This window comes from Camellia sinensis, chromosome 10 (genome assembly GCF_055761805.1).
Source record: "Camellia sinensis isolate YWXY chromosome 10, ASM5576180v1, whole genome shotgun sequence".
Classification (NCBI taxonomy): Eukaryota; Viridiplantae; Streptophyta; class Magnoliopsida; order Ericales; family Theaceae; genus Camellia; species Camellia sinensis.
The window spans coordinates 7,246,271-7,318,359 of NC_138970.1; the positions used below are offsets into that span (position 1 = coordinate 7,246,271).

The 72,089-nt window shown below is 35.6% G+C and overlaps 3 protein-coding genes across 11 annotated transcripts; 1 reads left to right on the forward strand and 2 right to left on the reverse strand.

Moving 5' to 3' along the window:
• Positions 1-19,163: 19,163 nt before the first annotated feature.
• On the forward strand, positions 19,164-24,418 carry LOC114312756 (target of rapamycin complex subunit LST8). Of its 8 annotated transcripts, none has more exons than XM_028259045.2 (12): positions 19,164-19,571; positions 19,664-19,811; positions 19,988-20,089; positions 20,215-20,327; positions 20,449-20,518; positions 21,266-21,343; positions 21,855-21,971; positions 22,076-22,170; positions 22,329-22,408; positions 22,526-22,585; positions 23,247-23,401; positions 24,197-24,418. In XM_028259045.2, the coding sequence occupies exons 2-11, from the start codon at positions 19,683-19,685 to the stop codon at positions 23,372-23,374; spliced, it is 972 nt and encodes a 323-aa protein (XP_028114846.2). In that variant the 5' UTR covers positions 19,164-19,571; positions 19,664-19,682; the 3' UTR covers positions 23,375-23,401; positions 24,197-24,418. The 8 variants fall into 8 exon arrangements, with proteins under 8 accessions (XP_028114846.2, XP_082746940.1, XP_028114848.2 ...); XM_082890814.1 differs by having other exon boundaries at positions 19,179-19,571; positions 23,871-24,418; XM_028259047.2 differs by having other exon boundaries at positions 19,179-19,571; positions 24,134-24,418.
• A 4,734-nt stretch (positions 24,419-29,152) lies between these two features.
• LOC114312755 (1-acyl-sn-glycerol-3-phosphate acyltransferase 2) lies at positions 29,153-39,945 on the reverse strand. Of its 2 annotated transcripts, XM_082890818.1 has the most exons (13): positions 39,655-39,883; positions 38,917-39,039; positions 38,288-38,441; positions 34,655-38,181; positions 34,231-34,270; positions 34,033-34,106; positions 33,634-33,693; positions 32,949-33,026; positions 32,674-32,832; positions 32,095-32,220; positions 30,186-30,278; positions 29,863-29,946; positions 29,153-29,753 (listed from the first exon to the last, which is right to left on the reverse strand). In XM_082890818.1, the coding sequence occupies exons 4-13, from the start codon at positions 34,655-34,657 to the stop codon at positions 29,511-29,513; spliced, it is 960 nt and encodes a 319-aa protein (XP_082746944.1). In that variant the 5' UTR covers positions 34,658-38,181; positions 38,288-38,441; positions 38,917-39,039; positions 39,655-39,883; the 3' UTR covers positions 29,153-29,510. The 2 variants fall into 2 exon arrangements, with proteins under 2 accessions (XP_082746944.1, XP_028114842.2); XM_028259041.2 differs by lacking the exons at positions 34,655-38,181; positions 38,288-38,441 and having other exon boundaries at positions 39,655-39,945.
• A 7,377-nt stretch (positions 39,946-47,322) lies between these two features.
• On the reverse strand, positions 47,323-53,833 carry LOC114312754 (1-acyl-sn-glycerol-3-phosphate acyltransferase 2). Its single transcript, XM_028259039.2, has 11 exons — positions 53,621-53,833; positions 52,882-53,004; positions 52,464-52,503; positions 52,270-52,343; positions 51,917-51,976; positions 51,262-51,339; positions 50,988-51,146; positions 49,567-49,692; positions 48,383-48,475; positions 48,041-48,124; positions 47,323-47,944 (listed from the first exon to the last, which is right to left on the reverse strand). The coding sequence occupies exons 1-11, from the start codon at positions 53,699-53,701 to the stop codon at positions 47,699-47,701; spliced, it is 1,164 nt and encodes a 387-aa protein (XP_028114840.2). The 5' UTR covers positions 53,702-53,833; the 3' UTR covers positions 47,323-47,698.
• Between the last annotated feature and the right edge of the window lie 18,256 nt (positions 53,834-72,089).

The window sequence follows — 72,089 nt, forward strand, 5'->3', positions numbered from 1 at the left end:
ATTGGGATGAGATCAGTGGGCATGTGACATTGTATGCAAATAGAATGAATTGAGAGGACCTCAAGACCCAATGGAACGTTCACCGCATCATTATAGTAAATGTAAGAAGATTTATTCATTGCATTGCAGTACAAATCAAGACCTTGACCTACTCAATATTAATTGTTCACTTCTTTGAATCAATCAATAGTAATTATTTACCAAGCTGCCCTACTCGTCTGCTATTCTATACAACTTATGATGATTCTAGTAGTCTCCAACATTTTTTACTTATTTTAAATATAGATTGGTATGTATTGTATTAGATTATGCGTATTGAGATTTTAAACATTTGATATTGACATTCATTGATATATCAACAGATATATATTGTTCAATATTGATTACTCAATATATAACCGTATCTCCGATACTGATATATATTTTGATTTAAAATTATGTTTCTGACACGTGTCTTAATTGTATATAGAACTAATGGGAAAATGAACAAAATTAGAACAAAGACTTGACTCATGAAACAATCAAAAATCCAATTCTAGTTCTGTGTAATAATTTTGAAGACATCCAACTTAAAATTAATAAGTTTCAAATGGAGATGCTTTTAGATTTTATAAATTAAGTTTGGATGACTTAGTAAAAATAATGTGCATCGTATGATAAACTTTCAACAAATATATACACAAAGTTTTAGGGATTATTAAAATAACTAATAATTTTTTTGACATGTAATTATGGGATCTTGAGATTGGAGAAGCCTAGAGAGATGTTTTGAAAGTTTAATTGAAGACATATTATGGACTTCGGAAACAGAAAAGTTATGTTACTCATCTTTACCAAAAAAACAAACACAAAAACAAAAACACACACTCGTGGGGTCTTGAAAACACGAAAGCAATGAAAGCACGGGGATGATCTGATTTGGTCAACACAAGGCCCATTTTACTAGATGCTTGCTTTAGATCTTGTTTTTAAAATTGTTTAATATGATTCATGATCTTCACATTGTACTAGATGAGATTTATGAGATATTTGATAACATTTATAAGTTAATTTATATAATTTTTTTTATTTTTTAAAAAAAGATAATTTATATTATTATTATTTTTTTATGTTTTAAAAAATATGATAAGTCATAGAGTTTTAACATAATTATATTAAGTTATCTTGAGATTTTTATTCATATAACACTTAGCTATCTTTTTTGAAAAAAAATGATATTGTCATCTCTTTTAAATAAAAATATATATTTTACGTTATTTATTTTTGGATTTTCACACTATGTGCATTAGTTTCGGCATATTTAATCATAAAGGTACTTGAGTTATGCTACGGACTTCAAATGAATTGTCAAATATTCTATCAAATCTCTCACATGGGTGTGAGACTCACACAAATCACATGTGTGTGGGTCCCACACCCATGTAAGAGGTTTGGTAGAATATTTGATAATTCATTTGGGGTCTATAGCATTTTCCGAGGTACTTATGTGTAGGTCTTAATAGATGAATTTATTGTTCAATAGGTCCTATGAAAATTAATGGTATTTTTCATCAAACATTATTAAAAAAAAAGTCACTAATTATTAATTTTTAGCTACAATTTGAAAATTTTATCACAAAAAAATGTCACTAACTTTAAATTTTAGCGACAGTTTAAAAAAATCACCACAAAAAAGTTACTAATTTCTAACTTTCAGTGATAATTTTATTAAAACTTATTTTCAATTGATGAGAATTAAGTCCATCTATTAGGACTTATTGATAATTTATCCTTAATCGCTTAATAAAAGGGAGATCACTGTAATTATATCAAAATTGTATAACTTATTGCATTTTTTTAAACTTCATATGGTCATTGTAATTTATCCACACAAAAAAAAAAGAAAAAAAAAAAAAAGCCAACTAAGGACGTTTGGCTCCAATTTTAAATTAAAACTTATTTGTTCCAAAAGAAAAGAAAATTTTCTTAAGTTATAATTAATAACTTTTTAAAAAAATTTTGAAAATCTTAAATAAGTATAAACCAAAAAAATTATCTCCTTTGTTATAATTACAACTTTTGACGGATTTTTACATTTAAATGATAAAAAAAATTACCTGACAATTTATTTAACCAAATATATTCAACTTTTTTCACAAATTATTAAAATTTCTGCCAAACAAATTTATAAATAAATTGTTAAATATGTATGACAAGATTAAAAAAAATTATTAGTTGTTTCTTACTTTATTGCCTTAAATGGATTTCAACTATTTATTTATGGGAATTTCATATGAGTTCACACAAATAAATAATTGCAAGATTACAATGAACAATAGTAGATCGTCACTTTTTATTTGGAGTGGAGAAACATCAGGTCGGGTAGGGTACGGGCAAACCTACATTATATTTTGACAATTAATCTTATTTTAGTCCGATATTGGTCCTGTTTGGTGTAACTGTTAAAACAACTTATAGATTATAACTTAACAGATTATAAATTATGACTTTAATCAAAAGTTGTTAATCTGTTTGGTATAGCTGTTGGATTATAGATTTAAGTTGCTGAGTAGTGTTTGTTAAATAAGCTGTGAAATAGCTTTTTCAATTAATTTTTATTTTTTGTTTGTCTACATTTCTCATAAAAAATAATAATAATAATCTATAGTCCATTTGAGTCTTTTTCTATTTTTAAAAAAATAAAAAATAAAAAAATTTAAGAGTATAACCATAAATTAACATGTCCACAGCAGAAACTGATAATCAGAAGTAAGGGGTGAGCAGCTTCTCAGAATCAGCTTTTTTGAGTTAAAATAAGCTGTTAGAATCAGAAGCTGTTTGAAATAAGTGTAACCAAACAGTCTAAAATAACTTTTTCAAAACTAAAAGCCATAAGTTGACTCTGAAAAACTGAAACAAACACCCCCATTGAATTAACTTTTAACTTACTTTCTAAAATAAGCCTGAGCTTATTCTAGTCTGACATTAAATTTAGTCTAGCCATCCCAAATTTTGTCATAAAAGGATTAAATTTCAAACTCCCCCACCCCAATAAAAATGAGCTGATTTTTTTTTCTTCTTTTTTTTTTAGGAGTTATCAAATTAATTAATAATTATTTTAATTTGAAGCATTAACAAAATTCAATTATAAAATAATATGGTCTTTTAATAAATATTTTAATTCAACCCCTAAAAAGAAGTATACATATATTTTTCTTAGCTTTTATTAATTTTCTAGTTTATTTTGTAATTAAATAAAAATTAAATAAACTCAAAATTTCATCATAACTGGATCCTATAAATATTTTTTCAAATTCTAAAAATATTGGATTAGGTTAGAAAAGGTCGAGTGGGCCAAAGACCACTCTTAGGCTCTGTCTAGGCAGGGGTTAAAATAACTATAAAAAAATTAAAAAATTATTATAAATTATCAAATTATTATTTTTTTGAAATATTTTTTTAAAAAAATTAAAAATTATTAAAAAATAAATTCTCAAACACTCTCTTATATTATTCATAGTAGCAGTACAGCTATAACCAAACAACCTTGAGATTAAAATTGTTCCTAATTATAAGAGCATCTCCAACGGTAGTAGACATTTTACCTATCTAAATATTACTATAAAGTATATATTTTATTTTTCCTATCAATTATTTTATGTTTTTACTCCAACCATGCTCTTTATTTTAGCTATTTATCAAAATACTATTAATTTTATAGAATGCCACGTCAATAACAAAGATGGAGGGAAATGATCCTAATGATTGAATATATTTTGCCTAGCGTTGAAGGCTAGCTACATGTAGCTAGTGAATATGAGTTGAGCCAAAATGCCTAATCATATGCCTAGTGCATTGGAATTAAAAAAAGTGAATCACGCTAGGCATTTTAACTAACAAGTATTATATGCCTAGTGCATTGGAGATGCTCTAAGGCTCTATTATTTTAAATTATCACATTACTCTTAATACTTTTTGCATATCATTTTATAAAAAAAATTAAAAAATAACTAAAGTTTTGTTTGGGAAGTAGGGTTGACTTTTTCACTATTTTAATCCCTTGTGTTAGTTTTTTTGACTTTTGTAAGGGAAAAAATAAAATGATTATGATTTGAATGTGGCATTTTATTTTATTAATTTTTTAATCTATTTTTTCTTTTTATGATTATGAAACAAACTATTTTAGTAACTTGTTTATTTTTGTGGCTAAAATATGATATAAAAAAAAACTAGTATGCATGGAATGATTTTTTAATTTTTTACGAAAAGATGGGTAAAAAGTAGAGAAAAATAGAATATTTGATTTTTTGGTATAGGTTATAGATTTTTTAATTTTTTTTAATAATTTTTTAACTTTTAAGTTAAAACACTAGTATGCCAAACGTGACCAATTTAATAAAAAGCCAAAAAAAAAAAAAAAAAAAATCCACATCCCAAACCACACGTAAAATTTCTAAATGGAGTTTAAGGGTAACAAATAGTACTATATTAATTTTAAATTTGGATATTTTTTGATAAATCCTGTTTCTATGTATTTTATTCCATCAAACCTATATTCTTTTTTAGTATTTCATTAAGTGGTTGTTTGGTATGTGTTAAATAACACAAATTTAGGTCACAATTATCTTATTTGAGTCACATTATCTCTCTATCACATCACTTCAAACCCATCTAATATTCCATGTTTTTTCATAAAAAGTCAAAAAATATACTAATTTAGGACTTACCAAACAACCCCTAAGTCTCGTTTACTGTAATATAACTAAATCATTCTTTCTAATTGTTTGCACATATTTCTATTTTGAAACTAATACATAACAATACCAAATCAAATATTGCAAAAAATGGCTGACTCTCTCTCTCTCTCTCTCGCTAGCAACGGTAACACCATCACCGACAGATCCTCGAAGGAGAAGGATCATCTAGAGCGTAGCACTAAAAAGATCAAGAGCACCTCGTCAAAACACGATTGTAGACCCGACTTTCTTCACGTGCCCGCTTTTCGGAGAGGCGTGAATTGGTTTTACTACAGTTCAGACTCATGTCACGGTTTTGAATCTAATCTTACAAAGTGCAATATGAGACCGATAAATACCAAAGTGTCTAATCCAGCAAATCATTTTGGAAAATCGATTTTGAATCAAATAATGCCAAAACTGGACTATTTTGCCAGATTACAGAGTCGCCACCTAAATATTTTATTTTGGGAAATTTAGAAAACCCTGACTCTTGCCAAAGGCCACGTGTCCGTCATCACCAAAGTTGCCTCAGCTCGAGAACTTGGGTACGAGAGGGGAAGGTCCTGAAATGAGCACCCCCGCTCGGCAAATCAAAGATCGGCCTCTACTAAACATGATATGTTGTTTTATAAACCTCATGTGTTCTTATCCGGTTATTAGCTAACTTTACTATGTAACGCACACACATGCAAGTATAGACTAAGTCGCTAGATTTGGAACAAATCGACTCATGTTTGTTTTTTAAAGTGGTTTGAAAGTGCCACTCACAAGTGGGCTAAAGCGCGGATTTGCCACCCTCAAGTGGGCTTTAAAACATGATTTTCCACTTCGCAAAATGGGCTTAAAACTTACAATCATTGATTTGCTCCAATTCAAGCAACAAAGCCTTCACCCACAGGCATTCATGCAGTTAATCATTTAAGAAAATAGCCTCATGGCAAACATGTTATCATGGCAACACTCGCACTCATGCAAGTATGCTAAAGCGTAACACTTACAGTGTACTCCGAGCCAAAACAAAAGCTAGTTAGGAATATGCATGATCCTAACTATACAAAATGCCTAATGCAATACATGCAATATGCAACTAATAAGCTTGGCTATCTAAGATGGCATATGAATACAACAATTTGATACACGTATTGAAATAAATATTGAAATACGATGCAGTTTGAATGATGCGCCGAGCCGGGTGCATGCAATACAAATGAATGATACAAACATGCAAGCATAAGGTATGCTAATCAAAACGTGCCCTAAACTAACTATCGAAAGCGATTAAGTAAAATGAAGAAAGAAGTGGGATTGGAAGACATGCACACACGCACGCACACTTATTACAACATTGTGCCCTCACGAAGAAGGATCCGAATAAATAAGCTAAGTTAATTTAAACTAAGCTAATTATTACAAAACAACTAATTAACTATTCTAACTAACTAATTACAAACCAAATTTGAATAACTAGTTACACAAACTAATTAAAATATTACAACACTTGAATAATTAGCTATACTAACTAATTAAAGCAATAAAGCGGAGCAAGTAACGGCCTCAGAGGCGAGGGAGACATGCATGCTCAGTTGGCTCTTCCCGAAAATCCATCGCCTTGCCACAAGCTGCCTCTGTTTGCACTCGCCTTGATTAGTAAACATCGAACCAACATTCCAGACTACTTTTGCTCCAAGACAGGAACACTTTGCACAAAAATGGACTGGTGGCCGGTTAGCCACAAAAGATGGCTGTCGGCCACAAACACTGGCTGGTCGGCTAGTTTAATGGCCGGTCGGCTACTTCAAGTGGCCGGTCGGCCATCCTTTTTTTCAAAATTTTGTTTTTGCTGCAACAGAGAGCAACAGAGGCAATGCAATGTATTTGCAAGAAAATGTGTGTACTGCCACTCTCTTTATCATTTCTCAATCTCAAAGGAGTGTGGCACTTAGCTTTCAAGCCACCAATCAATCATTTTCATGCATGATGGCCGAAGAGTCAATCTTGTACAAGCTTAATGAATGCACACATAAGACTCAAATGGCCACCACCCTATCATGTATGATCAAGGGTGACGGCGACCAAGAAACGTGACACGTTTCATCACTTTGAGTATGAAACGTCCCACATTTGTTGTGTTTAGATTAACGTCTGATCCAAACACATGCAATGCAACACAACATGCTTATCTTGGTCATGTTTTACTTGATTCATTTTGTTTACGCATTTTACATTACCAAGCCATTCTTTAACCGATTAAGTCTAATGTAGAAGTTCTCTAATGAAAGAGGGGTCAACCAAAGGATGGTTTAAGACATGAAAGAGATCATGCCTTTGGCTAGGAGGAACCCTCATGAGAGGAGTCAACCAAAGGATGGTTTAAGACATGAGAGAGATCATGTCTTTGGCTAGGAGGAACCCTCAAAAGAAGGTTAAAGCCATTGAGCACAAGCTCTATCTCATGCTTAAACGCAATCATAAGGTTAACCAACCCTCAAAACAAATAGAAAAATGAAGAAATGAGGGAGGTTGCAGACTTTTTGATGCTGAAATGGCATGCTAAAGACCTTAAATCATGCAAGCAACACATGCTAGACATGTCCAAAAGCTAAAAGCATTATACTAGTGAAGAGCATTACACTAGAGATATGCACTATCAAGCTTAAATGACCAAGCTAGCTCTGGACAGAGCTTAGACATGCTAAAACAGTGGCTAAATTATGCTAGAATTGAAGCACAAAAAGCTATAAAAATATGCTCATGTGTTGGCTCGTAAGCTAGGCTCAAAACACAACTCTCAAAAGTAATGAAAGAGTGAAGTATGTGAGAGTGTAACAGAGATATATGCACTGAAATCTCATGCTAAATGATGCTATAACATGCGATCCTCTCAAGTAAAACATGTTAGAGGCCTTAAAACACAAAGCTAGTGAAGGCATTTGCACTATAGCTATACAATATATGGCTCGTATGATCAAGACAGCTCAAAACAAAGTTAAATCATGGCAAATCAGTAGCAAAAACATGTTGAGATTGAGACACAAAAAAGTAGAAAAACATGCTCTCATGCTAGACCATCTACACATGCAAACAAGACACAAGGAGGAGAGGCCACCCCCTCCTATTTTGGACCTCAAAACATACTTTCTACCACTGAAATTCTTGTGGAATTCAGTGATTTAAAGGCAAAAAAAAGTTGTTTCAAAAGGCTTTGAAAGATAGCTCAAAAGGCTTTACAAGCCAAAGAACAAAGGGAGGAAACCACCCCCTAACTAAACAAGACTCAAACCATCATTTTGAAACCTTAAAAACAGAGTTTTTTAGAGGTTAAAACCAGCCTCAAAGTAGCATGCAAAGATGGTCAAACAAGTAACTAAAGCAAAGCTTAAAAGGGATAAGTCCTTACCCTTGAAGCACAACAGCAAAACAGAAGCAAATCAGAGCCAAAACCACTTTTAAGACTTCAAACCAAGCTTTAAAGAACCTCAGATTCAAGGTCAAGGTGTTTGGCTAAGGTGCTAGTGCAAATATGTAGAGAAAACTCACTTTCAAGCACTAAATAGGAAGAGAGAGAGGATTCTAGAGAGAAAGAGTGAAATTTTGCTCACAAATTTTCTGAACCCTCAAAACAGGGGAGGGACCTCCCCCTATATAGAAAAACAAGCCAAAAGCTTGGCTTCATCCCTCCATACATGTGTATGGAGGATACACTCAGTGATCAACAGCTGGCACAGCTGGCACATAACATATCTGAAAAAGGAGAAAAATGGCCATCGGCCATCAGTAGTGGCCGACTGGCCAGAAATGTAGCCGATCGGCCATCAGTCGGCCACACTGATGGCTAGCAAGCACAAGCCATGGCCGATGGACAATGGTGATGGCCGACAAGCCACCATCTCCTCCAGATTCAAAGCAACAAGTTCTTGGTCCACAACCAAACACAAACCGGACAAGTTAAGAGGCTTCAAGGCAAGGCGCTCCGCTGAGACTTTTAGAGACTCAGAACGAACACAAGCATGCACAATCATCGGGTGTTCAAACGATGATGTCCAAGTCTTGAGGATGGTCAAAAATGGGGTGTCTACAACGATGATCAAGAGATAGAGGAGAGATCAGTGCCAACTGAAACACAAATGGAGGAACCAACTACCCTTCATAAAACCACTCAGAGGAAATCTTTCAAACAAGTACTTACAGCAACAAAGAACAATGAGAAGGCGTTTAATGATGATCTGGATCGCCTCTCTACTGATGATGAATTCCTAACTGATAAAGAAGACAATGGGGCAGAATCAGAGGGGGAACAAGAGTATGGGTCAACCACAACGATACCCAAAATCAAACTCCATCGTAGGCTTATCACATCGATTCAAAAACCATGGAAAGATTGTCTTATAGTTCGTCTTCTGGGCAAAACGGGTTCAAATTTCTGGTCCACATATTGAATATTTATGGGGGCTACAAGGAGATTTTGAAGCCACAAACTTGGGTCTTGGATTCTTCTTGATCAAATTTGAAATGTTGGCCGATTGCAATAAAGTATACACTGAAGGCCTTTGGATAATTATGGACCATTATCTCACAGTTAGAAGATGGGAACACGATTTCAAACCATCTGAAGCCAAAGAGGTCGCTACAGCACTCTGGGTCAGATTCCCACAACTCTCAACTGAATACTACAATGAAAAGATGCTATATCACATAGTCAAGGTGGTTGGCAGACCTCTCAAAGTGGATTTGAATACAGCCATGTCAATTAGGGGATAATGTACACAAGTATGTGTGGAAATGGATCTCACAAAACCCCTGGTTTCTAGATTCGCCATAGGTAAATATATATACACAATCGAATATGAACATCTACACTATTTTTGCTTTGCTTGTGGAAAGGTTGGTCACATGAAGGAATACTGTAATCTTAAAGGGGCTACAACTCCGACATCGTCACCAGTGAGACATGGAGGTAGCAACGATACTGAAGCCAGCCCATAACAAGACATAATGGCTGGCATAATTGGGCCAAAAGACAACTCAACCCATCAAGAGGAGGCTGACTTTGGCCCATGGATGCTGGTTAACAGAAGAACCCGCAAATACATGGGGAATAGTCGAAATGCAGGACCTCACACACACGGTAGGCCCAATAATAGGTTTGGTCCACTTATTAACAAACAAATATGGATGGCCCAATAGACAAATAGAAAGGGAAAGAGTTACAGGGAGCCCATACCACTATAACCGACAAAATATCGTCAGATGTAGCCTACAAGAACCTCACACAAGGTGTGGGGCCGTCTAACTCAAAGTTAAGAATAACTGAGGTAAACCCCCCAAATACTATTACCATCACTAATACACCACATCCAATGCAGGTATACCATGTGAAGCCTATGCTTGCTTCTGAAACTAGCCTTGTAGAAGAAACTGACATTGCATCAGATTCTCTGATGAGTGAGCTGGTTCCCAGCATTCAGCCACCCTCCCCTGTTACCACCCTCCCCCTATCACCTATAGCTTCTAGCACAACCATCCCACCGTCTCCCATACTTCCTCTTCCTCATGCAGAACATCACCTCCCAGCTATTCAGTCCAAACCCAAGCAAAAACCTCCTAACTCTGAATATGAGCGACAACTCCAGCAATGAAGTCATGGAGCTGGTAAAAGTACAACTATCCAAGATGACACATAGTGCAGTGGGCTCAAACCTCGAACCTGAGAGCGAAGCAATTCACCAAGTAAGCATCGTTTGGTGGATAGATGAAATACGGCTGAACATCGAGCCCAAATAGCAAAGTGGGGGAAGGCCTCTTCAGGCAACACAGATGGCAACCCTGCATCCATCTGTACTGAGCAAAAAACTAGTGCGTGATATACTAGGCTTGAGTCCCTCAAAGCCTGTACCAGACTTTTCTAATCGTACATTAATGAATATCATGTTATGGAATTGCCGGGGGGCCGGCAACAAAAAATTTCGTAGAAACTTGAAGGAACTCATCAAAACCCACCATCCTGATGTGGTTGCCCTCTTTGAAACCAAGGTTATGTTTAGCTCAATGGGTCTCTTCTTCAATAATTTAGGCTACACAGCATCCGCTACCGTTGATCCCGTGGGTAAAGTTGGTGGTATTTGGCTCCTTTGGATCCGCACGTAAGTTTCTGTTAGTGCTTTTGTCGCTAACCAGCAGGTGATCCAAGCCACTATAAAAACAAAAGACTATGAAGACTAGGTTCTGGCTACAGTTTATGCAAGCCCCAATATCAGGCTCCGTCAGACATTATGGGAGGACTTAGAAGACACGACAAACTCTATGACAAAACCTTGGCTTATTGCTGGTGACTTTAATGGGATAAGTGGGCAAAATGAGAGATGAAGGTTTTCCCAGAATGTACAACAAAGCAGAAGCTGAAAATTCACTGAGAACATAAACAGGTGTGGCCTTATGGACCACGGCTGCACTGGCCCCAAACTTTCCTGGACAAATAATCGTAAAGGGATGGCTAACACCATGGAAAGGCTTGACTGAGCACTCTGCAATGAAGACTGGAGAACTATGTACCCAGAAGGTGCAGTCAGAAATCTTCCACGAACTTATTCTGACCACTCTCTTCTCATCATTTACACTGAAGGTATGACCAAACTATCCTCTATTAATCGTCCTTTTCGGTTTGAAACTATTTGGCTTTCCCACCCAAATTATAGAGATGTTCTTCGTTCTTCGTGGAAATGTGATGTTTCCTTGAAAAACAATCTACATCAAATTACTGTTGACTCTATTTCTTGGAATAAAAAGATATTTGGCAACATTTTAAAAGGAAAAGGTGTTTACTTGCACGGATTGAGGGAATCCAAAAATTTTTAGCAAATCACTTCTCACACAACCTGTTTCTTCTTGAAAAAGATTTGATTTGCCAATATAACAAAACCCTCTTTCAAGAGGAACTTCTTTGGTTTCAAAAATCAAGAGTAAATTAGATTACTCAGGGTGAAAGAAACACCAGATATTTTCATATATCTATTATCACAAAAAGGAAAAAATTAAGGATTGACTCTCTGCGTAATGAAACTGGGGAGTGGCTGATTGACTCGCAAGCTATTAAAAATCATATTCACGACTACTTTAAAGGTATGTTTCAACATGAACCTGTAATCCAACTTCCCCACTAGTGCAACATGGCCTATCACCGTATAACGAATGAGGAGAATTGCAGGCTTTCTAGAGGAATCACAAGTATTGAGATATGGGAAGCAGTGAAAAACATTAATACTTTCAAAGCACCTGGGAGGGATGGCTTCCAAGCCATATTCTACCACAAGTTTTAGGATGTCATTGGTGAAGATGTGTGTACCTTTATCAAGAAGTGTTACAGTGAGAAGCATGTCCCTTATGATATAAATAGAACCCTCATAGCTCTCATACCTAAAACTGACAACCCTAAAACCATCAAACAATTCTGCCCTATTAGCCTTTGTAATGTTTCCTACAAAATCCTTACTAAACTCCTTGTTAATAGAATAAGACCTCTCCTTCCAGATCTCATCAGCCCCCATCAAAGTAGCTTTATTCCTGAGCGCTCAACCCATGACAACATCATCATTACCCAAGAGATTATATACACATTGCATCGCAGGAAAGGTAAGGTTGGAGGTCTCATCATTAAGTTGGACTTAAAAAAAGCGTATGATAAGCTCTCATGGGAATTCTTGAGAGAAACTCTATGTGAATTCAATTTGAATAATCATTGGGTGGAGCTAATTATGTCTTATATATCTTCAGTCAACTTCTCTTTATTGTGGAATGGTGAAACCATGGAGGAATTTACACCTGGTAGAGGCCTGAGACAAGGAGACCCACTCTCTCCCTATTTGTTTGTCTTATGTATGGAACGACTCTCGAATATGATCAAACATAAAGTGGAGAACAAACTGTGGAAGGGGCATTAAAGCTGCTAGAAAGGGACCATCTATATCTCATCTCTTCTTTGCGAATGACCTCCTTCTATTTGCACAAGCAGATCAAATCAATTGTGAAACTATCATAGATACAATCAAGGAGTTCTACCAATTATCAGGATAGGTAGTTAACCTACAAAAATAAAAAAAATGTTCATATCTCCAAATGTTGGAAGCAGGAAGGCTAGAGATTTGAGTAACTATTGTCGCATAGATCTTACACTGAATTTGGGAAAATACTTAGGGATTCCTCTTCTTCATAGCAGAGCTAATCAACACATCTATAATCACATTTTGGAGAAAATCCAACAGAAACTCTCTATCTAGAAAGCTAAGACCTTATCCCTTGCTGGTAGAACAACCATTATCTAGCCAGTATCTTTCTCAATACCCTCCTACACCATGCAAACTGCTAAGCTTCCCCAAAGTGTATGCAAGTAAATTGACAAACTTAATAGGAATTTTTTGTGGGGTAATCAGAATAATAGAAACAAAATCCATCTGGTCAGCTGGAAACAGGTCTACAAGAATAAACAAGAAAGAGGTCTTGGTCTTAAAAGAGTTGAGAATTAGAACATAGCTCTTCTAGCCAAACTGGGATGGAAAATGGTAGGTGACAAAGAATCAATCTGGACAGTAGTTTTGAAAGGCAAATACCTTCAAAAAGAAGCTCTGTCTAATTGGCCCACTAATCGAGCTGCATCCCACACCTAGCGGAGCATTATCAAGACTAGAGACCTTCTCAAAAGGGAAGCCAAATGGATAGTGGGTGATGGTAAGAGCATATCATTTTGGAATGACTACTGGTGTGGAGACAGCACCATTATAACGCAGTGCCCTGGAGATCACTCTTTGAATAACCTGAAGGTAGCTGATATCATATAGGAAGATGGTTCCTGGAAGCTTGATCCAATTGCAGATCTCATTCCACAATTTGTCATTCAGAACATTTTGCAAATCCACTTACCACAATTCGTAGAAGTAACTGATAGCCCATATTGGAAAGGGTCACCCGTAGGAAACTTCTCTGTAAGTGCAGCTTATCACCTTTTAACCCAAACCAATGAGAATGCTACCATGGTGAGTTGGAACTGGATATGGAAGCTGAAAATTCCTCAGAAATTAAAAGGTTTTTGCTGGCTGCTACTCCAAGGCCGTCTCTTAACTAACCATCAACGACGAATTAGAGGCTTAACAACAGATAATAGTTGTCCCAGATGTACATTAGCTACTGAAGATCTCAACCAGCTCCTTAGAGAGTACCCCACGGCTAAGGAATTTTTGCATACTACAAGAAGCTTCAACTGGCTAAAGGAAAGTGAGAACCAACCTCTGGAACAGTGGCTCCAACTGAATCTAAAAAGCAAGGCAAAGAAGCCTTACCCTATCCCTTGGGGCATTGTGTTCTTGTACACCATTTGGGCAATCTGGAAGGACAGAAACATAATTGTTTTTAGACAAGAAGAAGGGAATGTCCAGGAAACTATTCGATACGTCCAACACCAAGCTTTAGAGACTTTTGAAGCCTTTCAAGCTGACCATTTCACTGGACAACCTCTAAATCTTATAACTAATTGGGTATTGCCTCTTACAGGGAAAATTAAACTCAACACGGACGGGAGCTCAAAAGGCAATCCGAGACCAACTGGGTATGGTGGTCTTTTCAAGGATGAATGAGGAACTTGGCTATATGGATATCATGGAAAACTAGAGGCAGCAACTAGTCTAGAGGTCGAACTTTGGGCAGTCTATAGAGGACTTACAATAATGCTTGAGAAGGGACTAAAGGACATCTGCATTGAAACAGATTCAGTGCAAATTGTCAAGCTCATCCAGGATGTATCATCCCAACACTTGCAACACAGGGCCATGCTTGAAGATACCAAATTCCTAATGAAAAGATGCAACTGCACCATTGCCCATATTCCCAGAGAGGGTAACACAAGTGCTGATGGTTTGGCAAATATAGGTGTGAACCACCAAGATTCTTTTGTTTTTCTTAATGATCCCCCTACTGAAATTGTTGATCTGCTTGTTGCAGACATCACTGGGGCGTCTCCTTCTACTGTTTAAGGCAACTCTACCTAGCACTCTGTTTCTTTCCCTTGCCGTTATCCTTTTTTCTGAATCGAAAAAAAAGAAACTAATACATAACAATAATCCTTCATTTTATGGCGAACATTTGTCCCTCATTCTAAAGAGAAAATCTTTGAATTATTCCATGGAGAAAAACTCAAATTATGAATTTTGAACCTTTTTATAATTTGAAAATTTTAAAAATAAAACAACAAAAAATCTAAATGAAAATCAAAATACAATGTGAATGTTTATAGTGAATAACAAACATACAATTAACTTTTGAAAAAACAAAACACATGCTAAAGTATAATGTGAATGTTTACAATAAACAACAAACATGCAACTAACCTTCGAAAAAATAAAATTCATACCAAAATACAATGTGAGTGTTCGCAATTTATAATTAACATACAAGTAGTCTTAAAAAAATAACACATACCAATGCAAACATTTACACTGCAACGTGAAAACATAAAACAAAATTGAAAAAAGTGAGAATCGACTATTTAAGTTGTTCAATGGTAATAAAAATGATTGTTTAACTAACAATTATAGTGACAAAAATAACAAATATACAATTAACTTTGAAAAAACAAAACTCATATCAAAATACAATGTAAATGTTCACAATTTACAATTAATATACAACTAGTTTTAAAAAATGGCAAATTATAAACACCCCCTCGAGATTTGGTGAAAATACAGATTCCCCCATGAGGTTTGAGAAATTACATCCCACCCCCTGAGGTTTATATTTCCATAACAAATTGCCCCCTGAAATTTTTATTTTCATACAGATTCCCCCTTAATTTCCTCTAATTTGTCATGAAAATTTGATCCTCAGGGGGCAATTTGTAATTTCTCAAACCTCAGGGGGAATCTGTATTTTTACCAAACCTCGAGGGGGTGTTTGTAATTTGCCCTAAAAAAAAAAAAAAAACTCATTCCAATGTGAACATTCACACTGCAACGTGAAAATATAAAATAAAATTTTAAAAAAGAGCAAATTAAACTGACACCCTCTGAGATTTATGTTTATTACAGTTCCCCTCCTCACCTTTTGGAAATTACATCTCCTCCCTTGAGGTTTAAAGTTTCATTACAGATTCCCCCTTTCAGAAATTTAATTTTTTTAAATACCAATTTTGCCCTCATTGGGTAAATTACATTGACACCCCTCATATTTTAGAAATTACAATCCCCTCCCTAAGGTTTAAAGTAGCATTACCAATTGCCTCATCGGTTAGTATTAGTTGGAAAAAAAATTCATTGAAAAAAAATTCATTAGAAAAAAAATTATTTGAAAAAAAATTTTGTTAATAAAGTTTTTAAATTTTTGTTTAAAAAACCAACGTATGCTCATTTTTTGAATTTACATTTTTTTCTTAAATTTACAAACTGAGACAACCATTTATAAATCAAAAAAATTATCAAACAAGTTTTTATGACATTTTTTTAAATTTTTGTAAATATAAATTGAAAACTGAAAACGAAATAGTACCAAACAGGCTTGATGGTAAAAATGTCGTACAATTAACAAATAATTAAATAAGTTACCAACGTAAGAAATAACTTATCAAAAGATTATTAAGCTATGTATGGTTTGATTTTTAGAATTTTTTTTAAAAAATTAAAAAGTAATTTGGTTAAGAAATAAAAAATAATTATCATTTTTATATAATTTTTATCTTTCGAGTGGTTAGAAATAATTTTTTACAAATTAAATTGAAATAACCATACATATGTCTATAACCTGTCCAAAAGTTAAAATGATAATAATTTTTTACCCTTAAATAATAATAATTTTTTATTTTTATTTCTTAACCAAATTAGTTTTTAAATTTAAAAAAAAAAATCTAAAAATCAAATCATACATAACCTAAGAATTTTTGATAAGTCATTTCTTACGTTGGTAACTTATTTAATTATTTGTTAATTTTACGACATTTTTACCATCTATATAAGGCATGTTTGATAACCATTTCGTTTTCTGTTTTCAATTTATATTTACAAAAAATTTAAAAACTGTCATAAAATGTTTTTTGATAATTTTTTTAGTTTATAAATGGTTGTCTCTATTTAAAAAATTTGAGAAAAAAACGTAAATTTAAAAAATAAGTTTACGTTGGTTTTTAAACAAAAAATTTACTAACAAAATTTTTTTTCAATTAATTTTTTTTTTCAATTTTTTTTTTTTCAATGAATTTTTTTTTCAACATATACTAACCGATGGACTAATTGGTAATGTTACTTTAAACTTTAAGGAGGGGATTGTAATTTCTAAAATGTGAGGAGTGTCAATGTAATTTACCCAGTGAGGGCAAAATTGGTATTAAAAAAATTAAATTGCTAAGGGGGAATCTATAATGAAACTTTAAAGCTCAAGGGGAGATTTAATTTTCAAAATGTGAGGGGAGAATTGTAATAAATATAAACCTCAAGGGGTGTCAGTGTAATTTACCCTTTAAAAAAAAGTGAAAATATACTATTACGATTATTCAATGATAACAAAAATGATTGTTCAACCAACAATCATAATAAAAAAATAACAAAATACAACTAACTTTCGAAAAAATTTCAAAAAAAAAAACTCATATCAAAATCAGGGCTGGCCCTAAGGGCAGGCAAAAGAGACCTACGCCTTAGGCCCCCAAATTTGGGCTAAAAATAGAAGGCCCCAAATAGAATTGTGTTTTAGTTATTAAAAAAAAAAAAGCCCAAATATTATAGGCCCAATTGAACATGAGGCTCAAAAAAAAGCAACAAGACTAGATTTTTATTTTTTTAAGTATTTGTAATGATTGCTTCTATCTTAATATGTGAAAGTAAATTTTTATTTATAATTTTAATGATTATATATGTAAGTAAATTTTTTTGTGGTTACAAACAAATAAAAAAATTGTAACTTATTGTTTTATCCATGAATTTTTTTTTTTCAATGTAAGAGGGCCTCATTTCTGAAGTGTTGCCTTGGACCCCCTAAATCTCAAGGCCGACCCTAATCAAAATATAATGTGAATGTTCACAATTTACAATTAACATACAACTAACCTTAGAAAAACTAAATTCATACCAATTTTAACATTCACACTACAACATGAAACAAAATTGAAAAGAAAAAAAAAAAAAAAAGACTATTTCAATTGTAAATTGTTTAATGGTAACAAAAAATGATTGTTCAAACAACAAGTATAGTAACAAATAATCAATAATATATAAACATTCACTTCTTGTAAAATATATAATTTAATCAATATCTATATTCCAACACTTATTTATCAGGCTTTCAAACAATGTGAAATGTGAACATTCACACTGATTGACAAAAAAATAAAAACAATAACAACAATGGAATTAGAAATTAAATAAATAAATAAAACTCAATCACTTTAAAAACAAAAAAATATATATATCACCCACATCATCATCTTCATCATCATCTTTATCATTATCACTACATTAACAATTTATGCAATTTCACTATTCCACTAATCCAACTAAAACCTACATTTGAAGAATATGTTTGTAACAAAATTGATTGGACATAAACAGAGTTTCGACTTACAACAATGAAGAAACATAAAGTTTCGAACACAGAGCAACAATAGACAAACATAGAACTTCAAACACAAAATGATAATAGAGGAACACAAAGTTTTCGATTAAAAAGAAAAACGTGAATAATAGTAAGTACCAAAATTAAAAAAAAAATTAAAAAAATTCAACAATAAACATAATGGTATAATAGTTCAACAAATAATATAAATTAAGAAAAAAATGCATAAAATATAAATATAAATACATAGGACTAATTAGGTTATAATTTTTCTTAGAATAATGTTTGGTAGCTTGAGGATTTCCCCCCCCCCGAATCCCCCTAATGCCAAAAACGATGTTGTTTTGGACATTAGCCTTTTTTTTTTCTTCTTTTTTTTCTTTCATTTTCGATCAGCTCAGGAACGGGAGGAGAGAAAGAGAAGAGAGAAAGAGAAAGAGAAGAGGGAATGGAGAGGACCCCTCATTGTCGCCGCCGACCTGCCAATCGTCTAGCAGCTCCGATCGTCGCAGCAACAGCTCCGCCGTCGCAGCCCCGCCCCTCGCAGCCCCTACCTCTGCCGCCTCCGCCCCTAGCCTCCGCCTCAACCCCATTTGTTGGGCCCCCTCCAGTCCTTCATCCTCCTCCTCCTTCTTCTTCTTCCTGCTTTTGATCTACACAAAAAAAAAACAAAAACAAAAACAAAAACAAAAACAAAACAAAACAAAATCGGCGTCGTTTTTGGTTCGGGAGAGAGAGGTTTCGAGGTACGTAGCACTGCCGTTTTTCTTAATAGACTTATTAGGTTAGAACACTACTATATAGAATTTATCAATAAAAAAAATCCTTTAAATTTTCAATTATTTTTTTTAACATTTTAAAAAAAATGACACAATTTTAATATTTTGACATGCATTTTTTATTTTACTTTTTTTACCCTTTCTTTCTTTTCTCCTCCAACTCTTTCTTTGCCCGCTGCAAACAACCAGATCCTTCAGCCGCCGTCCACCACCGCCCCCAACCCTTCCAACGCCACCCATCAACTTCCCCCCTAACTCCGCAGTTCTCAAGAAATCGAAAAAGATGATTTTGAGGTTCCAATTTCACAACTCAAGCTCTGGATATGAATCCACAAGCTTCTTCTTTTGACCTCTGCAACTGAGCTTCCATCATCCAAACACTCTCAAACCCACCACATGGTCTGAACCCACAATCTCAAAACTTTCAAAACCCCCCTCAAAACCCTAATCTTCATTCAGATTCTAAGCTTCAGGGGACTGGGTTTGTCATATAAATGTATGTTCAGATCATTCATGTCTTTTATATGATTGTGTTTGTGATATGTATTTGTTTTGTAATAGATTGTGTTGTGTGTGTTTGATGATCAGTAGAAGAGAAAGATTGAAGATGACCCAACAACAACAACAACAACAACAACCATCAGTGATCCTTGCAACCGCTAGCTATGATCACACAATTCGATTCTGGGAGGCGAAAAGCGGCCGGTGCTATCGAACTATCCAATACCCAGAATCGGTATGCCCGTAAATCCTCAATTCCACATATGTTTGTTATTTCAATACATTTATGTTACCTTGTATAGTTTGATCATAATTTTGATAGTTATTTGACCAGTCACAGGAATGTTTTTAGGGATTCATTGATCAGAGATTGAAATTGTTAATTAACTTAGTGAAATTTAATGTGTACAGCAAGTTAATCGGCTCGAAATAACCCCTGATAAAAGGTACCTGGCTGCAGCTGGAAATCCCCATATTCGATTATTTGATGTTAATTCAAACAGCCCTCAGCCGGTATATATCTCCTTCACTTTCTAGTTCATGTTTGTGCCAATATACATTTGCTTTTATTTTATTTTATTTTTTGAATAGGATTATAGGTTTTGTGGGCTGATTAAAAAGAATTGTTCTTGTGACAGGTGATGAGCTACGATTCACATACTAATAATGTTATGGCAGTGGGGTTTCAATGTGATGGAAATTGGATGTATTCTGGCTCTGAAGATGGCACTGTAAAGATTTGGGACTTGAGGTACTTTCTCTAAAGATTGCAATGCAAATAGATGATTGTGATTCTTCTTTATTTAATTTTTAAAATTTTTGCTTTATATTAGATATAAAACTAGAATTGTTCTTGTTTTCAATGAGAACAGGGCTCCAGGTTGTCAGAGGGAATATGAAAGCCGTGCAGCTGTCAACACTGTTGTTTTGCACCCAAATCAGGTATGGTTACAATTTATTTATTTATTTTACTTTTCTTAGTTGATGTATGTTTTGCCCATAGTTCTAGAAGAGTTTGTTTGATTTCAATAGTCAGGAAAGGCAATGAAAACATGGAGTATTATCATATGTATACATGCTGGGGTTAGATTGTTTATATGGGTAACATTTCTTTTCTTTCCTGTGGACTTATATGGGAGTAAAATGTGGCCTCAGTGTATTCTCATTGGCAAATTACAGTTTGTTAGTGATTTTAATAAGCATTTGCATGTAGTTTTTCCACCAACTTGCACTGTATATTTTTGGGGATCTTTACAAAACTGGAGAAACTATAATGGTATTATTGGTACAAGTTGAAGGAATTGTGTCTTGTACTTTTTGGAGAATGTCGTGGGTTCAAAAATTTCTTTCTGGGGCTTTCGTAAATGAAAACTGAAATGGCACTGGCATGATAATATTTTGAACTGGCTTCCTTAGATCATGGTTTTCCTAATAGCTAATCATTATCTTCATGCTACAGCCTTATGAAAACAAGTTTTGTTTTGTCATTTAGATAATAAGATTAGGAGTTTGATTTGGTGCCTAGTTCAAGATAAGGTCCACTTGAAAGACTTCTTTGGTCTATTATCTTTTATTACTTCCTAAAACAATAGAAGTACTTTTCTAACTGTTTACTTTTCCTACACAGGATTCAACTTTTCATAGACTGCCCTTGTTTGTACATCTTATGAGTTTTTCATGGTTTGGCAGACTGAGCTGATATCAGGGGACCAAAATGGAAATATTCGTGTGTGGGATTTGACAGCAAATTCATGCAGCTGTGAGTTGGTATGTGCTCAATATGTATATTTTTTTAATTATTGGATAGGAGTCGCATTATATAGTTGGCATGGCATTTTTTAGTGTTGTTTGGATTGGTTTTCACATGGAGACGTGTGTGCTTGGATAAATAAGGCTGTAATATAAAGGGACAGATTCTTAAACTCTATAGGCTTGTCAACAAGTTTAAGCCTATGCACTGAACTGGTTCCCAGTCAATCCAGGTGTGTGAAATAAAGGTTTCTTATATTAGTGCCTCTATAAATAAAATTAAAATAAAAAAACATCAGGCTTTTGGTTATATTCCGTTAGGATTTAAGGAAGGATTTATGAAGGAAAATGAAAAGGAAAGGAAAAGTGAAAAACATTTAGCTTCAATTTTTGTTAGTTTTCCCCCCTCCTTTTCTTTCCCTTCATAAATCCCTCCCAACACAGCCTTAGTGTACTCTCTCTTTCTTTATATATGCACTTGTGTGTATGTATTGAAAAACCTATATTAAGATCTATAGGGCGCACTCAGGTACCAGAGGTTGATACAGCTGTGAGGTCTCTAACAGTGATGTGGGACGGGAGCTTGGTTGTTGCGGCAAACAATCGTGGAACATGTTATGTGTGGCGCTTGTTGCAAGGGACGCAGGTAGGGGCTTGATCAATTTAATTCTGCAATTATTTTGGTTTTGCAGCCAACACAGCCATTTAACATTTTGTTAAACCTAATTTGTGTTATAACTAATACTGCAGACCATGACCAATTTTGAGCCGCTTCATAAGTTACAAGCACATGATGGCTACATCCTGAAATGTCTTCTCTCACCCGAGTTTTGTGAGCCCAACCGGTTAGATTTGTTTTGTTATTATACAATTTATTTCTTCTTCTTTTTTTTTTTCCCAATTAGCTTCCATTCTTACCTTTTTAAAAAAAAAAGAAAAGAATAAGCCATAAAAATTACGATAATAAGATGTCATATTTATCTCCTTAAAATTATGTTTATAGGTATCTGGCCACAGCATCTGCTGACAATACGGTTAAAATATGGAATGTAAGCGGTTTTACCTTGGAGAAAACTCTAAGAGGTGTGTGTTCGAGCCACATCCAAACACTCGTTTTCTTTTGCTAATTACTGTTAGTTTTAACAACATGAAGTCTTCTTCAAGCTCTGTAATATTGTTCTTATTGGTTTATGTTTCCAGGACATCAACGCTGGGTTTGGGACTGTGTTTTCTCTGTGGATGGTGCTTATCTCATCACAGGTATTTAAATGGGAATTTGTAAAATCTGAATTTTCACATTAATGCACACCTTTCTCCAGCACTGAACCAAACTGAAAGAAAGCTTCTTAGAGATTATTTGAATCAACTACTCCAAATGTTTTCCAATGTCAACATTATTGAGGGTTGTCTTTTTAGCCACACACTGCTATTTCAACAACACAGCTCCTGCTCAATTTGTATACATCTAAATGGTAAAACTTCAGACACCAAATAAATTTTGACCTTCTAATCTAAGTTCCGTATAGGCTATGACAGACTTCTCTATGATTTGATGACTCTGAACCGACTGAGTTCATTATGGTATTTTCTTCTGCTATAATATTATTCTCTCTCCTTCTCCTTCCTCCTATTACTCTGAACACAAGAATAATTTCTTGCTAGAGGAAATGAGCTGAGTAATTCCACGAATGAAGTCAGTCTTTCTACATAGTACAACTGCAAATTCTTTATTTGTTACAAAACCACCGTCCATAGATTGTTTCCTTTTTTTTTTTTTTTTTTTTTTTTTTTTTTTGGGGGGGGGGGGGGGGGGAGGTAATGGGTCTGAGCATCGTATTTACCATTCCTAGTCATAGTCTTCAGATCATCTTTCTCTCTCTCTCTCAAATGAAGCTTACTTATCAATTTTTTATGCCTTCAGCTTCTTCTGATACAACGGCAAGACTTTGGTCCATGTCAACTGGTGAAGGTATTAGAGTGTATCAGGGGCATCACAAAGCAACCATTTGTTGTGCTCTCCATGATGGAGCTGAGCCTTCTGCTACCTGATTATGGAATTCAGCTTTCAACATCTTGGTTAGTATTTCAAAATGTTGGCTGGCATGTTTGTGCATCCTTGTGTGTGAATGACACATTCATCTATTAAAGATGAGGATATTACAACATTCATTAAGCGCAGATAGAATGTAAATCGTTAATGGTTGGGGTTTTTTTCTGTCTTAATTTCTTGGGTATGATTGTTGGGGGACAATTCTCACATGCATGCTTTCACGGTCATGTTAGCATTCCATTTTGTTCTCCCATTCTCCACCTTCTCCTAAAAGAGAAATGATAGTTGCACAAAATTTAGAACACAGAAAATGCACAGAAAGAAAATGCACAGAAAGTAGAACGTGTGTGGCTGAGATTCATCTGGAGTGTTACATAGGCCATGCTTAAAATAAATCTGAACCACACAATGCACTTCTTGTACATTTTCTGTATCTTAATTTTGTGCATTATGTAGCACTGTTGCTCCTAAAATGGATCTATCCATCACATGCAGGGGGAGAAAAGTTGCATCGTTTATTTCCCCGATCCTTTTTAGTTTTGGCGAAAGTACAGTGGCCAAAGAATCACTAGCTTACACTCACCCGAGTAGAGCATGGGACTTGGAATCCCGTGTGAATAATTAATGAATACTGTGCAAGGCTAAATACTCCTATGTGACCGATTTTTGTTGTGTTGTACTCATGTTGACGTTAGTGTTAATATGTTTTGGGCTGCCCACCCAACCCCTATGCTCTCAATGGTGCCTAACTGATTTAGTATGCAGGCTTCTCGATTAAACAATGCTGTCAAGGATGACAAAACTTTTTTCTCTTATGCCAGTGATAGAGGAGGCTCAGATATCAACCTGGACAAAGTGGAACAAGTTGGAAGTTTGATATATTCGGTATTATTTTTATCGTTTTGTTTTCATTCTCAGATGTTCATATTTTCTCCAGAATTTTGGAGATGAGAAATGATAGATTTGTAATAACAGATTTGTTTAGTATCATGTTTATTTCCTCTGAATTTATGATACTGAGTAAGACCATTTGAATTTGTCCAGAAGCACCTTGCAAACTTAATAGTAATTGTTGTTAATTACAATAAAATAATGTATGGAAATCAACATTAATCATCGGAATTTGGAATGTCACGAAAAAAATTTGACAAAATACTCTCGTCCAATGCTAGGTCAGAAATATTGGGAGGAATAGGTCCGGGAATCTTCCACATGCACGATTGGCTTAGAAAATAGGGTTTAATTTCGTGCGTCCTATTCTTTCTTCCTCTTCTTTTTGTCATTCCAAATGAGAAATTTCTCTGATTTTTCTCTTGGAGGTGTTTCTTCAGGGACATCCGATGAATTTGGAATATTGTGTTTGGTTGGGGGATTTGAAAAGAGATTTGGAAATGAAAAGGGAAAGGGAAAAAAAAAAGTTAGGTGAAATGTGAATAAAATATACCTATATTTCACCTAGTTTCACATATCTTTACTCTTTTTCTTTCTAAATCCATCTCTAAATCTCTCAACCACACACAACATTAAAGTATTAGTTTCTTTTATATTAATTGTATTAGTTTTGGGTTTAGGTTTTTTGGGTTGCGAAACGCTTGAAAGAAATTGAATGCTTTGGTTGTCTGGCTTCTTCAACATATTTGTTATGATAACTCTGCTCTAGCTCGAACTATTTTTTCAATAAGCTAAGCTAATCGGGTTTAAATTGAAAGAGACAGAAATCTATTTCCTTCTTTTTGGTCAAAGATATTAGAATCAACACTTAAATGCAATTTAATTTTTAAATTTGATGATGTTTTGACATGTAAATATAAGGGGCTTTGATTTAGTCCATTATTGGACTGGACCGTGTTGCTGGGCCTGTGGAGGCTCACCACGGGTTTCATTTTGAAAATCTGAACCGTCAAATGTGTAGAACTTTTCGAGTACTATATGCCTGTAAAAAATCACGTTGATCGGATATCGATAGCCATGTGATCAGATCAGTTTTGTATAAAAAAAAAAATTGACGGTGAATAAATTAACAGTTGACAAAAAATTGATTTGATCACATAGCTATCGATATCCGATCAACGTAATTTTTTACAGGCATATAGTACTCGAAGAATTCTACACATTGACGGTTCAAATTTTCAAAACGGAACCCGTGGTGAGTCCCTACTGGCCCAACAGCACGGTCCAGTTCGATGGTGGACTGGACCAAAATCAGACCCTAAATATAATGTGATATATTAATAAATAACAAGTAAATCTTATTAAAATCAATACAATAAGTCGTCAAAAAAAATAATCAATACAATAATAACACATCATGTGATAAATAAGTCATTGATTTTTATTTTTTACTTCCACTACAAAATAAATAATAGAAGCATTTGTTGGAATTAATATCCTTGGTTTTGTAGATTTTTTTCACATACAATTAATATCGAGCCTTTTATTGCTTTAATTAAATAAATAAATAAAAATTGTTGCTAATTACAATCAAAGAATATCATATATGGAAACCCACATTAACCATCAAAATTTGAAATTTCATCCAAAAAAAATTGAAAAAATACTCTTAACCAATGATACGTCAAAGATGTTAGGAAGAGCTCCTTTTCTAGCTGGGAAGTTTTTCTGATTTTTGCCAATTTTAAAACATCTGAATGTGTTTCTTTTCTGATAACAGATGAATTTATAACATTCATGCTGTGTTGGTTGAGGGATTTAGGGAGGAATTTAGAAAGGAAAAGAAAAAAAGTGTATGAAACTAGGTGAAATATAGATATATTTTATTCACATTTCACCAAACTTTATCCTTTCCCTTTCCAAATCATTCTTTAAATCCTCCAACCAAACACAGGGTCGAAGTAATACTTTCTTCCTCTTGATTTCTCAGCTATTGGTTGCGAATGAACAACGCGTGAAGAAGATTGATTACTCTGTGACATGTTGTGATAGCTCTACTCTAACTAGAATTTTAAATTTAATTCAGATATTCGATTTAGTCAGAAAATATTTGGTGCTTCAATAAGGTTGCCTTGTATTACTTAAAATAATGAATTGTTGCTAATTACAATCAATGAATATCATATCCTATATGCAAACCCATATTAATCATCCAAATCCGGAATATCTTTAAAAAAAATTGATAAATTAGCATAATCCAATGCTATTTCAAGGATATTATGAGGAATGGGTCCTGGAATCTCAGGCAAGCGCGATTGAGTTGAACGATTTTCTAACGTAGGAGGGGGGTTTATTTCTTCTCTTCTTTTTCTGTCTTTCCTCTTCCTTTTGTCGTTCCAATAAGGAAACTTTTTGAATTTTTCGTCATCTAAAGGCGAAGGGGCTGCATCAAGGACATCGAATGAACTTGGAACATTCAACACAGTCTTAATTTTGGGATTCTGAGTTACTGATTGCGAATGAAAACTTAGATGAGGTGGTTGATGGTTATGGTCGATAGGTTTCTTCGGTGGTCTTCCTCTCGATTTCTTAGCTATTGGTTGCAAAATGACACTTGAAAGGGATTTGCTGCTAGGGTTGTCCGGCTTCTTTTGTGGTCTTCCTCGACCACAATGCATGATTGATCCACTCTAACTACAACCTGAATGGTATAACTAACTAGAAAGGGTTTGAGGCTTCAATAGGGTTGACAGACAGAGAGAGAGAGAGAGATGGGTGTGACGGCTTATTTTATAGAAATTGTAGTAATATCCAAATCCTACAAAGAAATTGCTTCAGTTGGGAAAGAAAAAGAGAGAGAGAGAGAGAGAGTAAGAATTCAAATCCTACATGGAGTCAATTTCCTTTGTTTCTAGTCAAACAAGACTTTGAAATCCATGCAATCCTTAGATTTTCAAAAGGACAGACATAAATTAACACTTAGACTTCGTTTCTCAATTATATATTTTAATTAAAAAATTTAAAAATCATTATAAATTGTCACATCACTCTCTCAATTTTCTGTATATGTTTTTATAAAAAGTTAAAAAATTACTAAAATAGTCTATTTCCAAACAAGACCTTATGCAATTTGACTTCCAAATTTGATGGCATTACGTAGTCGTCAAGGTTGTTGGGTTTCTTCTTTTTTTTTTGATAATTTTTTTTACCTTATTATTTATTTAGTAATTTTTTTTTAAATTGTCAAAAAAAAATTAATTTCTAAATTCTACTCGACGAAAGGAACTGAAATTTTTTTTAAAAAAATTAAAAAATCCAAAAACTTAAAAATAAACCAAAAATAGTGAACCTTTTTATACTTATTTTGACTTTTTTCAAAAAATTCTTACTTTTTTTGAGCACCAGGCAAAGTACCATATATATTAAGGGTATGGCTTTTGTCCAGTCCGAGATCAGATTGGACTGTGTTGTTGGGCCCGTCGAGGCCTATCATGGGTCTCATTTTGATAATCTGAACCGTCAATATGTAGAAATCGTCAAGTACTATATGACTGTAAAAAATCACGTTGATCGGATATCGATAGCTATGTGATCAAAAAAGTTTTTTGTCAACCGTTAATTAGTCCACCGTCTAATTTTTTTAATATGAAACTGATTTGATCATATAGCTATCGATATCCAATCAACATGATTTTTTACAGACCTATAGTACTCGACGATTTCTACACATTGACTGGTTCAGATTATCAAAACGGGACCCGTGGTGAACCCCCACGGGCCCAACAGCACGGACAGAAGCCATCCCCATATATTTACCATAGGGGAAGGAGATTCTTACTTTTTACATTCATCTATACTAGACGGACGGTACGGTAAAGTAATATTTTGGACACAATTTTTTTTTAAAAAAAATACTGAAGACAAACAAATTCGAAAAAAATTGACTTATTTGGAAATTCTCAAATATTCCCGAATCCAATGAAACGACAATATATATATATATATATATATTGGGAGAAGTTATTGGTTAGTCTTGGACACCGCCATATGAGGCCCCCAACGATGTTGTGATTAGTGGAGGGGGACATCCACGAATTTGCATTGGGTGATTTGAGAACATTAGAGGCATGATGAATTGTGATTAATGAGAAACATGGTCACGTGACGCCCTTAGACCAATTAATAATTTTTCATATATTACTGTCAACAGAAGAAGTTATTAATTAATCTAGAGACAGCACCACGTGACGCTCCACGCCTATTGCAATTGGTAGATGAGGTAATTAAAGAACATAAGTGGACATAAGAATTTATAATTAGCCTAAAATATGTTCAAATGATACTCAGAACTAACCAATAATTTTTCGTATAACAGAGTTGTGGACTCTACAGTTGGCCCTAATCCTCTTTTCATAGTTTTGGAATGAACACTTTAATCCATTAGGGAGAAGTCAAATTCTTTCTTACTTTTTTTTTGTTTCTTTTATTCATATATTTGATAATACAATAAAATCCAATTATAATCATAATAATGAAAATCAAATCAATTCAATTATAATCACAATAATGAAAATCAAATCATAACACTTAAAAAAAAAAAAAAAACTCTCTCAAAGTGTGAAAAAATGTAAAATGATTCGAATCACTAATTTCTTAGTAACCTTTTAGTGAGATACAAAGATTCTAACAAAAAGAGCTAACCCCGTTTGTTAAAAAATAAGTCCTATTAAATCAATACAGCGGTTAGACATTAATAAATAAAAATCTAGTCCTATTTTAAATAAATAAAAAGCTAGTCCTATTAAATTAATATAATATATGATAAATTTTGGTCACCGTAGAATTTCTATCGACCAAAATGCCTAAAAGATTTACTACTAAGTGCATTGAAGAACTGGACCTCACACAAGATGAGACCCATTAAATACATAGTCCCACTCCATGTGAGAGAATTGCGTCCGATTTTGTAATTAAATTATGTATACACTCCACAGAGGGGAGAAGGAACAAGAAGGAAAACTCCTAGACATTTCAGGTATACAAATATAACCTAAACTGAAATGGCAATCAATGAATGATACAAAAGTAATCCATGTGGTGGTACAAAAACTAAGCACAATGTCACCCCACTTGAGAAAAGGAAAAAAAAAAAAATTACATGTTTTTTAAAGGATAAACACTATTATCGTCTAATGCCAAAGATGAACCAGACAACTATGATGTCTGGAAAACAAGCTGAGAGACCTACTTGTGTTTATCTTGTCCTGTTCTTGAAGGCTCTCCTCCGTTCTTGGGCTTCACTGGGGTGACCTTGGCAGGAGTTGAGCGCTCCGACTGAGAGAATTGGATCAATATCTGCATAAGGACCGTAACAATGGCCAACCCAATTGCCGAGAATGTCATACCCTTCCATGTGGATAGAAGTGAAGTCCACTGGAAGAATTTTAAGGCCCCAAAAATGAGCAGACATCCCCAGGAGATAATGACCTGTGATTCACACATTGGTAATTATTGTTGGTTCAACACTTGCAACCTCTCTCTCTCTCTCTATCTCTCTCTCTACAAACAAAAAAGAAAAATAGAACAGATATATTACCACAAGAGACTTTATGGGCCGACCCATATCTTGTTCTTGCTCACTAAAAATGTCCTCAGCTATATGCTTGTCTAATAACTTATCCTGGTAAAGTCAAAACCATACTGTGAAGAAATTACAAGAATTCACACCATATGCAACCAGACGAATTACTCGTAAAGGTGTCATAAATCAGTGTAAAGCTATTACAGAAGTCATATACACAATTATACATGCGCGTGTTTCCACATATCCTCTAGCTTAAGATATTTTCCCAAGGAAAAATAAACTTGAAAAACCACTAAAAAACTCAACAAATTAATAAGACAGAAGAGTGTGTGCACCTTGGCCACAAACATATCTCTGCACCATTGGGCGACAGCATCATCTGTTTCAGGCAAATCCTTCATTAAATGCCGCTTGAGGTGTACATGCATCTGTACAACAGCGAATCCTTAACATTTATACTCATAAATTGGGCATCTTAATATCGTGACAAATTTCTTTAACTAATAATTTATTCCATTATGCTAAAGCTATGCTGCTAATCACATAAATTCAGTTATCACTATGGTCTTTCAAACTTCAAAAAATGGACAAAAAAAAGAAGAAAGATCAGGATTATATGATACTACTTCAAATTGAATTCCCACAATGTTTGGGATGATGGCTACATATAGCTCTTTCTTCCTATGATACAACTTTTCACACTTAAAATTGATCGAGCATTAAAGACCCATTAGTATGTCCAGTGCAGTGTTTTTAAAGGCTCAAAGCGCACTAAGGCACTGAAGGTCTCTCAGGGCATAGGCACAAGGCGCAAGGCAAGGCGCGGGCTTTATTGAAGTAAGGCGCACAGTCTTAGTAAAAAATAAAAAAATTAACATAGACTAATCATTCATAGTACTAAGACAATTTTTTTAAAAATAAAAAGTAATCAAGATTCAAGACAAAATATAAAATAATTCTCAAAGCCATGAAAGTGCATATTACATAACATTCCAATTTTCAAAGATAAAATAATCCACATTCAATAAAATAAAAACAAAAACAAAAACATAAACACTAAAACATCCAAAAAATAAATATCCAACAAATACTAAATATATGTCTTAATACTTCAAAACATCAATATTAAATTTAATAAATGAAAAATAGTTTCAGTGTAATGTAATGTGATGAATTAATTATTTGTAAAATTTTTTTCCCTAACAGATAAAGAAAAAAAAAAAAAAAGACCAATAGCACATTGTATTAATTAATTATTTGTATTTTTTTTCAGTGTATTTTTTTTTTGTATTTTTGAATAATTAATTATTTGTATATTTTTTTTCATTAATTATTCTCGTTTTTTTTTTTTTCTTCCTTCTAATAGATACTAAGGGCATAATTGAAAAAAAAAAAGAAAAAAAAAAGGGGGCAAAATAGAGTCAGAGTCGAAGCCCAGGCGAGAGAGAGAGTGAGATCAGAAGACTAGAAGAGGTCGAAGCCAAAAAAAAAAAAAAAACACATACCAGTCGAAGTCACGAAGTCGAGCAGACCAGAAAAGGAGGAGAAGAAGAAGAAGAAGAAGAAGAAGACGGCGAAGCATACCTGTGAAGTCGAAGTCGAAGTCGAAGTCCAGCAGAGTCAAAGTCGAAGTGGAATCGAGCAGCCCAAGCAAGGCGAGAGAGGAAAAACGACATAGATTAGGGTTCAGAGCCATTTGAACACACCCACGCAGCCGTTAGATCAGGTCTAGCTGCTAAAAACTCAAGCGCGCCTAGTCGTGCGCCTTGCGCCTCTGTCGCCTGGCTCAAGTCGCGGCTAAGGCGTGAGCCTATCTCAAAGCGCCTCGCCTGGGACCTATACAGGCCCAAACAGTGCGCCTCGCCTCGCTTGGCGCCTAGGCGCGCTTTTCACAACACTGGTCCAGTGAAATGTCTACATGTTGATATTAATTTTATTTGATATGTTGAAATAAATAGGAAAGTGCCAGAAGAGGGGGATAACCCGTTCACTTGTACATGGTTCCTGTCAATTTTCTTGGTTGCTTACATATACATATCAAGAAGTGGACTTTCAGGTTTGACAAAAGCATTGAGTTGAACGATCTTGATAAAGTTCAAAATTTTACCTCGCATCATGAAACAATTTCAAAATTAACTCAGAAACCACAACACAAACCGACAAGTTTCAAAACCAAATTCAAGTGCTACCACATGTGCAAACTTTTTTAATGCCACTTTTAAAAACTTGCTATCATATACTTACCACAGAAGACTTCCCCTTGAAGAGCCTAAGCATTGTAGGTGGAGGCGAACTTTTTGGAATAGCAACAGTCACTTCATAAATGGCCGGAACAAATGAGCGCATCTCACTTACTGCTGAAACAAAACCCTGAAAGCATATAAATAGATTCTTCACATCAGACCCAATAATGTGCAAAATATCAGACACAAAGACGGACATTGGAAGATGTAGTAGCAAAACTAAGGAAAGTTTATAACAGCCTCATCTTGAGTATACATTTTATAATTTAATTTTATTGAAAATTTACTTCCAATATTTTATGTACTACAAATGGAAATCCAACCATAACATAGGGAAACCCTTTGCTTAGAAGGTTTAAGCCTCCAAATTTAGCCACAAACTAAAACCAGAAGTGCACAATTTTGCACACAATCAACAGGTACACATGTGGATATTTACAGAAGAAATTTTAGACACTTAGTGGGAAGCAAGTTGTTCACAAACTAGCCAGAAGAAAATGGATTCAAAGAGAAACCAGGAAATTACATCAGGGGAAAATGCAGCCTTCTACCTTATAAAGAGGTGAAACAAAAGTATTACCTTGGTACGAGGAATCAAAACATTTCTAGGAACAGGCAACCCTGCTGAAGCTGCATACTCCTGAGCTGCTTTAAGCTTTGCCTGTGTAAAGCGAGTTCCTTCTACAAAAAGTGCCAACCAAAACGGCCGAGGAAAATCCTGTAACTGCTGAAGACCTGACTGCAGATTCAATCCCACAAGATTTCAATGAGATCAATTAAGGCCCCTTGAAAGCGAGCATTACAAACCTACAAACACATAGCACTTGTTCAGAAATGTATTAAGTATGCCCATACCTTTAAAGTTTTTTCATCCTTAGCCCAGCTTCTTTCAAGAAATAGATACTCAGAAAACCACATAGACCAACCTATGACCTGCATATGTTGGATATAGCTTTATCCTTCTGAATATATCTTTGAAGGTATTGAGATGTTCAAAAGACAAGGCAAATGATAATGAGTAAGGGACATGATATGCAAACAGTAATAAATCATAAATAGAGGAGAGGAGACAATAGAGCAATGATCCAAACTTGTTATAATTTCATGTATTTTAAATACAGATCACAATAAACCTTCACTGAAAGTAAAGTAGTAATGCAAAAGGTAAGCAACATTTGTCAACCAAAATTCCCAAAAAACAAAATTTGTTGATCATACTTGGATATAAAAAACTTAAAACATCACTTTGTGACAGTTGAAAATATTATTACGTCAACTTTTCTGCTTTATGTCCTTAAATTTATCGTGAACTTGAGTCTCCCTCCACTCACAAAATATACCGTTACTAGAGATAATATGTAACAAACAAGGCCCACAAAGTGCATCAAAGCACCAAATTCACGAATTAACATGCATTGAACTTTCGAGACAAAAGGCCACTCCATCAAGAACTGAACTGGCATGATCTGAATTTAACTAATTAACTTAAAATGCTTCACCTCAACCACATTTAGAGAACATGTCAAGTTCAGATTCTTACCGGAAGGAATTTTGATGATTTCTTCATTACAGCTAATGCACTACCAAGGCAACCTGATTGCTGTTATAAGGAATTTTGACAAATAATCAGTGAAAATCATAATTTCTTTTTTTTTTTTTAATAAGTGGAAACGTAGTATAAAGCAAAGATTACAATAAAAACATTCTAAATAAGACAATATAGCAAATTTTAAACTGTCATTTGCCGAAAGAAATATGTTTAATCTGCAAACATGAGAATACCTCTATATGTCTACCAACATAACTAATGTGCATATGCATGTCTGTGCTTGTGAATGCACATGTATAAAAGAAAACTGCATGCTAGACAAGCATTCATATGCATGTCTCTGCTTGTGAATGCACATGCATAAAAGAAAACTGCATGTCAGACAAGCACCTGAGCCAAAAGCCATCCAACAAGCCAATCAATGTCGCTTTTGTGATTCGATACGACAAGTGCATGTTCTTTACCTAGAAAATTTGCCAACATAAGCCAACGAAATAAGCTTCTCAGTCTAGTCCAGTAAAGAATAGCTTTTATCTGTCAGATAAATAGTAGCACATTGTACTCAACCAATAAGCAGTTTAGCCTTACCCATTAATCGAAAAGTTTCTGAATCTGTGAAGAGTTTAATCTGCAGCAAGAAGTAACTAACTATCAACAAGTGGAATTTCAACAGATTACACACAATAAATCATAAAAACTCAGATCACAACTAATGCCTATCCTGTTAATGGATCAGTTTCTTAGCGCAGTAAATCAATTCTACAACTAAAACAATGAGATTTCATATATATTCAAAAATTACTGCAACAAAGGTATTAAAATTGGAGTACATTCCAGGCATCATTACTGTAATTTGTGCATTTTATTTCTCTTAAACATCTTCTTGAGCACTAATTGACCTTGAAGAGAAAAATAAATTTTATGACTTTGAAAAGCCATTCTCTCTTAGGTAGCAACTGAAAATGGTGATGCTGTAAAATATGCTCCGAGATTTAGGGAAGAGAGTGCGTACCATCGAATGAAGTTCTCAGCGGAAAACAGACGCCGCCGAAGGATCCTCTTTCTAGGAGGTCATTCGTTTGAACTCGAGGAGGAGGAGGAGGAGGACCAAATTGGGCGCCGCCGCTTGTCGATTGTTGGACGGGGGCAAGGCCTCCAAAGGGCAATCGTTCTATGTGGCTTTGAAGTGAGTTGGTTGTGCTCCAAACTCCAAAAAGCATCCCGGGATCTAGGTCGATTGGCATTTTTAGGCCACCTTGTTGGCTGCACACGTACGGTGGCTATGTGGCTCAAGGGGAGACTGATGGTGGCTCGTCGGTGCAGATAACGGTCACGACCGGTAACAAAAGGGAACATGTTTTCGTACCGAAATCCAATTTTGGGGATGGGTGGGACGAGGTTGCTTTAGTGGTTGAGGGTTTTAGGTTTGGGGATGGTTGGGTGAAGAAAAACAGAACTGTAGAAAAGGAGGTGCCAAAGGAGATGATCCTGAAGGGGGGGCCAGTTTCTAGGTGGGATGAGGGCGACAATGTGGTGCTCATAGAAGAAACAGAAGAGGGGTGGCTATGGGTGTCGGATAGGGCATTAGTGGGAAGGGTGGAGGTGGCAAGCGAAAAGGGATTAGGGGTTTCGGTGGTAATCGATTGGGTGCATTGATGGTGGAAACCACACGAAGAGGTGGAGGTCCATGGGGTGGGAGGCCAATTTTTCTTGTTTATATTCTCCTCAAGGAGAGATGCAGAGGTTGTGTTGAGACGCAAATGGACCATTGGTAGGTGAGATCTAGTTTTGGACTGGTGGTCACCAGCTGCATTTTTTCAGAGTTAGCCGACGCCAAAGCAAAGTAATTGGATTCAGGTTCTAGGTCTGCCAATTCATCTTCATGGAATGGCGGCGTATCGGGCCATTGGGGATCGGTGTGGCAGCTTTATAGAGGTGGATGAGGCGATGGATTTGTTGGGTTGTGTTCGGATGAAGGTTCAAGGTTTGGCGAATGGGATTCCATCACAGATTTCACTTCGATGGGGTTCTTGGTGCTATGTTCTGCCCTCTGGTCGAAGACAGGGCCATCGGTGGAGTTTGATTTACTGACAGCAGCTCGATGGGGTGAAGGATGAATCAGAATGGAAGGTACGGATTTGGTGCAGCAAGATCAGCAAAGTTGGCGTAGAATTGGGGATCATCTTACAATTCAGAGATTTGGGGGCCATCAAGGGTGTGATCTGCGTCCCATGCCTTTTAAGGGGAAGCGGGTTGTCAATGGGTGGAGGATCCAAAGCAACCGACCCGTGGGATTAAGCCCAATGGATCAAGGAAATAAAAAAGTCCAAGAAAAAGAAGTTGTAAGGCCTGTGGATGGCATGGTGGGCTCGATTCCAGTGGGGCCCAAGGAAATTTCTGTGGTGGGCCATGAGAACGAGGTTGGGCTCGAACCAGCAGGTCAGATGGTGGATCCCTCAGTAAGTCAGGTCCTTGAGTTTCTACGCAACAATGCCGAGCAACATCTGCCAACGATGGGGACGGTAGAAGAAGGAACAGCGACGACGGAGCAGGGGACGCCAGTGTTAGCAGCAATGTTGGGGTGCAGGGTATCGGCTTTGTCAGTGGCTTATTTGGGATTGCCATTGGGAGCGACGTTTAAGGCAACTAGAGTATGGGAAGGGTTCGTGGAACGCATTCAGCGCCGGTTAGCAGGGTGGAAGAGACAATATCTTTCAAAATGAAGAAGATTGACTCTCACAAAGATTGTGTTGAGCAGCATTCCGACGTATTTTATATCTTTGCATGTTATTCCAGTGTTTGTGGTGCGGCGGATTGAGACGCTGCAAAGGGAGTTCTTATGGGGTGGTGGAGGGGAAGTTTTTAGGTATCATTTGGTGGATTAGGGGAGGATTTGCCAATCCAAAGTGGCAAGGGGTTTAGGGGTGCAGAGAATGGTAACTTTTAATAAAGCTTTGTTGGGTAAATGGATGTGGCGTTTTGCTTGGGAGTCGGAACGGGTGTGGAGAAAGGTGGTGGCGGTGAAATATGGGTTGGTTAGGGGGGATTGGGGGACTAGGGGGGTGATTAAATCTCATTGTTGTGGGTTATGGAAAGGAATTTGGTTAGGGAGAGAGTTCTTTGAACGGGTGGGGTTTCGGATAGGGGATGGGTTGAGGGTGCAATTTTGGAAGGATCAGTGGTGTGGGACCATTTTGATGAAAGATCGTTTCCCTTTGATCTTCAATATTGCGGTGGATCAGGAGGCTATGGTGGCATCTTATTTGGGAAATGGGAATGTGGTGGTTTGGGATATTAGGTTACAACAACAAGTTCAGGATTGGGAGGTCACTCAGTTGGTGGAGTTATGGGGTTACTTGTACGGGTTGGGGGTGGCAAGAGTGGGAGAGATTGGGTTGGTGGGGGAGGATGCGTTGGTGTGGAAGGTTGGGGGGGCTAAGGGCCGTTTTTCTGTTTCATCATTCTACTGGAGTTTGGTAGGGGAGGTGGGATGGGATTTTCCTCGGAAGAGTATTTGGGTTCCGAAGGCTCCGTCTAAGGTGGCTTTTTTTATGTGGACAACAGCTTTGGGTCGGAATCTCACTCTTGATAATTTGATGCGACGTGGTCATATTTTAGTTAATAAGTGTTGTATGTGCTATGAAGATGCGAAAACTGTGGACTATTTGTTCTTGCATTGTCGTGCGACTTTTCGTTTGTGAAGATCTTTATGTTCTCTTTTTCGAATTGTTTGGGTACAATCACGGGGGATATGGGACATGTTGTGGAGTTGGCGTGGGGCTTGGGCTGGTCGTCGAAGGCGGCATGTTTGGGCTTTGGCCCCATCGTGTTTGATGTGGTTGGCGCGGAATAGACGGATGTTTGAAGACGTGTCTCATTCTGTGTCTTGGCTTTAGAGTCGTTTACTTATAGTTTTGTATAGCTTGGTTGAACGGAAGGTTGATCCACATATGTTTGCTTTTTCAGATTTTTTAGATGATGTGATTGGGTAGGAGTTGGTTTTCTCTTTTCGGTTCTCTGTATTCGTTGCATCATCTTGATACTTTATTAATAATATTTGGTTAATTATTTATCAAATATATATATATTCAAAAATCGAAAGACCAATAAAATACATCATCTGAAGTCATTGAAAGAAGAAAGGGATCAACAAGTGCTAATGGAAACCAAGTTTGCATGTAGTTGTTGACAAGGGGTCAGACTAGGGAGTGGAAGCACGCTTCACAAATGCCAGAGGCAAAGGGGATGTCCCGTGAAAAACAGCATCCCAGCATAGTGAGAGAGGCAACAGAGCACCATAGAAACAAAGACACAATACGGAGCTCAAGGATGACCTCTCTAAGGTTCTGTGTTGTAAAAAGGTCCACTGATGTAAGGAGTACTACCTCTTATATATAGGAGGAGGGTCACATGACCCATAACAAATTCTTGGAATATTCAGAAATTCTGTTATGATATGCCAGGTCATGTGTCATAACATACCAATCCATTAGGATTTGCCTTTATTCCCAAGTCTCCATACACCAGTCTGAATAAATTCTGTGAGGATGAGATCACACCCATAAAATCATAGAAACCAATATCACAAGCAATAACTCAAAACAAATAAGAGCACGTTTAAGATGATTCAACGGCTCCTCTGCACCTTGACTGGCAAGCCAATGCCTAGTAGTTTTGCTGCACTTTAACTGCTAATTGCTCCCTAAGCAAGTCCCACAACTAGAAGCTCCATAAATTATGTGACAGGCCCCATATGCACCAACAGCATTGTTCAAAGCTAAGTAGCATAGAAATGGAAACTGGACAGTGGGCAGAAACACAGCTATATGACAAATCCTTAAAAAGTAGGACATCGCCATGGCAAAGCTATTGCAACATATACATACAACTCTTATTTAACGTTAATTATAAAAGTATACTGCCCATCAATATATATAAAAGTATACTGTATATTACTTTGTTAATTCTCTAAATCTCCATATTGCAAATTTCATAATTTGTAGGATGAACATCAAGGAGTTACTTTTGATTTTATATATTTTGGACTTCACAGTTTTGTGATTGCCCATCAAATTGTTTTTTAATCAAGTGCATGTACCAAAAGGGTTCTGCCCAACTGCAAGATAACTGTTGTAGTATCGGAATTATAGCGGGTTTAGTCAAAGTTTGCCCCAAAACAAAAACATAAAGAGAAACAATCAATGTGCTTAATGTGAAAAATACATAAACAAAGCTAACTGATCAAGTTATGTAAATATGGGGATATGTTATCACCTGAACCCCAGCCCACCAATCAACAAGCCATACAAGCTCCAGCCACAACAATTCCGCCACTACTCTGTTAATTTTTCTGTAAGTATTCTTTGACAATGGCCGAACAAGTACAAAACAAATTGCCTGAAAAGAGAGGGCTTGCAATCCATTAGATTAAACAAGTCAGTGTTTCTCTAAACCACCCCCCCTTCTCAACCCACCCCACACACATGGGGGAGAGAGAGAGAGAGAGAAAACCTAGAACACCTGCAAGTTTACCAATTTTCCTTGAACTCTTTCAACAAAAGCAATCAACTTGCAACAAAGCGGTAGTAATCCATAGCCATCACAAAGAAAAACAAACACACAAAAAAAGTAAAAACAAAGAAAATTTTCCAAAAACCACAGAAACCTTGGAGATACAAATAAAAAATTGAGCAAAACTTGACAAATTGGCACCAAACTTTACAGATAAAACCTAAGAACACCTGCAAGTTTACTAATTTCCCATAAACTCTATTGCCAAATGCAATCAACTTGCAACAAAACCTAGTAATCCATAGCCACAAACATTATCACAAAAAAAAAAAACAGCCAACTTTCCAAGAATATTTAGCAAAAATCACAGAAACCACAAATTATTTTCCATAAACTCTTTCGTTTGATAAATGCAAATCAACCTGAAACATAACCAGTAATCCATAGCCATCAACATTATCACAACAAAAGCAGGCATTGAATTGGAGAGCAGTGATTTACCTGGATGAGATTGACGACGAGACCTGAGAGAAAGAAGAGAACGCCCAACGAAACGATAACAGGTCCAGCTGGAATCGCCATAACACGAGAGAGAGAGAGAGAGAGAGAGAGAGCAATGAATTTTAGAGAGAGAAGATTGAATAAGAGATGGGGAGTGTCAGAGAGTTGTTGCCATAATCGCCATTTCTGATTTCTAGGTTCGAGACGAGAGGTAGAGAGTTCCGGCAAAATATAGGTATCTTTTGGGAGAGTCTTACAAATATGATTTCATAATAGAGTACATTTTAGTTTATAAGATTTGAAATTATGATCCGAGTATATTGAAAAATTTGATTAGTTACGAGTTTTAAGTTGAATATTGAATGGAGTTTTAAATATTTAACGTGACACGTGAAATAAAAAAATTTATTTGATTATAAATTTTAAAAAGAATTTTTAAAACTTAATTCAAAAAGTTATAATTCATAATTAAATATACAATTCAAAATTCTATTAAAAATTTTGTTTAAAACTCATAATCAAATTCTTTTTAAAATTCAATTCAAAAAAATAATTATTAAAAAAATAACATAATTTTTTTAATTAAAAATATTACAAACAAAATAATTTTTTTAAAAAAATAAATATTCAATTACTGCTTTAAAATAACTTTGATTGTTTATTTGGTTGGAATTATTATTTTTATATATTTTTGTTAAAAAAAATCAAAAACAAAATTCTTTTCTTTTCTTTTTTTCCAAATAACCAGTGCCAATTGTCAAAAAAAAAAAAAAATGTTCCGATCAACTGACCGGATGACTAGCCAGACGTCCAGGTCCAGGAGGATGATCGAGTAGACCCAAATCGTGCTTTTCAAAATTCAAAAAAAACTTTCTTCTCCAAACAAAAGCTAAAATGAGTTTTGCAATGTTATATTGGAATTAATTTTTCAAGATTTTAACCGAACGAAGCATTAAAAACAGCTTTGGAATCATATTTCCAGAGCTACTCCAAACACAGTCGTGGACTTTGGCACCAAATCAAATTGCTCGCAAATGGGTTGGGTTTGGTCTGATCTTTATCAATCCATTTGTAAAACGGGTACAAAATGTGAATTTTTTTATAAAAAAAAATTGTCGAAAGTTAGTAATTAATTATTAGATTAATTTTTAAAAAAAAGTTAAAACTCACGCTCATACCTCTTGTTAAAAAATCTTACTCACTTATTTCAAAATATGGATGGTAACGGATTGGAACAATGCAAATCAAGTTAGTGGCAAGAGCGTGGCGGTAGTAAGTTAATTTTATAACTTACAAAATATAAATATTAATAAAAATATAGATAATATAGTATATCATGGATAGAAATTTATAATTAATAAAAGTTAAAAAATAAATTAATGAAATGAATACTAAATGTAATATTTTTAATTTTACCATATTACAAAAATTAAATTATATATGTATTATATACATGTAAATATATTTAATAAATATAAACGGAACTGAGGTGGGTTAGAGGTGGGAAAAGTGAAACCCGTCTCCACCCCACTTTCTCTTTGAGGCAAGAAAAATTCATGCAGGGAGGGAAGGAGAAAAATAACATTCCTACAAAGAATAATTAAACCTTATTTGAGAATTGACATTTTTTAGTGATTTTTTATTTATTTTTTTTAACAAAAGAAATGTTTGATTTTTCGATTTTTTTTTTTATAGCAAAAACCATCTCCATCCCACTTTTTAATTTTTTGATTTTTTTAATTTTTTTAGTGATTTTTTAATCACTCTATTTGGTTTTGAGTTTTCAATATGTATTTTTTTTATTTTTAGTAAAAAAATTTAATATTTTGGTTAATTTTTTAATTTTTATTTTTTAGATGCCTCTAATATAAATATACAAAAAAAAAGTAAAATGTTTGTGAATTTTTTTCAAAACAAATTGATAAATTTATAAAATATGAATATTTATTGAATTTTTATATATTTTTATTTAATAATTTTTTTATTAAAAAAACAAAAATTTTATACTTTTAAAGTGTATTTAAAATAAGTGAATCTAAAAAATAAAAAATATTAATTAAAATATTTAAAAAGTTCACTAAAAACAAAACATTTAAATTGAAAATTAATTTTTAAAAATTTCAAAACCAAACAAAGTGAATATGTTTGGAAATGACTTTTTATATTAAAAAAAAACGTAAATAATTAGTGAGTGCGATTCGACTATTTTAACTTTTTTAAAAAAAATTAATTTTTTAATCAAAATAAATAAATTACCAAATGAGACCTGAACTTCATCTTGATTCGTTCACAAATAAAATTTGATATTATTATAAAGTTATAGAACTAGGGATCAAATTCAATTGTATCTGTTTTTCCAAGTTGTCGATATGCATCTTTTTATTTATTTTCTCATTAGGGTTTTTTAGTTGCAAAACATTGTTAGAAATAGGTGGAACTATGTCTCCTCTCCACTATACAAATTTGGACTAAACCGTCTAATTTTTTTAGTAGGCTTAGTTTTTGGACTTGAATTAAGTAATTCACGTGATTTACATTTTAAAATTTGTTGAGTAAATTATTCATATAAAAAGTTAAATTAAACATATAACGGTGTTCTAAATTAGGTTTCTATGCAAAAAAATGAATGATGAGTATAATCTTAAGTATAACTATTTATTTATTTTTAATACAAAACTATGTGGTTATCATTATTCGATTAATTGAATTTTTCACATGAGTAATTTACACAATCAATTTTAAAATATGAATAACGTATTTTATGAAATTTAGGCCTAAAAATAAGCCTACTTAAAAAACTAAATGGTCTGGTCCAAATTTGTAAACTAGAGATGAATCATTCTCTCGGTCATAATAACTCTACCAAAATGTTAGATACCCCAATTTTTTAATTAATATTGTTATTAAATACTCACATAAGTGTAGATTTCACATGAATATTGTCACGATCTGCTCCCTGTATCTAAGGGTTAAGTATCGTGATGGCCAGTAACTGAAATTACATCCGGCCAATTCTTAAACAAATTAATAAACGCAAGCAGAAGTAATATTCAAGTGAGAATACCAAAATAATCATTGGAGTTTCTATTTTTATTACAAAATTAATTGACCAAAAAGGCCGATATTTACATATAAACATATCATAAAAAAAATACTGTGTGTGTTTATTCCGCAGCCCCGCGTCTAAGACTTTCCAAAAGTTATTTCTGAATTGCACTGTTTCTTGAAAATTGGTAAACACCTATAAGCACATGGCAGAGTGAAAAATATTATACCAAGAGTATGAGGAGACGAAATAACTATGGATAATTATGTAACTAAAATATTTAAGATAACTTAGTCTGAACAAATAGTAGTAAAGCTGAGATTATGTAAATAAATAATCATAACCACGGTACCAAACAGAACAGAACAGATGTCACATGAATGACAGTCAGAACAGAGATACGGATTCAAGAGGTGACTCATACGGATTATAGAGGTGACTCCCACAATGGTGTAACACTTATTTCGGCACAGAACAGAGGTCAATGGATTCATGACAACAGAGGGTCACAAAGTGATTAAACAGAAGTCAATGGTTATTTATGTACCCCAAGGCGTGGGACTCTTGTGGTGATACTTACAAAATATAATTGTTTATAAGATTATAATCAAATATTCTTTAAAATATAAAGAAACATATGCATGAGTTTCATTTTAACAAATAGAATTCAAAAATTAAATCACGTAACTGAAATATTTATAAAATATAACTCTAATAAAATATAATTTGTATAAAATAAATTATGATAAGTCAAAACATACGTAAAATATATTATGGTAACTCAAGATATAATATAACTCACCTTAATCTTAATACTTCGCTCTTTCTTTCCACTACCACTTTAACCTTAATATTTCACTCTTTTTCAGCTTCCATTATTTTTTCCTTCCTCTCTTTTCTTTTTTTTTCTCTCTCTTTCATTTCTTTCCATTCACAACAGCTCCTCCTCCTTTAATCCTCGGGGTTAACAGGTGACTCATCCTATAATTAATTTCCAATGTCATGATTCACTACATCTAAGGACTTAGACTTAACAGGTGTTTGGCCACCTTTTACAATATTTCACTTTTGGTCAGATTCTTAATATAATTATATAAACAAATTAATTTTTAATTAAATTATATTTTATCTCATATACCCAAAATATTTAATATTTTATTTTATTCTTACAAAATATTTAATTAAACATTTAGAATTTTTCTCATTTATAATTAAATAATACTAATATAAAATTTGAAGAATAACTTAAATTTTCAAATTTTTACAAGTATAAATCTCACACACATAAATATTTGACAAAAAATACATATATCACTACATTGCTCTAACTCTATTCTATGAGAAGGAGTTGAAAATCTGTTTCCTTTTCCGTCAAAGATCTTGGAATCAACATTTAATGCAATTTAATTTTCAAATTTTGATGATGGGTCAACACGTAAATATAAAATGATATATTAGTAAATAATCAGTAAATTTTATTAAATTAATACAATAATAACACATCATAGGATAAATAAGAAAAGTACACATTGAAAAAAATAATTTAGATCGGGACATATTGAAATTAATAATCCTGTTTTTGTAAATTTGTCACAAAAAGAATTGATTACTATCAAAATTTTCAATCGCAAGAACCCCATTAAAACATAATTGGTTGAATAATTTTTATTTTATTAGCTAAGATCTGCGCTAAATCTATTTGAATTTTTCATGAATGATCTATGTACAAACATCTAAAAAATTAGAAGAACAAATTATCAAAATAAGTTCTGAACCGTAAAGAAGCGTCGTCCTAATATTCATTCTTTAAAAGTTTTATCTTTTTTCTGTGTAACTTGCGTGACACTTCGTGTATTCTTATATTTTTAAAATGACAACTCATTCTATTCACTTATTTGTTATTCAATTAAGTTTTATATTTATATAGAGTTACAATGGCTCCGTTTGGTGTAGCTGTTAAAACAGTTTATAGATTATAACTTAACAGATTATAGATTAGGACTTTAATCAGAAGTTGTTAATCTGTTTGATGTAGTTGTTGGATTATAGATTTAAGTTGCTGAGTAGTATTTGTTAAATAAGCTGTGAAATAGTTTTTTCAATTAATTTTTATTTTTTGTTTGTCTACATTTGTCACAAAAAATAATAATAATAATCTATAGTCCATTTGAGTCTTTTTCTATTTTTAAAAAAACAAAAAATAAAAAAATTTAAGAGTATAACCATAAATTAATATGTCCACAGCAGAAGCTGATAATCAGAAGTAAGGGTTGAACAGCTTCTCAGAATCAGCTTTTTTGAGTTAAAATAAGCTGTTAGAATCAGAAACTGTTTGAAATAAGTTTAACCAAACAGTCCAAAATAACTTTTTCAAAGCTAAAAGCATAAGTTGGCTCTAAAAAGCTGAAACAAACACCCCCAATACAAATCTACATCAATTAATATTTTTTTTCCTAATCCAATCATTTATCAAATTAAAAATATTTATTTTTATTTAAAAATTAAAATTAACTTATTGTGCTATAAAAACTTTATCTCTTTACTATGTGATAATTTAGTATTTTGTAAACTTATTATACATAATTTATTTAAGTTATATTTTTTATTACACAATAAAACTACACTAATCACTTTGTTTGGTTTTGATTTTTATAATTCAATTTTCAGAATATTTTACTTTTTTATTTTTTGTATTTTTTGTTTTCACTGAATTTTTTTAATATTTTAAGCAATTTTTTTAATTTTTAGACACACTTAACATAAATACACTTAAAAAGTATAATATTTGAGAAAAAAATCTTTAAAAAATTCACTAAATACCAAAAATACAGTATATATATATATATATATATAAATTCAGTACGTTTTTCGTATTTTTGTATATTTAATAATTTTTTAAAATATTTTTTCACAAACATTTTATTTTTTAGATAAGGTGCATCTAAAAAAAATTGCTTAAAATTTTAAAAATATTCACTAAAAACAAAAACAAAAAAACATAAAAAATAAAAAACTTAATTTTCAAAAAATTGAAACTAAAACACTGAATATTTTCTCTTCAATTATAAATACATATAGTTTTTGTTAGCTCGCAGCAAAACCAAAAGAAAAAAAGCTTTAGTTTGTTAATTACAATCAATGAATGTCATATATGAAACCCACATTAATCATCAAAATTTGGAATGTCACGAAAAAAATTTGAAAAAAAACTATCATCCAATTCTATGTGGAAGATATCCGGAGGAATAGGCCCTGGAATCTCCCACAAGCACGATCGACTCGAACAATTTTCTAATACAAGAGGAGAGTTTAATTTTTCGCATCTTTTTCTGTCTTTTCTCTTCTTTTTGTTGTTCCAACTAGGAAACTTTTCTGTTCTTTCATCATCTGAAGGTATTCTTTTCAGGATACCTGAAACTGTTGCTGCGGAGACATCAGATGAATTTGGAACATTCAAAGTAACCCTTTCTTTCGTAATAAACGTCAACGTCTTAGTTCTGAATTGTCGGGCTATCGATTGCGAATGGAAACCAAGATAAGGTTGATTCTTAAAATGGCTAAGTTTGTTCGATGGCTTTCCTCTCGGTTTCTTAGCTATTGGTTGCGAAGCAACACTTAACAGAAGTTTATTGTTATAGTTGTTAGGCTTCTTTGGTGGTTTTCCTTGACCACGGTGCATGATATAGGTCCACTCTATCTAGAACTTGGAGAAATATTAATTCAAAGTAAATTCTTCAATGATATATAACTAGAAAAGGTTTGGTTGAGGCTTCAACAGGGTTTACAGAGAAGTGAAAGCGAGAGTGTAATTTATAAACATGAAGAATTCAAAATCCTTTCTTGTCAAACAAGACTTTGGAATCCATAGCCTCGTGGGATTTCCAAAAAAGAGACACATACTAACACGTCCTTCCAAATTTGATGATGTTTTGCAAACCCATTGTTATAGAATATGACATTTGAGTCCCTATTACACCAATACAATGAAAGTAAGGCCCTGTTTGGAGAGTGTAATTTTTAGCCAAAAAATCACTATAAATCATCAGAATACTCTTTCTACTTTTATATATATATATCTTTTCATAAAAATTTAAAAAACCAACTAAAATAATTAATTTTCAAATTTTATTAAATAAAAGGGCAAACTTATCTCTCTTAAAAAAATATAACGAACCCATAAATTTGGCATAATATAATTAGAATTCCTTAAAATTTTAATTCACATAATACTTAACTCCATTTTCATTAATAATACATTAATCATATAAATAAAAAAATAATATTATCATCTCTTTTATATTATAATTTATATTTTATTTTTATATTTTCACACTATTTACGTTAATTCCAATTAGTAATGGAGATCAGTGTAACTAATACAAAAAATTATACAACTGCTAAGGTCAATGTAATTTACCCTAAATAAAAAAGTGAGTCACATTAAATTAATGTAATGATAACATAACATACGATAAATTTGGTCAGAGTGCTCTCAAAAACAATAATAATAATAATAAAATAAATTTGGTCACAATAGGATTACTGTTCACCAAAAAGCCGAAAAGGGAAAAATAAAAACTGAGCTTATACAAAATTTTCATTTGCAGGAAACAACACGAAACTGAATACGCAACAAAAAAAATCTAAATACATGAATCCGACGTAACCTCTCGTATAAGGTGGAACCCGTTAAATGTGTAAGTCCCACCCTGTCTGAAAGGATTGTGTTTGATTACACTCCACAAATGGGAAGAAGAGTAAGAAGAAAAAATAGCAGACATTTCAGGTGTACAAAATATAACCTAAACTCAACTGGCAATCAATGAATGACACAAAAGCAATCCATAAGTCGTTGGTACAGAAACTAAAGCACAATTGTCACCCCACTTTTAAGGGAAAAAACTAATTGGTTTTAAAGGACAAAATACTTTTATCATGTAATGCTATAAGATGCTGTTACATGACCAACTATGACGTTTGGAAAACAAGCCGTGAGACCTACTTGTGTTTATCTTGTCCTGTTCCTGAAGACGGCTCTCCTCCGTTCTTGGGCTTTGATGGGGCGACCTTGGCAGGAGTCGAGTGCTCTGACTGAGAGAATTGGATCAAGATCTGCATAAGGAATGTGACAATGGCTAACCCAATTGCCAAGAATGCCATACCCTTCCATGTGGATAGAAGTGAAGTCCACTGAAAGAATTTTAAGGCCCCAAAAATGAGCAGACATGCCCAGGAGATAACGACCTGTTATTCACACGGATTGGTAGTTATTATTAGTTTGAGAAACAACCCATGCAACCTTAACATATATGCAACCTAAATAGAACAGATATATATTACCACAAGAGACTTTATTGGCCGGCCCATATCTTGTTCTTGCTCCCTGAAAATGTTGTCAACTTTGTGCTTGTCCAATAACTTATCCTGGTAAAGCCAAAACCAAATTGTGAAGAAGTTACAAAAATTCACATATCATGCAACCAGACAAACTACTCATGAAGGTGTCATTTATCAGTGTTATAAAGCTATTCCGGAAGTCATATACATAATTATATGTACATGTGTGTGCACTTGTTTCCATATAGCATCTAGCTTAAGATATTTTTCCGAGGAAAAATAAACAAATTGAGAAACCCACTAAAATGCAACAGGTTACAACACAGGATGAAGAAGAGTGTGCACCTTGGCCACGAACATATCTCTGCACCATTGGGCAACAGCATCATCTGTTTCAGGCAAATCCTTCATTAAATGCCGCTTGAGGTGCACATGCATCTGCATGATAGTGAATAATTAACACACTATTTAGGGTAAACTACCAATAGGTCATAATAGTTGGACTTAATTCCTATCAAGTTTTATTGAAAATAAGTTCTAATAAAAGCGGCGTTAAAAATATTTTTTTGTAACAAATTTTTACATATGTTGGTAAAAATTAACAATTGATGACTTTTTTTTGTCATGTTTTTATAAATTGTCACTAAAACTTACAATTAGTGACGTTTTCCTGTGATAATTTTTTCAAACTATCATTGAAAGTTAAAATTTAGTGACTTTTTTTTGTGACGATTTATTTAAACTGTCGTTAAAACTTATAATTAGTGACATCTTTTTGTGGCAAAAATTTTAAATTGTCGCTGAAAATTAACCATCAATGACGTTTTTTTAACAGTCTTTGATGAAAACGTCATTAATTCTCACAGAACTTATTAGACAATAAGTTCACTTCTGAGGACCTACACGTAAGTCTCCTAACATTTATACATATAAACCATGCATCTTAATTTCGTGAGAAATTTCTTCAACCAATAATTTATTCCATCATGCTAATGCTACGCAGTTAATCACCTAATCGAGTTATCACTAATATGTCTTTCAAATTAGAAAAAGGAAAGAAAAACCAGGATTGTGTGATGCTTCAAATTGAAATTCCCACAATGTTTGGGATGCTGGATGGCTGCATATAGCTCTTTCTTTCTATGATACAATTCTTTTCTCACGCCAAAACTGATCGAGCATTGAAAACCCATTAGTAAGTCCAGTGAAATGTCTACAATGTTGAGACTAATTTTGTTTGATATGGTAGGATAAATAGGAATGTGCCTGTCGTGGAAGGATAACTCATTTACAACTTTTAAATGGTTCCTTTAAATTTTCTTGGCTGCTTATCTGTACATATCAAGAAACGAACTTGCAGGTTCAACAAAAGCACCAAGTTGATTGATCTTGAGAAAGTTCAAAATTCTACCTCGCATCATGAAACAAGATCAAAATAACTTGGGAACCACAACACAACCGACAAGTTTCAAAACCACATGTGCAAACTTTTATAATGCCACTTTTAAAACTCACTACCATATACTCACCACAGAAGACTGCCCCTTAAAGAGTCTTAGCATTGTAGGTGGAGGCGAACTCTTTGGAATAGCAACAGTTACTTCATAAACGGCCGGAACAAATGAGCGCATCTGACTTACTGCTGAAACAAAACCCTGAAAGCATATAAGTAGATTCTTTGTCAAACCCAATAATGTGCAAAATATCAACCACAATCAAAATTGACACCTGACAAAATTTCATCATGTAACAAACTGCAGGAGAGGTGAAGCCGTTATAATAACAGTAGTCTCATCTTACTACAAACACAGACATTGTAACATGTAGAAGCTAAGCTAAGAAAACCTTATAACAACCTCATCTGAATATACATTTTTTAATTTTAATTTTATTAAACAATTAAATGTATTACTATTATTTTTTGTGTTAAGGTTTTGGTGGCTCAAGACTCTTTTTCTTTTTCTTTTTTTTCTTTTTTTGGTCTGTGTCAATTACAACTATTATTTTATGTTTTACTATTATTTTTTGAGGTCAATTTCCAGTCTTGTAACAGACAAGATTCCCCCCTCCACAGACTAAGGCCTCCAAACAAAAAAAAAAAAAAAAATCCCAAAATAATTAATTAGAAATATTTTAACCCAAAATGCATCCTCAAAGAGTTTCCCAATTATTAACCAATGAAATCACCAATCGATCACACTTTGAACTATTGAATTAAACATCAAATAATGGTTTCTTATACTAGCAAAGTAAACAAACTTGTTGAACAAAATTTTAGAAGCCTAAACCAAACATAACCTAGGAGGAACATAACAAATTAACAACTCCAACTACAGAGATGAATTATAAATTTACATTTTCAGTGAATAAAACTCTTGAGAAACCAAATTGCAATCTGAGGAACCCACTACTCGATGTTATATTAAGCTAAAATATAAACTGGATCCCAAAAGTATTGATTGGGGTATATTACAAACCCATCAATGTAAAGAACATGAGAGAAACGATACACATTCTAATCATGAAACTGTACAAGACTGAGTAAATATAATTTTGTTAGAGAGAGAGAGAGAGAGAGAGAGTGGTTTGACAATTCTGTAGTTGTCTAAACTAGAAGCAATGTTCTCAGATACGTTCCAGGCAAGATATTCAAAAAAGAATTACTTTTGACACAAAAAATAATAATAATGGAAATCCAACCATAACATAGAAAAGCCCTTAACTCATAAGGCTTAAGCCACCAAATTTAGCAAAAAGCTAAAATCAGAAAGTGTGCACACGATCAATAGGTAGGTAGATATTTACAGACTAGATATTTTAGACACTTAAAATGGGAAGGAAGTTATTCAAAAATTAAAAAGATGAAAATCGATTCAAAGAGAAACCAGGAAACTACATCAGGGGGAAATGCAGCCTTCCATCTTATAAAGAGGTGAAATGAAAGTCTAACCTTGGTACGAGGAATCAAAACATTTCTAGGAACAGGCAACCCTGCTGAAGCTGCATACTCCTGAGCTGCTTCAAGCTTTGCCTGTGTAAAGCGAGTTCCTTCTACAAAAAGTGCCAACCAAAACGGCAGAGGGAAATCCTTTAACCGCTGAAGACCTGACTGCAGATTGAATCCCACAAGATTCGAATAAGATCAGTTAGGGCACCTTAAAAGCAAGCATCACAAAGCTACAACACATAGCATTTGTTAAGAAATGTATTAAGTACACCCATACCTTTAAAGTGATTTCATCCTTAGCCCAGCTTCTTTCAAGAAATAGATACTCAGAAAACCACATAGACCAACCTATGACCTGCATATGTTGGACATAGCTTTATCCTTCCAAATATATCTTTGAAGGTATTGAGGTGTTCAAAAGACAAGGCAAATGATAATGAGTAAGGAACATGACAAGTAAACAATAATAAATCACGCAATTGAGGAGACAATACAGCAATGATCCAAACTTGTTATAATTTCATGTATTTTAAATACAGATCACAATAAACCTTCACTGAAAAGTAGTAATGCAAAAGGTAAGCAACATTTGTCATACTTGCAAAAAATTGTTGATCGTACTTGCATATAAAAATTGTAAAAAGATCACTTTCTGACTATTATGTCAACTTTTCTGCTTTACGTCCTTAAATTTTTCATGAACTTGATTCTCCCCTCACTTACAAAATATACCATTACTATGATAATATGTAACAAACAAGGCCCACAAACTGCGTCAGAGCACCAAATTCACAAATTAACAATGCATTGATCTTTCAAGACAAAAGGCCACTCCATCAAGAACTGAACTGTCAATATTTGAATTTAACTAATTAACCTAAAATACTTCACTTAAACCACACTTAGAGACCATGTCAAGTTAAGATTCTTACCGGAAGGAATTTTGATGATTTCTTCATTACAGCTAATGCACTACCAAGGCAACCTGCTCGCTGTTGTAAGGATTTTGACAAATAATCAGTGGAAATCATAATTTCTATTATAAATAATAAGTGGAAACATAGTACAGAGCAAAGATTACAACCAAAACAATCTAAACAAAACAGTATAGCAAATGTCAAACACTGTCATTTGCAAAAAAAAAATATGCTTACTCTGCAAACATGAGTATGCCTCTATACGTCTACTTACATAACTAATGTGCATAAGCATGTCGGTGCTTGTGCATGCACATACATAAAAAAAAAACAAATAAATAAATAAAAACTGCATGTCAGATAAGCACCTGAGCCAAAACCCATCCAACAAGCCAATCAATGTCGCTTTTGTGATTAGAGACAACAAGTGCATGTTCTTTACCTAGAAAATATGCCAACATAAGACAACAAAATAAACTGCTCAGTATATTCCAGTAAAGAAGAACACTTATCTCTCAGATAAATAGAAGCACATTGTACTCAACCAATAAGCAGTTGTTACCCATTAATCGAAAAGTTTCTGAATCTGTGAAGAGTTTAATCTGCAGCCAGAAGCAACTAACTATCAACAAGAGGAATTGTTTAGTCTTGTACTATATATGTGAGCCAAATAGTTTCTCTTAATTAAAGAGCAGCTGCACACTTATCACCTCTTTGTCTCCAACTAAAGAAGTAAACTATAAACAGTGTAAACATTGAGATTGCCCATCAAAAAAATTTCTTTTTTTAATCAAGTGCATGTACCAAAAGGGTTCTGCCCAACAGCAAGATAACTGTTGTAGTAGTGGGAAATTATAACTGGTTTAGTCAAAACAAAAATGCAAACTACCTTATCCCAAAACAAAAAACATAAACAGAAAAAAAATCAATGTACTTAATGTGAAAAATACAAAAACAAGCAAATGGGGATATGTTATCACCTTAACCCCTGCCCACCAATCAACAATCCATACGAGCTCCAGCCACAACAATTCTGCCACTACTCTGTTAATTTTTCTGTATGTATTCTTCGACAATGGCCGAACAAGTACAAAACAAATTGCCTGAAAAGAGCGATCTTCCAATCCATTAGATTAAGCAAGTCAGTGTTTCTCTAACCCCTCCCCACTTTTCAACCCATCCCCCACAGAAGGGATGAGAGAGATGGAAAGAAGAAGAAAAAAAATGTGTAAACGAATGATAAAACCTAAGAACAATTGTAAGTTTACCAATTTTCTTTAAACCCTTTTAACAAAAGCAATCAACTTGCTACAAAACCTAGTACTTCATAGCTATCACAAAGAAGAAGTAAAAGCAGCGAAAAATCCAATAAAATTTGAAAAAAATCACAGAAACCTTGGAGATTCAAATGAAAAATTGAGCAAAGCTTGACAAATTAGAACCAAACTTAACAGATAAAACCTAAGAAAACACCTGCAAGTTTACCAATTTTCCATGAACTCCTTTGATAAATGTAATCAACTTGCAACAAAACCTAGTAATCCATAGCCATAAGTAAAAACAGCGAAATTTCCAACACAAACCACCAAAAAACGCAGAACCCATGAGAGATACAAGCAACATTTGAGCAAAACTTCACAAATTAGCAACCAATTAGCTCAGTCAAATTCAAACATACACGACAAACTGACGCATCGAATTCGAAAGCTTTGATTTTACCTGGATGAGATTGACAACGAGACCTGAGAGAAAGAAGAGAACGCCCATCGAGACAATAACAGGTCCCGCTGGAATCGCCATGACACAAGTGCAAGAGAGAAAATGGTGAATTTTTAGAGAGAGAAAAGTTGGATTTTCTCTCCGAAGAACAGAGAGAAACTATACAAATACGAATATAATTACTGTAGTTTGTTTGGGGGGGGGGGGGGGGGATATATAAGGATTTATTTATTTATTAACTGTAAATGGGTTTGATTTAAATGCACCCAATGTTTTGGTTTCACACCCCATTTTTTCATTATACCCCCTTTGCCAATTTTTTTTTTTTTTTAATATCTCAAATAATACATATTTTATATATACACCCTTTAATCACTCACTGGTGTTTTTTTATTGTTTCATTGTCATTGTCAGTCTCGGCATCATCTCATACTTAGTGCTTAGCTTCCTTGCTTCCATCTTTTCATCTCTTTTGTCGGTCCAAAACTCCAATTCAAATCCCTTTCTCGTTATAAACCCCATATTCCTTTTTTTTTTTTTTTTTTTTTTTTTTTTTTTTTTTTCTAAAAACTCTAGATTTTCCGATTTAGTTTCCCTCCCCCCCCGAAAACCTTATACTCCCTTCGTCCCAAAATATTAGTTCCTTATTTCATTTTTTATTGTCCCAAAATATTAGTCCCTCTTTATAAATCAAGTACAAAAATAATGTAAATTTCCTATTTTGCCCTTCTTTTAAATTAATAAACAATTTAAAAAGTACAATTATGACATTGATATTCCCAAAAAATGTACTATCAAAAGGGTAATTTTGAAAAATCAACTTTTTTCAAATGCAATAAGTGTACTGCCAAAAAAAGTTGGATTCCCCAAAAGGGACCAATATTTTGGGACGGAGGAAGTATCAAAGATCTAGAATTTTAGTGAATAAATAAAGAGGATGATGAAGAGGGCTTTGTAGGGAAAGAGGTGCTAGGATGGGGCTTTGAGCAGTAAAGGAAGATGAAAAGGTGGCGACATTAACGAGGAAGAGGTTGTGATGGTGGAGGAATAGAAGATAATGACAACGATCGAGAGAAAGTTGGAATGATAGAGAATAAGGTGAAAGAACAGAGTTGAAGATGGGAGCGTGAGAGTAATGGTTGTGTGTGAGTAAATTTCCGATCACACTGCCAACTCAGTACTCAGTTGGAGAGCACTGACAGAATAGATGGCACTTGTCTGACCTGCAACAGAAAGAGAAGATTCCGGCGGTGGTTCGTCCACCCAGGGGCACTTCGACGATCAAGTCAGTATATCTCTCAAAGATAATCAATAGTGCTAAACTCACTGTTTAGAATATAAATTGCGTACCTTAGACCCTTCGGGGGTGCCTTTCTTTTATAGTTACCTCAATCCTAGTTCCCATAAAAGCCTAGCTTCCATGGACTTCTACTCAGTGCTTATCCTGGACTCTCCAATTGTTTGAGGCCTTTAACCCCAATCGAATGGACTGTTCCAATATCTCTCCATCTAGAGATACTAGTACCACTCCTGCCCCCGCTCCTTGCCAGTTTGAGCTCACATCGACAAACAGTCGAAAGGAGTCACCGATGTAAATGCTGCAGGGTCTGAGTTTTTCCTTTTTCCTTTGTTCTGTTGCATTCGGTTGGGCTTCTCCTTGCTTGCTTGGACATCGTTCACCTCGGCTCGACGGAGCCCGATGTACGATGGATTCTGGTGTGAACTCGGCCACGAAGTCGGCCAAAACTTGGCCTTTGATTGCTGTTCTGGGTCTGTACTCCAAGTCATACTGTCCCAAAGGCCACTGCATTGATTGCAGGACTAAAGCTGGTGGTAATAACAGAAGCAGATGAAGTGATAGTCTTCTGTGACTCCTCGCTCATAGTCAACCAGACAACGAGCGAGTTTGCAGCCTGAGATGAAAATATGTCAGCCTACACAAAGGAAGTCAACAGGTTAGTGGCCTTGTTTTAGAATTGCCGACTACATCAGGTTAGCCAAGATGATAACAGTCACACCGACGCACTGGCCAATCTAGCTAGTGTAATACAACCTGAAAAAGCAAGGACGATAATGGTCGAATACCTGTCGGGCCCGAGCATTGAACCACCGATCGCAGAGAACGAAGTAATGTGTGTGGATATGGGACCAAACTGGATGGATGCAATTGTAGTATTCTTAAAGGAAGGGAAGCTGCTAGATGACCACAAAGAGGCACACAAGATCAGATTGAAGTCGGCAAGATTCAATCTGACAGCGGAAGGACATCTCTACAGAAGATCCTTCGCTGGACCCCTTTTGAGGTGTGTACATCCTTCACAAGTTGAAGATTTTTTATATGAAATACATGAAGGAATTCGTGGAAGCCACGCTGAGGGCAGATCACTTGCCCATAGGGCCATTACGCAGGGGTATTGGTGGCCCTACATGCAAAGAGATGCAGAAGCCTATGTGAAAAAGTATGAAAAATGCCAAAGGTTTGCACCTCTGATACATCAACCAGCAGCAGACCTGAATCTAGTATCCAGTCCTTGGCCATTTGCCCAATGGGGCATAGATTTCGTTAGGCAACTACCCCAAGTAACTGGACAAAGAAAGTACCTGCTGGTAGCAACAAATTACTTCACCAAGTGGATAGAAGCTGAGCCCCTAGCCAAGATCCGAGATGTGGATGTGAAGAACTTCATATGGAGGAACATCATTATCAGATTTGGGATTCCAAAAGCAATAATTGCTGACAATGGAACACAATTTGACAGTAAGCCAATCAAAAACTTTTGTACAAAGTTCAAAATCAAGAATTACTTTTCTACCCCGAGTTTCCCTCAGAGCAATGGACAAGCAAAAGCATCAAACAAAGTCATCTTGGATGGGATTAAGAAGAGGTTGCAAGTGTGCTCTAGGCATATCGGACTACGCCGAGAAGATCAACGGGGGAATCCCCCTTTGCCATGGCTTATGGCACAGAAGCTGTCATTTTGCTAGAAGTCGGCATCCCTGGGATCAGAACCCAGGAAGTAGAAAACAGGACTAATGATGTACTCTTAGCCCGAGATCCGGACCTACTAGAAAAAAGAAAAGAGAGAGCTGCAATTCAGCTGGTAGCATACCAGCAGCAGCTTGTTAGAGCTTATAATAAAAGGGTTAACCCAAGAAAGTTTCAAATCAGTGACCTCGTCCTGAGGAAAGTCGTCAGCAACAAGAAGGATCCCAGAGAGGGGAAGCTTGGCCCAAATTGGGAAAGACCCTACAGAATCATCTCGATACTAGGTAATGGGACATATCGGCTTGAAGATAATGAGGGCAAAGAGTTGCCAAGGCCATGGAACACTTGCAATTTGAAATTTTTCTATCATTAGATTTTTTGTCATTTTGCCGAAGTAAATAAATAAATAAAGTTTTAGCTTGTTTATATATGTTTATACACTTGTGACTGATAAAGATACATAACGTTGTTTCTGGAATACATGTATAACGAGAACCCAAGTGAAACCTAGGTTCACATCAGGGGACAGAGAGAAGAAAAATGGGTTTAACACTTGTTGAAACTTGAGAAAAGTTTACAAGTTGAAGTTAAACCGAGATTATGTTTAACACTTGTTGAAACTTGAGAAAAGTTTACAAGTTGAAGTTAAATCGAGATTATGTTTAACACCTGTTGAAACTTAAAAAGTTTCCAAGTTGTAGTTAAACCGAGATTATGTTTAACACTTGTTGAAACTTAAAAAGTTTATAAGTTGAAATTAAACCAATATTATGTTTAACACTTGTTGAAACTTGAGAAAAGTTTACAAGTTGAAGAGAAAAATGGGTTTAACACTTGTTAAAACTTGAGAAAAGTTTACAAGTTGAAGTTAAACCAAGATTATGTTTAACACTTGTTGAAACTTAAAAAGTTTACAAGTTGAAGTTAAACCGAGATTATGTTTAAACACTTGTTGAAACTTGAGAAAAGTTTACAAGTTGAAGTTAAACCGAGATTATGTTTAACACTTGTTGAAACTTGAGAAAAGTTTACAAGTTGAAGTTAAACCGAGATTATGTTTAACACTTGTTAAAACTTGAGAAAAGTTTACAAGTTGAAGAGAAAAATGGGTTTAACACTTGTTAAAACTTGAGAAAAGTTTACAAGTTGAAGTTAAACCGAGATTATGTTTAACACTTATTGAAACTTGAGAAAAGTTTACAAGTTGAAGAGAAAAATGGGTTTAACACTTATTGAAACTTGAGAAAAGTTTACAAGTTAAAGTTAAACAGAGATTATGTTTAACACTTGTTGAAACTTAAAAAGTTTACAAGTTGAAGTTAAACCGAGATTATGTTTAACAATTGTTGAAACTTAAAAAGTTTACAAGTTGAAGTTAAATCGAGATTATGTTTAAACACTTGTTGAAACTTGAGAAAAGTTTACGAGTTGAAGTTAAACCAAGATTATGATTAAACACTTGTTGAAACTTAACAAGTTTACAAGTCGAAGTTAGACTGAAATTAAACATTTGTTGAAATTTTATGAAATTTTTTTTACAAGGTGGAACCAAGGTTATGCCAAGAAAGGTACTTGGGTACTTGCCGAGGTAAATCATCAGTTTGTATAACCAAGGTATCTCACCCCGAGAAGGTTGCACAATGATTGAAGTGTATATTAAAGATATACAAGATATTCTAAGTATGAAAGCATACAAGGCAAACATGCAAGCATTCAAAACAACAAAGTTGAATTAAAAGCACATTGGTGATGCAAAGAGTTTATATTGCTTCAAAAAGAAAAACAAAGTACAAAATACAAAAGAAAAAAGACATCAAAGTCAAGACTCTTCGGCAACAACGGATGGTTGGGTCTGAAGTTCAGACGACTGCTGGGAAGACACCTCGGTAGCCTTTTCCGCCGCAAGCTCGGCATTAATTTCTTGAAGGGTTTCATCAAGGCTCTTGTCGGCAAGAATAACGTCGGCTGATGCCTCCTTAGCTGTAGCATCTTTGGGAACCTTTTCACCCTCCTCATCTTGAGTCAAGTCCAGGACTTGCTCATTCAGAGAAGGGGACTTGGTCCCAGCAGCCTCCTTTGATTTCCTCACCAAGGTTTCCTCCTCAGACTCAGATTCGTCGTCGGATTGACTTGGAGTTTGAGGGAATGGAAGAGGAATGACATCGGCGTTCTTGAGGGGCGAGTCCCTGGGGACTTCAAGATTTTTTAGAAGAGACATCCAACCAAGAGTGAAACCCTTGTTGCATGCCTGCTTCACTTGTTTTTCATAGTCCGCTGTGACATCAGTCACCCCCTCATTATAGCCCTTCTCATCAGCTGTCTTGAGCTCGGCACCCTTCGTGGCCAAGGCCTCTTGCAATTCTTTTTGGGCCTGGGCCGTTTTCTCCTCGACCTCATTCTTTTCAGACTCAAGAACCTTCTTTATGGCCTCGGCGGATTCTGCTTTTTCTTCGGCGACATTTTGGGCCTTGATGGCAGCCTCGGCCTGGTCTTCCAACTTCTTCATTTTTTATTGTAAGCTTTTGTTAGCCTTTTGCAAACTGGCAACTTCTTTCTTCTTATTGGCCAGTTCTTTCCGATTCTCAAAGGACTGAATTGAGAAGGAATGAGCATGCTGAATGACCTGAAAGTGAACAAGACAAAAGTTATTAGAAAATTTCTAAGTACAAGAAAAAAAGAAAAATGACCAAATAAAGACACTCACATGGACAGAGCGCTGGAGCATCAAAGCATAGTTTTCATATTCACTCAACTCGGCGTTTCGGTCGAGATCGCCGAGAAGGAGCAGAGCAGTACTAAGGGCAACGCCGACATTAATGTCATCGGCACTGTCGCCAGCCCTAACTAGCTTATCCTCCAGTGTGATTTGGGGAGCCCAGGGGGAATCCTGCTTTCGAGAACCCGATGTGGTTGCAGCGGATGACCTCGGCTTCTTTGATCTTGGGGATTCAGATGGTTGGGCCTCGGCTGACCTCTTTTCGACAGCAGACGTGGTATTCTCACTCTCAGCCAATTTTGAAATTGGCAAAGTATCTTCAGTGTCAACCTGAGTCACCTTTGCTTTTGGCTGAGCCTTCTTTATTCTTTTTGGCTTCGCAGGGGGCTGAGATTGCGCTGGTGGAGCGTCAATGGTTGATGGGATGCTGGCCAAGAGATCTTTGGCAACTACTTTCTGGCGACCCATCCCGGCAGGAAAAATAGTTCGTCGCCGACGTTGGCACTGGGATATTGGGATCAGATAAGGAGCCGAGGTTGACGGCTGCTCGGTTGGATCAGAAGTCGATCCTTGAGCTTGTCGAGATGTGGAGGCAGCCTAAGGAGTTGTGGCGAAAGGAGTAGATAGGCTCTTTTTCTTCTTTTTCTTGGGGACGTCGAGAAGAGTTGACTTGTACGTAGGAATGAAATTGAGTAGAAGAGGGGCCTTCCGTTTGAGGATTGGAAAATCCAACAGTTTCCTCAAGCCTTTGCTGGGAAAGAAAGACTGACGGAAGCCCTTTGGTGGCTGAGGAAGAGCTGCAAGAAAAGCAGACATTAAAAACAAATAGAGTATTAAAAACTTTAAAAACAAGTTAGTATGAACACAGGGCTCTTACCATTGCCCTCTACAAAAAATGTTCGAGGAAGAGGGTAGAGATGAAGTTCCTCATCTGGAGCGAACTCCCAGTTCCCCGAGGTAATGAAGTAATTGTCACCAGCTCCCTTGTTGGAGTCTGGGAGGTCAGCTACGATTTTGTATTCTGTGGATCTCGGCTTGAGGTAGTAAACATAGCCCATGTCTTTTTTGAGGCCACACATGGTGTAGCAATACTAGATATCAGCTAGGGTAACCCTAACGTTTTCTTGTTTGGCTAAGGCTATGATGCCATTAATAACTCGGTAGGTGTAATAACCCGACCCTCGCACATGATTTCTGTTATATTCTTAGTCCTCGATTGGTACTTTTAAATTCTTACTGTGTAGTTTCGTGAAAAATTATGATTAAGGAAGTGAAATCCATGTCTATGAACGTCTATCTGTCTCACAAGGAAACTAGCTGTCACCATTAACACGTTTGAATTAGAAATTGGAAGCCTTAACAGCTTAATTAGCTGAAATTGATTATATATTTGTGATCAGCACAATTTTTAAGTAATATTAAGCATGTTTGCGAAATTTTAATTTTGGAATGATTAAACGATTCATTTTTGTCTTATATGCCTTATTTATGAATATATACTTCTAAGACTTCATGAGCCTTGGTCAAAAAACAAAAAAAAAAAAAACGTGAATACCATTTTGGGGGAGAAAAGAAGAGAAAGTGAAGAAGAGAAATTGGGGGAGAAGGGATTCAACAAGAAAGCTTGGCAAAATTGTTAGAGGTGTAGGATTGAATTCAAGGTAAGCTCAAATCCTTCTTATTATGGCTACTTGGAGTTTGTAATTTATGTGTATGTTTGATTCATGTCTAATTCATGCTTGATTAATGCGGGTTTCTCTCAATTGGTTGCTTAGGCATCTAGATTGGGTGTGGTATGAAATTATACTTCAATCTACGGTTTTCTATCATCACTTCATGGAATTATGCATATATCATGTGTTATGTTTCAAGGATATGAAGAACTTGAATCCAAGAATGGAGTTAGAGAAAGAGATGGCTTGTTGAAGCTTCTAATCTTGGTTAATTTATTATACTCAAGGTAGAATCCATGTTGTAGTGATGTTAGGTGGGAATATTGCATTAACCTAACCTTGGGTTGCATGTAAAAAATGGAGTGAATACCAGGTTGGGACTCGAATGGAGGTTCAGAATTTCAGAATCTGCTCGGTCCGCTCGAGCGGCAGAAAACCCGCTTGAGCGGGAAAAACCACCTCTCAGCAGTTTTGTGCATTTTACAGTCCGCTCGAGTGGACAAAGTGGCGCTCGAGCGAGAGACTCATTTTCAAGAAAAATTAAATGTTTGTTCAGTTTTGAGTGCTTGCCTCTCTGGTATTTTTAAAAATATTTTACAGATGATTTTAAAGCGGTTGTAAATGCATGCAAGGTGTAAGACTCAAGAAATGCTTTAAAAAAAAAAAAGGAAACTAATGTATTAATTGTGTGCAGGGCACATTCCAGAAGGAAGCAACACGCCACCTCAACACTGTGAGTAGTAGTACCTATATAATGTTATGCAATCATGTCAATGTTTCAAGGCATGTAAGGCAATTATGTTAATGTCTCAAGCATGTACTGTATTTATGCATGTTTAGGATATGTTAATGTTAAAGCATGTAAAGAAGAGCATTTACAAGGGCTATATGCCATTTTCAAGGGCCTTGTGCCATAAGTTTCAAGTGTATTTCAAGGGCCTTGTGCCACAAGTTTCAAGTGTATTTCAAGGGCCTTGTGCCACAAGTTTCAAGTGTATTGCAAGGGCCTTGTGCCATATGTTCAAGGGCTTTGTGCCATCATGTTTCAAGGGCTTATAGCCACATGCTCATGTCACAGAATTAGGCCTAGAGCCAGTATGAACCAAACGCAGAATCAGATAAACCAAGTGCATGCTGCATCTTTTTATGTATTGATGTATTTAAATTTCAAGATAGACGTCGTTCATTATGTATTACTACTCATTGAGCTCGGCTCACTCTCTATTATGTCCATTTCTGTAGGTCATCAGTCAGGGGGTCAATCCTAACTTGACGCTGTCCCTTTTATCAACCTTTACATGTCCAAGCACCATACCAGGCCATTTGTTTTTGTGAAGCTGCTAAGATATGGGTTTACTTTTGAGAGCCATCTACGGATGTTGTACATAACTTCCATATTCCTTTTGTTATGCCCAATTATCGGGCTAGGACTGTGAATGTATATGTTTGTACACGATATCCAAGGATATAGTTTTAAACTTTATCTGCTTTTGATGATATATGTAATGCATGAGATCCTGGCATATCAGAAATAACTCAATGGAGTATGCTTGTATTATGTTAGATTAATATTTTATGCTTCCGATAAGGCCCCGTACGGTATGTACTACAGTTTTTATGTCCGTTTTTGCATAAGTCATGCCCGAACCTTTAGGGGCAGGTTCGTGGGTTGTGACAGTAGGAGTTGATGGCAAGCTGCATTGGGTTCAACTTATAGTAGTGAATGATCTCACGAAAAAAGATATTGAGTGGGAGCCGAAGTCCGCACTCAATGAAAGCTACAACAGGAAGGGGCATGGAATCAGCTGTGGGTATGATGGAGTCATCCTCCCCAGCCAACCTCAGATGAACGCCGGTCGGGATATCAAACTCCTGCCTAAAGTGCTCTAATTTGCTCGGGGTATCTACTCTATGTTTCCATATACCCATGATATCGGCCTAATCAGGAGGAACTGGGTTTCAGAATGAAGGCGTTTTAAAAGGGTTATTGGGACCTCGGCAAAAACCTAAAAATTTGTGGGGTAAGAAATTGTGGGGATCGTTGTCAGTTTTTCCTATTAATCATGGGTTCTACAAGCAAATCCCAAACCTAGATCTATGGAAACGAAGATTGAAGGCACGAAATCTGGAAAACAGAAAAGCAAGAATGCGCTTCAGAATCGAGAACAAAGATGGACTATCAAGAACATTATAAGTACGAAGGGTATAAGGTCAAGAACAGTGGCAAAAGTGCAGAAAAGTTGTGAGCAGTGCGAGTATTCAAGACATGGGCAAAGAACAAAATCGCGAAGTAAATAAACTCAGATGCATGATTCATGAATCAAATACTTGAGTAAAACAGCAATAGCGATTAAAAATGAGGCAAAACTCCTTGGAGAGCAACAACAAAACTGAAAGCAAAAGGAACAGTGGCTTACTAGAGAATGTCAGACCGGTGTGGGGATCGCCGAAGTCAAACAACGATTGCAAAAGTGGCAGAACGGCGAAAACCTCACCGGAAGAGACGAATGAAAACGGTTATAAAGCTTGTAAGACTGGAACAATGGCGTATTCAGAAGCTAGAGAGAATTGAGAGCTTGGGGATACAAAAGTGAGAAGACGGAGAGAGAGGAATTGATTTTTTGTTAAAACACAAAAATGGCGGCAAAGAGGTCATTAATGAGCCTAGAAGAACGTATGCATCAGACAGCGCACGCAAAAATGATTCGATTTTACAGGCGCGTATCCAGTACAATCTGGTGAGAAAAAGACGCGTGGCTGAAACGGATGGGTTGCTATGCACGACAACTCATACGCATGAAAGAGCACTTAGAAATTCTTGTTCTGTAAAAGGCATGTCAGCCTGAATGACAATCTCGGCTAAGATATGTTAAGCCGACATAATGATAGGAAGTACCGATGTAGGTTCCATCACCTCAGAATGCCGAGGTAATAGAACCTAGGGGGCAGTTGTGGGGATACATTTTCAGAGTACCAACACGTGGCCAAGATGATGCCGACGTGTTAACCGATGTGCCACGTGTCCAGGTCATGACGCCGAGGTTATCTCGGCAAGGCCGAGGTTATCTTCGAAGATATCGGAATCCGAGAGAAACGGCTATTCTTCCTGTCAGGTCTCCTTGTCGCAGCAAGGACTTCAAGGGGTGTTCAGTTAGCACCACAATTTTATGGGCCTGAAAGTAATGGTTCAGCTTCTTTGAAGCCATTACTAAAGCCAGTGCCAATTTCTCTAGGGGTAGATACCTCGTTTCTACATCGGCTAAGGTTTTGCTTACATAGTAAACAGCCCTTTGCTCCCCTTTTTCTTCTCGGATTACCACTGCGCTTACTGCGTGTTCGGAAACTGCTAAGTACAAAAACAACTCCTCTCCGGGTACTGGATTTGAGAGAACTGGAGCCGTGGTTAAATACTTCTTTAAGTCGACCAAAGCGGCTTCGCACTCCTTAGTCCATAAAAAGTCTGTGGCTTTCTTTACTAAGTTAAAGAAAGGTTTGCATTTGTCTGAGCTTCTACTTATGAAAATATTCAGGGCTGTGGCCCTTCCAGTCAACATTTGTACCTGTTTTGCCGACGTCGGGCTCTTTAATTCCAGGATGGCCTTAATCTGATCTGGGCTGGCCTCAATGCCTCTTCTGGTCGCCAAGTATCCTAAAAACTTACCAGATCCAACTTCAAATGCACACTTCGATGCATTGAGTCGGAGCCGATATGTTTTAAGGATGTCAAAGACTGCTTTCAGGTCGGCCAAATGGTTTTCCGGTTCCTTAGTCTTCACGACCATGTCATCGATGTAAACTTTCACCGTTCGGCCAATCAGGTGTTTGAACATCTTGGTTACCAGTTTTTGGTAAGTTGCTCCTGCGTTTTTCAACCCAAAAGGCATCACTTTGTAGTAATACAGCCCTTTGGGAATGATAAACACAGTCTTCTCTTCATCTGAGGGGTACATGGCTATCTGATGGTACTTCTTGTAAGTATCCAAAAAACTCATCATTCCATGCCCTGAAGTGGCATCTACCAGTTGGTCAATCTTGGGTAGAGGAAAACTATCTTTGGGACATGCCATGTTCAGACTGGTAAACTCCACACAGACTCTCCATTTACCATTCTTTTTCTTTACCACCACTGTATTTGATAGCTATGTCGGGTAATTTACCTCTCGAATGGCCCTAGCCTCTAGAAGTCTGTCTACTTCTTCTTCTACTGCTTCGACGTGCATCAACGTCGGTCTTCTTGCTCGTTGGATTACGGGTTTTGCCGATCTATCCACGTTCAATTTATGACAAGTGACCTCGGGATCAATGCCAGGCATTTCGTAGGGCGTCCAAGCAAACACCTCAATATTTGCTCTCAAAAAGGCTTTCAACTATTTTTCTTCTTCTTCGGTTAAGCCCGAGCCGAGAAAAAAGAAGCGTTCTTCATCCCCCTCCTGGACGAGGATTTTCTTCAGTGCTTCTTCACTTTTCTTGGTTGGCTCCTTGCCGACATCCTCTAGGACCTCCACGTCCTCGCCTTCGATCTCTGCCTTCTCTGGCTCTCGTATGCTGCAGCTGGATTTCATTGCTGCCATAGAGCAATTTTTTGCCTGCAGCTGATCTCCTCTATCCCATGCTTTGTTGGGAACCGCAATAGTTGATGCAATGTTGAGGGAACAGCCCCCATTGCATGCAACCTCGACCTTTCCAAGATGATATTGTAAGGGGAGGGTGTGTCGATTATGATGAACTCTGTGTGTATCTTCCTAGTGCCAGCCTGCACCTCCAAGCTTGTCGTTCCCAGTGGCCATGTCGGCGTTCCATTGAACCCAACCATTGGGCTATTGGATTGCTCCATATCGTCTGGGTGAAGGCCAAGCTCCTTGTAACATCTGACGTACATGATGTCACAAGAGCTGCCTTGGTCGATTAAGATGCGCTTCACTTGGCATTCCCCAACCTAGAGGGATACTACCAAGGCATCGTTATGTGGATGTTGCACCATCAAGGTCGGCTTCAGTAAAGGACACTACTGGTCCTTGGTACTCTTCTGCCTGATGTCTCTTCTCCCCGACTTGGTAGACATGTTGTAGGTGTTTTACTTTCTGGGTCTTCCCCCGAATCTCGTTTTCGCTGACCTTCGAGTGAATTACATTAATTACTCGAGGTCCTCCTGCTTGAAGTTGCTGTGTTGGGGGAGGTGGAGCTGCTGTCACCTGAGGCAATCTCGCATATTCTTCCCTTGTGCTGGCCTCATCGATAAGGTCTCTCAGATGGCCTTCCCTCACCAGGTCTTCCAAGTGTGTTTTCAAGGCTCTACAACCTTGAGTCATGTGCCTATCTTCATTGTGGTAAGCACAATGTCTGCCAAGGTTCCTTCCCATAAACTCTCCTGGTGCCTTTGTTGGTGCTCTGAAATATGGTTGGTTTCGAATTTTGTCCAAGACTTTGTGGATTGGGATTCGGAACACAGTCGTAACTGCCTGTGTAGCCCTCAGTCCTATCTCTCGCTTGCTAGATCCGTTGTTACCTCGGCCTCGCTTCGGCGAGCCATTTCCTTTTTCTTGCTTTGTCTCCTTAGATCCAGATGTATCTTCCTCAGCTCTGGTATACTTCTCGATTCTAGCCATGAGCTCTTCCATGCTTTTTGGCAACGTCTTTGCCAAAGATTTACGTAGTGGACAGTCGTCTTTTAGGCCGTTCTTGAAAGATACGACCGCCACCTCTTGATTATACTCTGGTATTCGGCTGAACACCTCATAGTACCTTTTTGCATAGGCCCTAAGGCCTTCATCCTTGCTGATCTTCAGAGCCATCAATGCATTCACCCTTAATGGCTGCAGCTTGTTTGTCATGAACCTGGCGACAAACATCTCTGCCAGGACTTCCCAGGTCTTCACGCTTTCCTTTGGTAGTTTGTGAAACCAATTTGATGCAATCTCCCCGAACGATGAGGGCAACACTTTGTAGAGCAACGGCTCGTTCCCACTATATAATGCCATTGAATTCAAGTATAATCCAACGTGAAAGTTGGGGTTTGACTTACCATCGTATATTTGGAACCTCGGCATACTGAATCTCTTCGGTGCCTCAAATTTGTCCAATTCTACCGAGAATGGTGTTCTCGACTTAACAGGTGAAGTTACTTCGGCATCGGCATTATGTTGTTTCCTCTTGAGGTAATTTCTAAGGTCTTCCTTGCTCTGACCAGGAGCTCGGCTATCTCCTGACTTCAGTCTTTTCGGCATACTACTATTAGCTTCGTTGTGGGCCCTTTTCGACCTTTCTTCATGAGTTGTGTTGAAGCACAGCTCTTGCTTTTGAACGTGTCCATGTTCTCTTGGGTCTGTTTCTTTAGTGCGATGTGTCCTTCGTGACTCTTCTTTCCTCGACTCTCCTCGCTTGACCTCCCTAGAAGGCCTGTGAGAGTGTTTTTCGCTTCTGGTGTGCTGAGGGGCTATTGGGATTGGCTTCTGCCCTCCCTTTTAGGCATTGGCCGCTGGAATCGGCGTGTCCTGCAGCGGGAATGGTGGCTGCATGACGTTATTTTGCATCATGAAATTGACGACCGATTGCAGGTCTGCCAATTTGTTTGCCATCTCTTTTACCTATTCGTCCCTCCGCAGGCATTTATCCTTCCATACTTGGAGGTCATCCTCATTGTAGTACCCACTTCGATCTGACTTCTTTGGTACGTCACCATCCTAGCCGACGTTTTTCTTGCTGTGATTCTGGTCACGAGTTTATGTGTTGCGGTTGTCTCCTTCGACGTCAAGGTCGATAGGTCTGCCACTCCTATCAGGAGTGTCGTCCCCAATCTTTTCCTTCTGTCCGTTGCTGGTCATCTATTCTCCTTTCTTTCCCACAGACGACGCCAAATTGTGTGAGTGAATTTTCGATCACACTGCCAACTCAGTATTCAGCTGGAGAGCACTGGCAGAATAGATGGCACCTGTCTGATCTGCAACAGAAAGAGAAGATTCCGACAGTAGTTCGTCCACCCAGGGGCACTCCGACGATCAAGTCAGTATATCTCTCAAAGATAATCAATAGTGCTAAACTCACTGTTCAGAATATAAATTGCGTACCTTAGACCCTTCGGGTGCGCCTTTCTTTTATAGTTACCTCAATCCTAGTTCCCATAGAAGGCTAACTTTAATGGACTTCTGCTCAGTACTTATCCTGGACTCTCCAATAGATAAAGATAAACTCCCTAAGAGTGTTATCCTTATCCATGCTGAAGTTCTTCATCATTCTAGGACTCGCGTGCCTTATCCGCTTATCTCGGATTCCGATATCTTCGGAGATAACCTCGGCCTTGCCGAGATAACCTCGGCGTCATAACCCAGACACGTGGCACCTTGGTTGACACGTCGGCATCATCTTGGCCACATGTTGGTACTCTAAAAATGTATCTCCACAAATTGTAATGAGAAAGAGGCTAAAAAGGGGTTTTTGAATATAATAAGACTAGTCAGAGATCTTATTGAAGTTAGGGGGTAGAAGTTGGGGTTAATATTAAGATTTGGTTAATTTGATAATCTAGTTTAGGGATAAAATATTTAATATACATACATATTGAGGTGTCTAACCAAATAAATAAATTTAGAGCCACCCAACGATAATGACAAATAAGAGGAGACAGGAGGGTGAGAGATTGGACGCCATAAATGTCATTTCCCATTTATTGATGATATGTAAATAGAAAATTTGTTTAAAAAATCTGTACATAATGACATGGAAGATTTGTATTTATTCATTTCAAATATTAAAAAATAAAAATTATTAAAATAATTTATAATTTTTAAAATATCATTGTCATATTATTTTTATAAGGCTTTTTTAATAAATTTTTATTTGCAAATCTTTTTTATAATAAATTTTTATTTGCAAATCACTTTCCTTTCTCAAATGGAGGCTTGGTATCGAATAGGATGCTAAGCACTGGGTCGGGTTGGATCCGAACTATACTTGGCCGTTTGTCCAAAGGGTACAAACAAGAAAGGGGAACAATTAATTTCGTCTTGATCTTATCATAAATATATTTGATATTATTATAAAGTTAAGTTAGGGATCAAATTTGATTCCAATTACTCAAAAGTGGTCTATCTGAATTTTTTTATTTTGAGGGAAAATTATATTATCAATATTTGTAATTTGATTTAAATTTTATTTTGATCCTTGTCTATTTAAATTGAATAATTTGATTCATATACTCTAAATCTAATTTCAATTTGATCATTATATTTAAGTCAGAAATTGAAATTAATAATTTTAAGATACTTATATCTTTTATTAATAAGTTACAACTTTTCACTTAGCCCTCATTTAGAAATATATTATTTTAATCAAAAAATTATTAAAAAGTCAAAAAAAAAAAAACTCGTACAAAAAAAAGTTTAAAAAGATTCATTATCATTCATTTACACAAGTTAAAAAATCACTCGCAAACATATTATTTTTTTATTTATATTTTAATCTAAAAAATTAAAAAATCACTAATGAATAACTTCCCAACTTACAGTGTGTACATGATGATTTGGTTATAAAATTCATCTACTCTTAAATTAATGCGTTTTTAATTACAATATTATATTTTGAATGGTTTATACAGCAGGGAGGGAGTGAATTAAAAATAGAGTAATGCTAGGGACACCAAATTTTCTACCAAACAAATGACCAAATGTCTCACATGGGTGTGGGGTCCGCAATTTTGTGGGTCCCACACCCATGTGAGACATTTGGTCATTTATTTGGTAGAAAATTTGGGACCTCTAACATTTTCCTTAAAAATAAAAGGACAATAATTTATTGAAGACGGGATCCACAGAGGTCCTAAATAAGCAACCCACATGTGCAATTTTGTCAGGGAGATGTAGGTAATGAACAATATTTAATAACATGTTCACAATCATGGACCATAGTTACCAATATATTTTTTTAATGATAAGAATATATTTAATGGCAAAAATAAATTATGTTTTTGATTTTTTTTTTCATTTGTGCCTCCAATATCGGACCATCACCGGACCGCAAGAAAGTTTCTGAAAAAGTCACAAGTGACAGCAAGTAATTGCTGGCATAGGCAATGATAGTGCGGCCATGATATGGATAGATATATAAGTAACATTAGAAGTCTTAAAAATTTTATTAAATATTTTATATGAGTGTGAGACTCACATAATATAAGTTACGTGTGGATCACATAGATATTTGATAAAATTTTTAAAATTTCTAATATTTATGTAGATATATAAATTAGGTAGATCAATAAATGATATATAGACAAATAATGATCATGACATGTAGATAGATAAATGACGTGCATAGATAGATAGATAGAAATGAGTAGGCTAGGTTTGGCATAACCTATATAATCCATCTTTTTATCTTTTTATCTTTTTTCCATCACATCACCTCTCTACTTTTCTGCACATATTTTCGTAAAAAGACAAAAAGTGCACTTTTTTAGGACACCCCAAACCAACCATGATCTTTCAAATTATAATTATTTTTTTGATTCCAAAAATTTTAAAAATAAACCTCCATATGCTGCATTAAATTTTTACTCATATTGGAGGTTTGCAATTTGGCGAACATATCAACTCACAAAACAAAAATTTAGTAGGTACTGTTAAATTTTCTTTAATACAATATTTCATCACCAAAATAATAATAATAATAATAATAATAATAATAATTATCTTTAGAAGTTTCTGGTTTAAAAATGTTTTGCTTGGTTGGCCAACCATATCTTGCATTGTTCAAGGCAATGAGGCCTTGTGTGAGACCTAACTGGGAAAAGTTATTATCATCTCTTAACTAACCAAGGCATTGAAATCCAACCACCCCAACGACTTCAGCCAGCAAGAAAGTAATACAGAGGGTCCACTACGGTGTCTACACTGCATTTTATTTATTTATTTATTTATTTGATTCAAGGGGAGTAAATACAAGTCGAAAAGAAAGAAATTAACTTGTTTGGAGTATGTTATAATAGTACATTTTTTTATCTTTTTATTTTATTTATGTCATATCATCTTTTAATTTTTTTACATATTTTTTTTATAAAAAATTAAAAAATATACTTATTTAAATTATTTCATATAACTTGAATCTTGATAAACAAAAGATGACCTAATCATGTTGGTAATTAGCATGCTTGCAATCTCACTAGAGGGCCATAAAGAACTGCCAGAGTTTTTAATGTATAGGGAGCAAATATCCGTCGATGTCTGTACTCCTTGTGTCCAAACTGCGCTTCACTCCGATCGACCTGAGAACACAATGATGGTGAGCTACCCGGCGGTGCACTACAGAAAATCCCTTCGACGAACAAGTTAGCACACAGGGAAAGAGAAAAGAGAGCAAGCAAAGTGGTAGGTGAGTTGTGATCATAAGATGTTCCAAACCTGAGTATGGGGGCGTAGCACCGTTTATATACTTTCTGCACGCGCTTCTGCGTTCATTCACCTTTGGACGCGTGGACCTGCTCTCCTCTCACATTTTCCCACGTGTCAGCGCAAATATAGCTAAACACCACCTAACAAAATCACCAAATGGCATTGGCGCGAACGGACAGCACGGCGCCACTCCATTACTCCTCGGCCGTGCTACTTCTGAGATGTGCAATGCTCTAAACCGAGCTACGCCTAGCACGGCGCCACATCGTCACACCACGACTGTGCTAATTGTCCGGTTTCATTAAAGAATCTCACTGCGGTTTAGTCGTTCTCAGTTATGACCTAGCTCCTGCTCGGTCAGACTGATCTGCAGAAGACCTAACCCGTCTACCTCAATGAGTGAATAAAGTTAACTGGGCTGACAGTCCGATGTAACCCTGGCTAAATCGGACTGGGGCCTTGACCGAGCGCACCCTCACTTGCTTGGCCCAACTTAGCTCGGTCATTATCTTGGCCCAATACCAATTTAGGAAATCTCCCTCTCAATTGCCCCTTAATTCCTCCGCGCCAGCATAATCGGGATTACCTTTTCCAGCCGAGATAACTAATCTGCTCGGTTGTTATCTTTAACTTATTCCCCATGCTAACTTCCTTGCTCGGCTACGTCACTTGCTCAGTCGATATTTCGACTTTTCTGCCTCTCCCTTTAGTATTA

Coding starts and splice junctions, on each gene's coding strand:
- LOC114312756 (XM_028259045.2), top strand. CDS start 19,683: ATGACCCAACAACAACAACAACAACAACAACCATCAGTGATCCTTGCA. Junction 20,519..21,265: donor TTGTTTTGCACCCAAATCAG/GTATGGTTACAA, acceptor ATGGTTTGGCAG/ACTGAGCTGATATCAGGGGA. Junction 22,409..22,525: donor CTTGGAGAAAACTCTAAGAG/GTGTGTGTTCGA, acceptor TTATGTTTCCAG/GACATCAACGCTGGGTTTGG.
- LOC114312755 (XM_028259041.2), bottom strand. CDS start 39,735: ATGGCGATTCCAGCTGGACCTGTTATCGTTTCGTTGGGCGTTCTCTTC. Junction 39,040..39,654: donor TCGTCGTCAATCTCATCCAG/GTAAATCACTGC, acceptor CTCTCTTTTCAG/GCAATTTGTTTTGTACTTGT. Junction 32,221..32,673: donor TTTTGATTCCTCGTACCAAG/GTAATACTTTTG, acceptor ATATGCTTTCAG/GGTTTTGTTTCAGCAGTAAG.
- LOC114312754 (XM_028259039.2), bottom strand. CDS start 53,701: ATGGCGATTCCAGCGGGACCTGTTATTGTCTCGATGGGCGTTCTCTTC. Junction 51,977..52,269: donor TTGGATGGGTTTTGGCTCAG/GTGCTTATCTGA, acceptor TCCTTACAACAG/CGAGCAGGTTGCCTTGGTAG. Junction 48,476..49,566: donor TTAAGGGGCAGTCTTCTGTG/GTGAGTATATGG, acceptor ACTATCATGCAG/ATGCATGTGCACCTCAAGCG.